This window comes from Calypte anna, chromosome 10 (assembly GCF_003957555.1).
Source record: "Calypte anna isolate BGI_N300 chromosome 10, bCalAnn1_v1.p, whole genome shotgun sequence".
NCBI classification, from domain to species: domain Eukaryota; kingdom Metazoa; phylum Chordata; class Aves; order Apodiformes; family Trochilidae; genus Calypte; species Calypte anna.
In genome coordinates this window covers 7,955,577-8,020,645 of record NC_044256.1, presented here as the reverse complement: position 1 = coordinate 8,020,645, position 65,069 = coordinate 7,955,577, and the positions used below count along the sequence as shown (strand labels likewise).

Here is a 65,069-nt window from a genome sequence, read left to right as displayed (position 1 = left end):
TCGATTCTCTCTTTAAAAAAGGATGTAGCTCAACACAATGCCTGTTGAAGGTTTTGGAAGACTTTTCACACAAAGCACTTTTCAGAAGGTCTATTCTTGCCACCTACTGGACGTGCAATGAATTGCACTTTTAAATGTGATGGGCTCCATGAAGCTAAATCCGAGAGCGTTAACATTATCTTTGTGGATATTTTTATTTACTTATGGAAAAAAACCCCAATACTCAACCTCTTACTAAAAAGAAAAAATAATTATCTGCAATATTTTTATTTCTCACAGGCTCTCTGAATCAATTTAAACTCATAAATGCTAACCAATATATTTTTCTGCGTTTTTCCTTTTGGCTGGGGTGGGAAACTGCAAAAAACTATCCACATAGGTACAACTTTATTCAGTTTGTCACTCCATATGAAACACGGGTGACAACTTAGCCACCATCCAATATGAAATCAGATGGGAATTACAGACACCATTTGTTACCTGAGAATACCTATGTCACGTATTAACCTGTGAAGAGGGGAAAACGGGCAGATTTTTTACACGAGAGCTGCGTTCCTACGAACTTTCCGTCCATCTGTTCTTGATCAGTCTGTGAGCGCCGGTGCCCGAGCAGACCAGCCGGGCAGGCTTCCCTCACGCCGGCTTTTCCTCCAAGTGCCATTTTGTCTCCGGGAAAGGCGTCGGCGCGTTCCTGCGAGCCGCACATCCCTCGCAGCACTACAGCTCAGCCACCCCGACTCTCTGCGCTCATTTCCTGAGCACTTCCAGCCAAACGGATCCGTTTAGGGGCAGGGAAGTGACACGATGGCATCGCTGCCAGCCGTCCCGCAGGGTTGGCCTCCCGCCCCGCACCACAGACCCGATTCGGCCGGGCTCCCGGATCAGCTCGGCCCCGCGTCCCGGCGGAAGCGGGCGGGAAGGGGCGGGCCGGGCTGGGGCCAGCGTGGCGGGCAGCAGACATGCCGGTGAGTGCTTCCAGCACCAGCAGGGCCTTTCCGCGGGACGGGGCAGCGGGCACGGCGGCCTTGGGAATGGGGTGTGGGGAGCGGAGGCCCCGGAGCCGCTGCGCTGGCTCGGGTTGGCAAACGCCGGTACCCAGCAGCAGCTGCGAGGTGACCCTGCTCTGGCAGGGGGGGTTGGATTCTATGATCTTTCCGGGTCCGTTCCAACCCCTAACGCTTTGTGATTCTGGGAAGCGGTACCCGCTGTCCCGCCGGTACCCTCAGGTCATGATCCGGGGGGGCTGGGTCCAGCACCGGGGCCGTGCTGGGGAGGGGCTGGCGGCGGCATCCAGCCCGCTCCCCTCCTGACCTGACCTGCCCTGCGCTTCTCCCCTTCTCCCACCCAGCTGGCCAAAGACCTGCTGCACCCCTCCTTAGAGGATGAGAAGAAGAAGCACAAAAAGAAACGTCTCGTGCAGAGCCCCAGCTCCTACTTCATGGATGTAAAATGTCCAGGTAAAAAGCTCAGGCGTTTAAATCTTACAGAATGAACAAAAATAATTTTGCCGGTGGTTCATCTTCATAACGAGTCTGATCTTTATTTTTTTTTTTACTCTATATGTGTTTTATCTATTCAGTAGAGAAAAAAATGTCTGTATATTGCTTTGGGGTTTTTCAACAATAAAAGTTTCCAGTGTTCAAAAGTTGATTGTTTTAATCAACTTTTTATTTTCTTTTCTGGAGGTCTGACATCAGATTTTTACAGATCCAGCAGTAGAGGAAAAAAAACCAAAACAAACCTAAACCCTAGATCTGCATGTGTAAGAAATGGATGCATCCATGGCCCAAAAGTTTCACATAGAAGGCTACACTGTTTTCCTCCTTGTCTAAGCTGGTTGATTCTGGAAAAGCAACCAGAAAAACTTTTCACAAAGACAAACGCTGGCATACCTGGATTTTACATAGAAATTTAAACATATACAACTGCCTTTTTCTCCTATTGCAGTTAAGAAGCTAGCTGACATCTAGCCCACATGTACAGGAGTATATTTAAGGTGTTGCTATTTCTGCTTTTCACAGATTTTCATTATTTTAGCTCAGAAACACCTGTATAACCGAGCTCCTAACTAAAACACAGTATTTTCTAGCAGCTACAGGAGTGTTCTTTACATCCATATCGAGACACAGAAATTGTCCAGTATGGTAATTTACCTCCAAGAAACTACTGCAGTATAAAAAGATTATAGTAGTAAGAAAATGCATAGACTTACTTCCAATAGTGATCATCCTGACTAGAAGCAGGGAACTGTTGCTGTATTCAGGTTTTCTTCTAATTCTTTCTTAGCAGATTAGATTTTTAAGAAGCTCTGAGGCATTGTTTTCCATCTAAAAGTGAGGTAAATTAATTATTTTTTTGGCAGTAAAGTGTAATTACTTTTAAAAAACACATGGTTGAAGGCTAAGCCACAGGTTACATGCCTGCATATGCTAAGATGCAGCTAATGTCAACATAGACCTGTAGGTCACTGTCTGTCTTCATTATTGTTGGATCAATTGGTTATTGAGTTTGAGGGTTATGTACAATGAAGCAGGAGAGCCTCAATAATGGGAATTCTAAGAAGGCACTAAAGATAACCAGTGCTCTTATGCATCCTTCCATGTTGTCTGAAGTTGCTAACTAGTTACTGAAATTAACTGGGTTCTATTTCCTGCAAAAATCACAAGTTTAAAAATTCTGAGAACCTTCCTCACAATATACATTGTCTTGCCCTTGTGACCCACACGTACTGAAAATGGATTTTTTCCTCACCTTTTTTTTCTATACCCACATCTAGATTAAATCCTTTACAAGTTTTCCTCCAGAAATTTCTCATCTAATTAAAAATACTTCCAGGAAAAAGAATGAAAGCTGTGCAAACCCCTTTGTCTAAGTGCCTATGAGCATCATTTTATTCTGTCTTAAATCATAGAATTTAGAAGTTGTAGACAAAGTGTTGCTGATGTCTCTTCTTACATCTGGAATTAATGAGGTTATTCTGTGCAAGTCTTTTCAATTAAATATGATGCTAGCTTTGTAGAATGCAAACAAGCACATGATTTAGGTGCACCAGTTATTAAACAGAAAGCAAATACAGATTTGAACAGCAGTGTTTATTTTCAGGGCTGCCAGACTTGGTCAACATCAGTGTTCTACTATTACAAGTTAAATATTTCTCTAGCTGGATGAGTTCTGTTCAGCAGAGCCACCTAGTCTAGAACTCCTCATATCTTTCCTCAGAGACATAGTACAGGAAAATTAAGCCTTGTCAGCCATCTGGCTGTGTTCATTTTCATGCGGGGAATTGTAACAGTTTCAGCTAACTAACTTGCTTTCAGATCCATGTTAGTAAAAGCAATTACTTCAGACCACAGTAACAACGTTTTGGTTTTTTTACTTTGCATGCCCTGTAATGAAATTTAGATCCATTTTTGCTAAGTGCATTGAGAGTTTCTAATTCAATTACACATACAATGAAAAAGTCATGCCAGAAATACTCAATAACTCAAAGTTTAATAATGCTGTTTTCCAGGATGCTACAAGATCACCACTGTGTTCAGCCATGCTCAGACTGTAGTTCTGTGTGTAGGATGCTCAACTGTCCTGTGTCAGCCTACGGGGGGGAAAGCCAGGCTCACAGAAGGTAAGGGGCAAGGGTTTAGCAGCCTCAATATTCCACTTACATAAATGCATTTGTGTTTATAGCCTGCAAATATGTAATTTTGATTTGGAAAACCAATACTGGAGAGGTTATTTTACAAATTGCTTATACTTGGCTAGCAGAACATTGTTAATGAGCCCTGAATTGCAATTTTTTTTTCAGATTCTTATTTTTAAAGGGCTATATGGGTAGGGTATGCAGTTAGGCAGCTGTGTTGTAAAACATACTTTATTTTAGTTGCTTTGACTTGTTATTTCTTTTAGCCTATCTGTGATAAATGCAGCCTGTTTAATTCTGAGCTAAGTTTAGAGTGCTTTAAAAAGCAGCTTGAAAGAAGTAGGGTACTTCTACCTGGCTGAAAGGATTCTGTGCCACTGGCAGCCAGTGGAGGAGGTCCTGTTTGTTTTTAAATGGTGGTACTGTAAGGCAGTTCCCTGGTTCATGATACTTAATCAAAATTTGGTATGTACAAATTAAAAGGGAACAAATAGCCACAGATAACTGTATACAGGTAACTGGTATAGCACCAGTAATTGGAAATGCAGCCCACTGTCTGGGGCATATGAAAAGCTGATGATGTATGACAGCCATCTTCTTCTGGTTGAGTTAGATAATAATCAAAGTGCTTAATTTTCACATCTTGTGGGACAGGAAAATGAAATTTATTGCATGAGTTTCCCTATGCATTTGGGCATAGGCAATGGAAACAATTTAAAGACTGTTAATATCTATACTCATATGATTTCTTCACAGGCTGTTCATTTAGAAGAAAGCAACACTGAACACTTCAGCATGTGGTTTTGGATCTGTGTTCCCGAGAGCCTTACCAGTTTAAAAATGCCTGTTAATGCAACAATGTAATTATTATTGATTTTGTAAAAATGACACACTACTGGTGACTAATAAGCTGGAATCTCTTTTTCAATAAATGATATAAGTGCAAGTTTTTCCTGCAAGTTTGCAGGCAAACAGTGTTGTTAAATTGGGTGGTGTCATTTAATACAAAAAACTTGGACTTGGTGCATCCTTCTCCTTGTTAATCATCAACTACAGCATGGTAATGCATATGGTGTCAGAGACTGCTGTAAGAATGAATTCTGTATACTTTATTACACAGCTACCCTGACTGGAGAGGCTGCAAAGGGCAGACTGATTTAAAATGGATGATTTGCCTTCAATATCACTTTAGTGCCTTTATGGTGCTGAGTAATGTGGTGATAAAAATTCAAAGTTACTCATGTTCAGCTGGTTTTCTGGAGTGCATGGTTTTTTCCCTCCCTCTAATCTGGTCTCAAAACTGCATTTGGTATCCTATACTGAGAGGTCTATACCAAAAAAGAAAAGGGGTCTTCTGCAAAACACTGAAAGAATTCCTTAAAGACAAGGCATGTGGTAGGGTAAGCAACAGTAAGGAATCAAACTATACTACCAGTGTAAAACATACCATGAATGGTATCTAGTTATTAAAAAAAAACTACAACAGGAAAACCATGCATATATTCAGCATTAAATAATTATCTTTTTGCAATAAAGAAACAAGTTTTCCATCAGTTTTTAAAAGCCATCCCTTTCCAAATGGCTGTTAAAGTGGAATTTTTAAAACCATGAGAAAACATTATGAAACATTCCACTTACCTTACTTTACTAAATAATACCTCAACTCATGTATTAACACCTCTTTCAAAGCATCACATATCATGGTGAGCTAACTATTGGTGGGAATTTCTATTTGGCCTGTCTTGTTTTTATGACTTAACACTTGTACTTTTCTAGTCTATTAAAAAAACAAAAACAAACTCTGCTAATAAAAATCTGTTGCATTTGCAAGGTAAATTTTATTTTAGTAACTAAAATACAGTTCAGACAGTGAACACTTGTGATTACTGGATGCAAAGGCAGGTGTTTGATACAGAAACAGTTGCACCAATTTAGTATACATGCCTTTTAAGAAAACTAAATTTTGTGTTAGTGCCATGTTGTGTTTTCACAATCAAGGTTAATTTAAGGGCAAGTTTATAATGAAAGCTGCTCTTAATTGATCAGTATCCCCCACTTAATGCCAGTACATCAAATAACTGGCTTCAGAACAAAGATACCAGCAGCCCTTTTGACTTGAATACACATGCTAACCCCAGACTGAATTCTTATCTGTATCTCTGCCTTCTTTTCCTCTACCCTGAAAGGTAACAACTCATTAAGTTAATACCTAATCAGAGAAAGTCTGTGACCTTTTTTGTTCCAGGTCCTGGAAGATAAAATTTAGACATCACAGTATCTCCAATACTGTATATGTGACAACAGAAGCTTTTTATAAGTGTTAAGTTAGGGGAGATCAGTATAAAGAACTTGGCATGCATATAAAAAATTGGTGACTAAACATACTTTATTAGGGGAGTGAGACACTGTCATTAATGCGTTGGTGCTATAAATGCCCTAGACTTTTCTTACTGTTACTTACTTCAGATATTTAGGTTTATTAATGTTTGGTCATTTGCAGACAAGCATAATGGTAAACCTACACCTTATACATTTTGAATCTCTGTCTAAACCCAAGCACAAATCAGTGAGTTAAACTTGTTTTCCTTCAAGTATGAAAAATGGTTTTCAAGAACAATAAATGCCATGTGCAAAACAGATTCATTATACAAGTATATAAAAATCCTAAAATAAGTGGTGCTTTTTTAGATTTTCTGTATTTAAAACATTGTATTTGGTCTATTTCTATTTGTGTATTCTCCAACATGAGAAGTCAGCTAACCTAACTCTCATTTCCTGTGTAAAACAGGCAGTGAGTTCTGCTGCTCCATGTTTACCCAGCTAGCAGGTGCTCAAGGCTGGAAAAAAAAAGAAGTTTCTATTGTAGAAGATGCTCACCTCCAGTACTTGTGTATTGGAACTGTCAAACAACAGCAGCTGCTTCAGTGGAAGAGCAAATAATTCATTGCCCAACCAAATGAAAGTTTGTTCAGAAAGGGTCTCTGTTGTCTCTACAGATCTGATAATCTTGAGATAAAGACAATCCATTATTAATTAAAAAAAAAAAGTTGTGGTGAGTGGGCCAAAACAACCCCAAGCAAATAGTTCAGGTGTAAGCTTTTTCTGTTTTAAGGCACAAGAATGATTATAATTATGAAGGGTACAACACCAGTCTTGCTATCTTCAATTAAAAATGTAGGTAAAAACACTGATCGCTCCAAATACTAAGTTTCTTGGTTTGTCAATCTCAGTTAATAAATGTTACCATGGGCATACTGAGAACAGAGCTGACATATTTTATCACAGGGCAAGTAACAGCTACAAAATTAATACTAATAACACTAACTTGGGAAAGAGGCAGGTAAAGCCTGGAAATACTGATGTAACTGCAGGGGAAATGAGGTGAGGGTAGATTTGGAGCTCAGGGATCTCTTCCATGCCATTATGGAACATATAAAATAAATATATTCATATGTTATTGTATTCCCATAGTAAAAGTAAAGATAGAAAATGCTTCTTTGAAACTCATTACAATTTCCTGTTCAACTTTGTGCACAAGTAACTCCTTGAGGCAGGGCTGCAAATGGAAAAAAGGGTGGTTTTCCATACAATCCTCTCAAAGTCTGTGAGACTTCTACTACTGACTTCAAGAATGGGCTTTAATTTGAGTTCTTAATTCCTGTATCTACAAAAATATCTACGTTACAGTATACAGTGACATTTCTGGCAACCAAAGTTGGCATGGGTATTGTTGAAAACCAGTGAGACAGTTTGACAGCTCACAGTGCTGTGCTATTTGGGCACATTCAACCATGAAAATAATACCCTTATTTCACACTAATTTCACACATTCTTTGTGTCCAATAAAAACTGAAAGGACATATGAATAACAAAACCATTTTTACTTGCTCTAGCTTCATTCTTTTATAACTCTTAACAACCCAGAGCTCTGAAAGAAGTGTACTACTGGTACCTCCTGCATTCAGGAGGTAGCTTCAAGCTTAGGGTTTTGTTGGTTTTTGTTGGGTTGGGGTTTGTTTGTTTTGTTTTTTCTTTTTAAGCAAGTAAGAAAAGAACTATGTGAAAATATAAAAAAATGACATTAAAATAATTTCTCTTTAAAGAGTAATACTAAACAGTTTTTGCCAACTGGAACTGTGATATTGATGTATTACATCTTCGTGTGTTCAAATCAAGAAATCAAATTATGCAACAGTTCAATATTTAAGGTAGGTAATTTCTAGCTGTACATCTCATTGCAATAAACCAATGCTACTTACATTAATCTTAGTCAAGTGCTTGGCAAGATGAGTAAAAAAACCTGCTACTATAATGATACTGTACAAAGGTACTACAGGAAGTAAAATTTTACTTACATTTTCCTTTTCTGTAAGTTAGGAACTTCCCTGAGAGATTAATTCCAGTTACACATAAGTTTAGCACCACTAGCAGAAGTTAATCAAATGGATTTTTTATGCTTCTTCTTTATGCATTCTTAGTGATCTCAAAGTCCAATGAATCCCTTTCTCCATCTGCTTTTCACATTTCAGTACAGTGAGTTCACTTACATGTCTCTTTCTTTAATCTATAAATTGTGCCCATTTTTGTTTATCAAATTCCCTTGCAATCTTTAAGGCAGTGCTGTTGAGTGAAACTGATTGCATATTACAGATTATAGTAACAATTACTCCTCTAGGTGGTACCACCAGCCCAGTCTCTATAGCTTCAGGGTTCAGCTCTTCAGGAAGAATTAGGAGGACACTGCTTGCCCCCACAGCACCACCTGTATGAGATGCATAGTGTCTCTGCTGTCTGCAACAGCCATATTCTTGTTTTTTCTCCACTACAGCCCAAGCCATCGCATATTTACCATCCCTGTCCCACGACACTTCTGTTTTTGGCACTGGGGTCCACATCATTGTGACTGTGTCTGGTTTGAGGTACCCAGGAAGAAGTTTGCCATTAGTGTTTTTAAACTGTCCAACTTGGTAACTGTATAACAAGGCATTTCCAAATTTAAGAAGGTCACCTACTGACGACAGAAAGCCACCACCAGCCCATTTGTAAGAGTTGTCCACGTAGGGTGCGTTGACCAACCGTCCCTTTTTGTTGTAAACATAATACCTAGAATTCAAGAAAAATTCAACCTGTCATTCCCTGACAAAATGCTCAAATATTTTTAAGCTGGCCTGCGTTAAAAGAGCAAACTGAGCACATATCAGCTTGTTCTCATGAAACTTCAGAATTTTTAAAACCACATTTTTTTGTAAATACACTTCCTGCAGAAAGACCAACAAGAATTCCACAGAATTCTTAAATCAGTATCAGTATATTAAGCAAATCAAGCTACTGTGTATTCTAACATAATATTCTAGTTACTCCTTTATTTTACTTTACTTACACCCACCTATCTGTACCCCAAATAAATGCAAACTTCTCGTTAAAGGTGTCATGCAAAGTGTCATCCCTGCCACTCACCCCCCTCATATATACTCTTGTAAGAGGAAATATTTCCTATTCTGTCATTTTACATCCTAACTACATATACCATACATAACTATACATAATACCATACTGCTGACATATAAGATCAGTTATGTGAATACTTTGTAATAACAAGCCACCTCATTTACAAAAAAAACCCAAATCTCCCACACATTCTTAATTTGGCTAATAAAGATAGAGAAACAATTCTTCTGAAAAACAAAAAAAAGCTTTGTCCTTGTTTACCTTGCTCTGTTATATATCATTGCTTCATTGTCATCTAGTACAGTTGACAACATATCCAAATCACGAAACATTTTTAGCATGTAATCTGTAAATTTTTGTCCTGAAACTCTCTCCACAACAGCACTTAAGAGAGTAAAGCCATACGTTGAATACAAGAACTGACTACCTGAAAGAAAAACAGTGAGAAAGGGGAAAACAGTTTTAGCTGCATGATCCTTAAATGAAACACAAAGGATAAAATTCAAGTAATCACATGTGCAAATGTATACAGCAATGAATAATCAATTAGAAGTCTTCCCCTCTACCTCCATTTTACTATGATGTGAATCACAAACTAATGTTACCAGATCCTAGGAACTTCTGCAGTGCAGCAGACATTTTCTAAGTGCTGGTAGCTGCAAGAACACAGCTAAGAAATTTTCAGGGAATCTACATGTAAAGCTGGGTTTCATGCCAGCACATGAAGACTGACATTTAACATCCTGACATTTCCACAGGATTCACCATTACCAGTTCTAACAAGGATGTCTGAATTCAGAAATGTGAAGCTAACCATAAAATTACTTCTTAAAAGATGTTCACCTGCTGTGACTTGTGTGTCTATACCCTAGAGAAAGACAAGAGTAGAACTCACCCAAGGTTTACAGTGTGTCTGGTTCTACTTTCCTAGTTCTAGAATAGTTCTAGAATACCCTGAAAGATTAAATCAGCACTAACATGCATTATGAATGACAATATAATTTATTTACAATTTAAAAAACTATGTTCATTTTTAAAAAAACTTCTTATGCTAACACCTTTTATGAAAGATCTATGTACCAAGCATTGCCAAACTGCCTACAGTCAAGACTGATCTGTTTACTTTAAATGGTTCCTAGAACTCTACAAGACGGTGATTAATTTCTCCTCCTCCATACCCCTCCTCTTTAAATGCATGTTATTTATTAACAGAAATGCATATAATTTGTCTGGCAGCTTAACTCATTTAGGACTTACACCTCAAATTCCATGAAATTCTCTCTAGAACTAAGTTAAATCATTCCAACAATAAATAACCTCAACAATTCTGTGATTCTGTAGTCTGTGGTTTTTTTTAGCACTGGTTTAGAGTCTCACTGAAAATTCTCTCTTCAGATTCATATCTAGAAGTCCCACACCATGAAATCAGCAAGTTTGTATCTGCTTAAAAAATACTTTGTAGATAATATTTTGTTACCAAAATCATAAGCTGATTTAGCATTTATAAATTCAGTATTTTCATAGCAGTTAATGCATTACACAGAGTTCATGGGAGAAAAGTCTTATTTCTACCCGAGGTCTCACTTCCTCTTCTCAGCTGCATTATCTGGAACTTCTTGAATTACCTTTTAAGTCTTGACTATATCACAATTTAAACCTGATGGATTATGGCACAGGTAAGACATTACAAAGTGTCTATATAAGCATAATTCCTAAAGTCAGTAAAGATATCTACACAAGACTGTTAAATAAAATTAAACTGATAAAAACCTGATCAGTTCAGTCTTCAAAAGCTGCATCAGTTTTATGACAATTACACAACCAGATGACTTGTGCTGAACAACCCAAGTACCTCTCTATAGAGCTTTTGATGGAGAGAGAGAAAAAAGAGGGGGAGGAAGCCAAACAAAACAACCCCACAGACACACTCTTTCCTGGACTCCACAGTCCTCACTGCATGTATAACAATTCAGTCTAAGTGAACAGAAACTCACCTGGTTTAAAAAATAAAGGATCATTTTTAAATATCTTCAGTGATTCAATCACACTTTCAAATTTTTCCTTCAAATAATACTCTTCTTGCTCAAATTCCTTGTCTCTCCTGCCAGGTTTTGAACTTCGGCTCTTTACCTCACCATCATGTTCTTTCCTTGGCTTGTCACACTCAGTCTTCCCAATCCCTTTGCCTTCTTTTTCTTTTTGTTCTTTATCCTGGTAGGGTTTTGTTAGTTTAACTGCTCTGTTTGCCTTTTCCTTTTCTTCCTTAACTTTTGCAATATCCTTTTCATAGTGTCGAATGCCACTCAAGTGTGAAACTAACAGTCTTGTAGTAATAGCAACCTAGGTAGAGAGGAAGATATTAAACAATGAGCTTTCTTTAATAAGGATATAATGCACGGTGAATCATCAGAAAAGAAAAATTCAACATAGTAAGGAACAAAGTTATGAGATGTTTTCCATATAATGTATTAAACTCCGTTATATATATACATATTTGCACACACTACACACTTGATACAAAACTGAAGATCCAAATTTCCAGCCTTGCTTTTTCAAGTAGCAAATATCAGTACTTGTTGAAGTGATTTTTGGTGTTTTACATGAACAGATCCAGACACAGGCACCTGTACACATACAGCTGTGCAATGACAGGACCAAAAATCCAAGGAAGTGTTATCAATAGTTACCTACCTTCTCACCCTCGTAGACTTTTTCTGGAAATTCAGGGACATATTTCTGCACTGGGGCATCTAAATCCAGTTTACCCTCTTCCCACAGCTTAGCAACAGCCATCATTGTAAGACATTTGCTAATGCTGGCAATTCGCATGATGGTCTCTGGTTTACACACTACACGATTCTCTACATCAGCATAACCCAAGCCTTTAAGAAAATAAAAACACTGCAGTGAGTATTTTGCACAGACACATACTGAATCAATTACTTACAATTAATTAGATTTAATTAACTAGATATTTATCTAAATAAATTAGATTTAATCTAATTTATTAGATTAGATTTTAGGATGCTTTTCCGATAGCTAAACAGGGGCATGAAGCACTGGACTATCCCTGCTTCAATTAAGCTACTAACATTTTAGTGCAAGAGGAATAGTTAGTTAATCAAAATCAAAGGCCAATTTTATTGGCCAGTGGCATTCCAAGTTAATGATTATCTAATAAACAAACTTAATGATAAGTGACATTGAAGATTAAGCCAAAACTTACACTCCTGAGGTCAAATATTCAATGTAGAAAACAAAAAAAGATCAAAATCTAGACTGTAAAATAACTGACCTAAGTCATAAACACTCTTTTCATTCCTCTAAATGAATGGTTTAAACAGTAAGGGGTTTTATTTTATCAATAGAGAAAATGAGAAAGGAAGTAACTCACAAACTCATAGCAATTACCTAAGCTGTAATGAAAGGTGATGCTGTAAACCAAGTTTCAACATCTCTCAGCAACAATTCAATTAGAAGACAGCTTCATAGTCTCCCTATGTAACCAACCCACCAGTCTGGCAGCAAGAACTGGAATTAATAAGGTATTATCAAGCTTCCAGAGCAGTCTCCAGTAATAGCTGGTTTTAAGATATTGTGCAAGTGATGCTGCAGCATAAGAAGCTATGAAATGCAGCAAGGACATATTTGCAGTTTTTACTGCAAACAGACATGCAAAGCAATGCATGCCTGTCATATAAAACTGTAGCCTAAATAATGAACTTCTCAGAAAAAAGAAAAAAAACAACAAACCCTTGCCAAAATACAAAAAACCCCAAAACAAACAGATGCCATCTCAGTTGCCCAAGACCCTTTTCTTTATGTAAAATTGCTACTCATGGTACTCATGGTGCTCATGAACATAGGTGCTGTACCCCCCAGTGAAAACACTTTCCAAATCTCACATCAGCCCCATCAGCTTAGCAAGAAAGAGGTTTAGTACCATGGTCACAGAACATGCATAATGTACAGCATGTGGTCAGATTTATACATATATAAAATCAGTGAAACAACACTGTTACACTGTTAGAAGTTAGTAACAATCTTACTTTAAAGGATTTTTTTTTAATTTCTGGAATACTTATTAAACATATTGTAATATACTATTACCATTTAAGTCATTAAAAAAAACAAACAAAAAAACCCCCCAAAGGTCTTATAAAAACGTTTCTGAAAACAGACACACAGTTTGGTGTTTTTTAAAACAAACATCAAATGACTACATGATAAGAGCAGTACTAACAGACTCCATTTAAAACTAAACTCTGCATCCAGAAAACTCACAATTTCTGGAAGGATAACCCCTGTTAACCTCAGGCCACAAATAGGAAACAGATCACCAAATGTGACAGGTTATTACTCTGACTACTTAAGTAAGTTCCAGTGTGGAGAACACTTTTTTATCACCTGTATACAATTCTACCAGACCACTGTACAGTTGCATGCCTTGAATATAAGTATATTCAGAGACAGATCTGACAAATCAATGATAGAAAGGTTCATAACCATAACTCTTGAGCTGTATTAGCACACTCAGGATGTTAATGACTTAGCAATTCATGGGAATTATTGATGTTTACCAAGGCAAGTGTCACCTCATACTCCCTATCACCTATTTCTGGCCACTGTCCAGAGATAGGACAAGTGGATGAAATCCCAGCCTGATAAGCATGTCCAAATCGTTCAGTTTTAAAATGTTCATAGTCTCCCAACAGCTTGCATGAGTACTATTGCTATGTACTAACCTTCTGACCAGACTTCCTTTCCATCTACCGAAACTCCAACCAGTATACCTGGGATTCCTGCTTCATCCTATCAAAAAAAAAAAAAAAAAAAAAAAACCAACCAACCAACCAAACAAATTAAGAAGGGTTTTTACAGTTAAAAACTATCCTCTCCTAAAATCTATCCTCTCCCTAGAAATGCAAGAGCAATCCTACAAATACACTTGAATATTTGAAGTTTTGTTATATATTAGTTGGGCTGAACTGGTATAAACTGCTTTTGAAAATCAGACATTTCAATCCAGCAACAGGGAAAAAAATATCGAACAACAGCAATTTAAATAAAATAATTCAATAAATAATTTCATTAAACCAACTACCAGGACATTACAGAAAGACTGAGCAGAAACAAAACATTACAGGGCTTACAGTCAAACTGCCTCATTTATTACGAGCATAATGTCAACGAAGCTTCGGTCAGATTTTCAAAGTAACCACAGAGTAACCACAGCGTGTTTTGTAAAGATTCCCCTCGCCTCCCCACAGCCTTCGAGGCCTCCCCTTGCTCTCCGATGCCCCGTCCTGCACCATAGCCACCAGCTCCCGCATCAAGCTCTGCCTGCTCTAAGCCTCCCAAGCACCGAGAGCCTTCCCGGACACTGCACTGAGCAGAAACACGAGATGCTCCCTCAGCCAGTCCCGGCGGATTCCACCGATCCATCCCTGACGGTTGCAGGAGCCCGAGGAGCACCCGCCGGGACGGCCCCTCCCCGGAGCCCCGGCTGCGGCTCAGCCCCGGCAGCTCTCCGGCCTTCGCCTCCTCCTTCAGGTAACCCCCCAGGCAGGGGGTGAAGCCTCCGTCTCGCTCAGCACCTTGATCCTCCGCAGCAGATCCCTGCTCCGCTCGATGGCCGCGCCGAAGCCCCGAGGGGGCGGCAGCGGATCAGCCTCCGCCTCCTGCCCGCCGTCAGCCTCGCAGCCCGCCGGCGTCGGCACCTTCACCCCCAGCGCCAGCCCCAGCGCCAGCCCCCAGCCCCAGGGCCGTACTCCGGTACCGCCGTCCTCTCGCCGGGGCGCCGGGAGCCGTCCGGGGATCGCCGCCCGTCGCACGGCCCGCACCAGGCCCAGCATGGCCGCGCCGCCGCCTTCCCGGGCGCCCGCCAGGCAGCTCCAGCCGCTCCCGAGCGCTCGCTCGGTCGAGCCCCGAGCGCGTCGAGTGAGAGCAGCCGCTCGCGTCAGGGCGCAGCGGGGCCACGGCCGGGGCCGGCGGGGGGTGCGGAGCCCCGACGGGGCCTGGCAGGCACCATGGACCCCGCTGCCCAGCTGGGCCTCTCCCGAGGGCGGCTGCGGGAGCTTTCCGGCACGCCGGGCCCGGGAATCACAGAATTGTCACGGTTGGAAAAGACCTCTGAGGTCGCCGCGCGTCAACCATCAACCCGGGGAAAAAAACCCAAAAAAACAAACCACAAAAACCAATCAAAACCCCAAACGCCACCCTATCAGTAGGGCAGGTCCTCATCCACGAGGTTTTTTAACACCTCCAGTGATGGTGACCCCACTACCTGCCTGGGCAGCGCATTCCAGTGCCTGACCACTCTCAGGTGTTACAGTTTATAGTAGAAATAAAATAATATTGGTTGTAAAATTTTAAAATGGACAAATTAAGAGTTAGAAGGGGCTCGGGTAGACTAAAACTCTGGAAATAAGTAACTAGTTAAGAATGAGCTAACCCTTACAAGAACAATGATCAAGGGAGAATAAGGAGTGTGTTGACCCCATCAGCAAAAACATTAATCAAAAGGAGAATAGTTAAGCAAACTGATGCCATATACCAAAGATCAAGATGAAATATTGTATCCAGGTGGGGGGCCAGGTGGTAATGACAGCTGAAATGGTAAACCGTGGATTTACAGTTTAAGAGATGACTATTGTTATTTGTAAGATCTATGTGACTGTTTGTCTATTGTTATCTGCATGATCTATGTGACTGTGACTAAAATTTATGTAACTCTGTACGTGGCCTGTAATGAAAAAAGTATAAAAGCTGAACCAAAAATGAGGGTCTTCGGAACCCTGACTTGGGACGCTAGTCCTCAGGCTTCCCGGGCCCTGAATAAAGCACTGCATAAACTGACTCTGTTGGTTTGTGTTTTGGATACAGGCAACAGTTTTCTGGCGACCCAGATGGGACTCCGGAGGCGGCTGGGGCGGTTCACGTGCTGATTCACTCCAAGCCGGCACCAGGTGATTCCTGGAGGAGCCATCAACCCGTGCCCGACGGACGACCATAAGGTAAGCCCGAACGTGCTTTATTCCTTATAGAAATAAGTTAGTATTAAGTTAGTATTAGAACTGGTCGGTTGGAAGCCTAGGCGCTGGTCGTAAGACACGGCAAGTAGAAAGCTGTGCAGATCCAGCACTTGCCACTCGCGGCGACGAGTATAGGCAAGTTTGGTATTTGGTATTGGTAATCGGCCGAATATTGGTTTTGTGTGTGCGTGTGTGTGTGTGTAAGAGCGCGCAAATATAAGTGTCAGCATGCTGCCTTTTAAGACCTTTAGAGCTCTGTCTTGTAATAGCAAGGATATCCCTGAGGATTCACCTCTAGGTTGTCTGTTGAAACATTGGAAAGAAGGCAATTTTGGACAGGAGTTACGGAAGAAAACCTTGATTGATTACTGTAATCATGTGTGGCCTGAATATGAAACGGGGGGTATGCAGTGGCCACGAAATGGAACATTAACCCCTGAAATACTAAGTTCTATGATGAGTTTTTTGCGAGAAACTGAGAAATGGGATGAAATTCAGTATTTGGATTTGTTTTAATATCTAAAAGAAAAACCTGACTGAAAAAAAAAAAAAAAAAAGAGAGAAAAAGAGAAAAAAAAAGAGAGAAAAAAGAAAAAAAAAAGAGAAAAAAAGAGGAAAAAAAAACAAGGAGAAAAAAAAAAAAAAAAAAAAAAAAAAAAAGAGAAAGAAAAAGCATGTGGATTGTTGGTATTAAAAACCATGGAAGTAGAATGTGATAAATGTCCTGGTTGTAAAGAGCGTAAGATACGATTTTCGGAGGAATAGGAGGATGTGTCTTTGTTGGTCTCCACGAGCGCGCCGCCGCTCCCACCTCCTGAGGCTCCCCCGGTAAATACGGCTAGGGTCCCTCTTCCTTCCTCATCCGAGGAGGGGATAGAGCAGGAAGGATTGGGTTAATCAGCCGAGAACGCCGCTTGTGGAGCGGACTCGGAGAGGGAGGCTGGAGAAAGGAGGCGGTTTTTCGCAGCCTCAGTTGATGGCTCCGCTGCGAGAGGCAGTGGGAGCAGATGGAGGGAAGGTGATGAGAAAGGTTCCTTTTTCACCGAATGATTTAATAATATGGAAACAATCGGCGGGGGCGTACAGGGAAAATCCTGAGAAAGTGGCTCGGGTTGTGAAAATGGTAATAAAAACTCAGAATCCTGATTGGAATGATTTGCAAATGTTGCTGGACACTATAGAAAAGGAGAAAGGGCGCCGGCGGCGTCGGGGGGGGGGGAGGCGCGGGCCTCTCCCCCGGCCACCCCGCACGGGCGGGCGGCTGTCTGCGTCGGGCGGAGCTCGTCCCGCTCGGGTCGCCAGGGTTGACGTCGGGGCCGGTGGGGCCCGGCGCGGCGACCGGGGAGGTCCCTGAAGGAGAGGTGACGCTGGATTGGGGAAAGGCTTCGGGGGTTTGGGAAACAGGGACCCCAGGTAAATCAAAAGCGGCAGTACCAGTAGTAGTGGAGTTAAAGGAAGGGGCCCAACCAGTAAGGGTACGGCAATACCCCATCAGTCTGGAAGCTAGGAAGAGAATAGCCCCCATGATAACTCAATTCTTAAGTTTAGGAATTTTGCAGGAGTGTGAATCTGAATTCAACACTCCTATCTTCCCGGTCAAAAAGCCTAATGGTAATTACAGGTTAGTACAGGACTTAAGGGCAATTAATTCTATCACAAAAGATATACAGCCCGTAGTGGCAAATCCGTACACATTGTTAACATCTGTTTCTGAGAAATTTCAATGGTTTACAGTAATTGATTTAAAAGATGCCTTCTTCTGCATACCCCTGGCACCTGAAAGCAGGAACATTTTTGCATTCGAATGGGAGAACCCCGACACGGGACGAAAGCACCAACTCACATGGACCAGGCTTCCCCAAGGATTTAAATCCTCGCCCACCATATTCGGTAACCAGCTGGCCAAGGAACTTGAGGAATGGAAAGATTACCCAGGTAAAAGATTTGCCTTTTTCATATGTGGTATTGCAATATGTGGATGATATTTTCCTGGGTACCACAGAACAGGGTCTCTGCCTCAAATTAACCATTGGACTATTGAATATGCTGGGACAGGCTGGATACCAGGTATCCAGAGAAAAGGCACAGCTGGTCAAACAAAAGGTCATCTATTTAGGATGTGAAATTTCGTAGGGGGTTCGTCGTTTGGGAGTAAATCGCATGCAAGCCATATGTGCAATTCCAGTACCCCGTAATAACCAGGAACTAAGATCTTTTCTAGGAATGATCAGCTGGTGTTGACTGTGGATCCCCGACTTTGGGCTGACAGCCAAACCACTGTATGAGGTTGTGAAGGAACCGAGATTTAAGTGGGGACCCACGGAAGATAAAGCATTTCGGGAGTTAAAACAGGCCCTCAAGGAAGCACCTGCCCTGGGTCTACCGGATCTAACCAAGGACTTTCAATTGTATGTACATGAAAGGCAAAAGTTAGCCTTGGGGGTGCTCACTCAGAAACTGGGGTCTTGGAAAAGACCGGTTGGGTACTTTTCTAAACAATTGGACTCAGTAAGTGGGGGATGGCCAGGATGTCTAAGAGCAGTGGCAGCCACAGTAATCCTGATCCAAGAAGCACGTAAGCTAACATTGGGCAAGCACATGACAGTTTATGTGCCTCATATGGTCATCACAGTATTGGAACAAAAGGGGGGCCACTGGCTCTCGTCGAGCAGGATGCTCCAATACCAGGCCCAATTGAGGGAACAGGATGATGTGGAGCTGAAAATAACAAATCACCTTAACCCAGCAGAATTCCTCAGGTCCACCCAGGAAGAAGGAGAGCTGGAACATGACTGTATGGAGGTAATCGAACAAGTGTACGCCAGCCGGAAGGACCTGAAGGATGAGCCACTGCCGGACCCTGATTGGGAACTGTTTACGGACGGGTCCAGCTTTGTGGAACGAGAAGCTGGCTCGGATGTTGCAGGCACGGAAGAACATCAAGGGTTGGTATGTGACCCCAACAGGACAGGTGATCCTGCCGGTGAGAATCATGAGGACAGTACTGGAAACAGAACACAATAAGTGTCACTGGGGTGCGGAGGCAATGGTAAAATTTTTGAAAAATGAAATATTCTCAAACCAGATGTTAACATTGGCAAAAAGAGTAAATGCAATGTGTCCGGTGTGTATCAAAAACAACCCAGTGGTAAGAAGGCAGGTACAAATGGGTAAGTTACAGGTAGGTCCCCAACCAGGAGATTATTGGCAAATAGACTTTTCTGAGTTACCAAAAGCCCAAGCATACAAACATCTGTTGGTGTATGTGTGCACATTTTCAGGATGGCCAGAAGCTTTCCCTTGCAGGACCAATCAGGCAAAGGAAGTGGTAAAAACACTCTTGAAAGAAATCATCCCTAGATTTGGGGTGCCATTAGGGCTATCATCAGATAGGGGTCCTCATTTCACTGCAGGGATCGTGCAGGAGATTTCTGTAATACTAGGGATAACTTGGAATCTGCACACGCCCTGGAGACCCCAATCAAGTGGTAAGGTAGAGCGGATGAATCAAACATTGAAAAATCAAATTAAGAAAATTTGTCAAGAAGCAAAAATCCAGTGGCCGCAGGCATTGCCTTTAGCTCTGTTAAGAGTTAGGATTAAACCAAGGGAAAAGATAGGGGTAAGTCCGTACGAAAGTTCGTACGGCAAACCATACCATGCTGTTACTTACCAAGGGGACCCTCATCTGGTAGGGGATCAGGTGATATTAAATTATGTGTTGTCTTTGAATAAGACCCTTACAGCACTTAGAGGAGCGTTGCAGTGGAACCGACTGTTACCCCTGGAAAATCCGGTCCACGACATCCTTCCAGGAGACCAAGTCTACATCAGGAACTGGTCAGTGGAACCACTGAAGGCTATAACCCGGAAGGAGGTAATATCTCCAGAAGAAGGGACGCCTCCACCTGCTTATCAAGAGGCTTAAAGGTTGAGCATCCTTGCGAAGGAATAATCGAAGGATGCTCAAAAGGGGGGAATTGTTACAGTTTATAGTAGAAATAAAATAATATTGGTTGTAAAATTTTAAAATGGACAAATTAAGAGTTAGAAGGGGCTCGGGTAGACTAAAACTCTGGAAATAAGTAACTAGTTAAGAATGAGCTAACCCTTACAAGAACAATGATCAAGGGAGAATAAGGAGTGTGTTGACCCCATCAGCAAAAACATTAATCAAAAGGAGAATAGTTAAGCAAACTGATGCCATATACCAAAGATCAAGATGAAATATTGTATCCAGGTGGTGGGCCAGGTGGTAATGACAGCTGAAATGGTAAACCGTGGATTTACAGTTTAAGAGATGACTATCTATTGTTATTTGTAAGATCTATGTGACTGTTTGTCTATTGTTATCTGCATGATCTATGTGACTGTTTGTGACTAAAATTTATGTAACTCTGTACGTGGCCTGTAATGAAAAAAGTATAAAAGCTGAACCAAAAATGAGGGTCTTCGGAACCCTGACTTGGGACGCTAGTCCTCAGGCTTCCTGGGCCCTGAATAAAGCACCGCATAAACTGACTCTGTTGGTTTGTGTTTTGGTTACGGGCAACACAGGGACAGAATTATTCCCAGTATCCAGCCTAAATCTCCCCTGGTGCAACTTCATCCCATTCCACCTCGCCTTGTCTTTATTTACTTGAGAGGCCAGCACCTACCTCACTAATGCACCTTTGGGGTGCAGAGAGCCCTTATGCCTCCCTCAGCCTCTTCCAATCTAAACAATCCCAGTTCCCTCAGACCTGTTCTCCAGAGCCGTCACCACCTTCCTTGCCCTTCTCTGATCTCGCTCCAGCAAAAAACAAATGTCCTCCTTGTAGTGGGGGACACAGAACTGAACACAGCACTGGACCTGCGCCGGGGGAGGAGGAAAGGGGGCCCGGGAGAGCCCATCCCGCTCTGCCCCAGGCCGGGTTCTCGTCAGTGCTCAGAGGGCTCGCCCTGAGGAGGGACCCATTGTGCCGGGGTTGCTGAGCACTGCCAGGTGAAGGCAATTTAAAGCTGGTTTGCTCAACTAACCACCAAAGGTCACCCGCACGTCCCAAGGCAGTTGCGGCAGGTATTCAGCAACGCAAGTCAAATCCTGTGAATCCTTCCCAAAGTACTAATCCTAAAAAAGAAAGAATCTTCAAAAAGAATGACTTTGAGCCACAATTCTGGTCAGGTTAAGTCGAACCCCCCAGCAGTCCCCCAGTGAGCTCAAGCACCCCTTCTGATGGCAGTCTGTGACCCCTGCCAGCACCCACACGGTGGCTCTGACAGAAAAAGATGGGTTTAACCACACTGCCACTGCACTGATGGGTACGAAAAGGAGAAAGAAGAGATGAAGGACAGTCCAAACCATGGCATAAATTATAATCTTAACTCTGCAGGAAACAATTGCAGAATCAAATGAAAAAAGTCTGATGCTTAATGTATGCTCAGCAGAAGTACTGCAGCGCAAGCTACCCTAACACCAAAGTAAAACCTTTTAACGGCAAGATGATCATATGTTATCTAGATTAGTGAGGAATTATTTATAAATGTTGAATTTTCCAGTGCTGGTTTTAGAGTCAAGTTTCAGCCTGGAGCAATGCTGATGGTACAGAAATTGCTCACAATTTTTTTATGTAGTTGCTCTCTTTAGACAGAGGCTATGGAGAGCTGACAATGTCCTCCAACTGATGGTTTTAACATACCTCAAAAACTTCCACATATATTGTTTCCAATAAATTTTTAATTGCTCTTTAATGATTTGAATGTTGATTGGGCAGCAAGTTAAAGAGACTGAAGAGTCACCAAACAGTGACAGTATTACTCAAAGCAGAAGGAAAGATTTTCAGCACATCAGTAGATTCAGACTGACAGGCAAGCTGGATGTCAGCTCAATCCAAATCCCATCCAAGATATGTCCGATAACCAAGACTCTTGTGAGCTTTGCCAAGCGGATGAGTCTGCAGATTTGGGACCCTTACATCAGCCTTGTATGACATTTTAAGAGATTGTATGTGCCTAATGCAAAGGCAAGTCCAGACTTGCCTGCTATCAGTGGAATTGTTAGTTCACATGTCTAACTTGGGCATTGAAATATCTTATTTAGTAGGAAGATACTCAGTAATCTCCTTCCTATACATAACTGCTGTGACGTTACTGATGGCAATGATGCTGGAACAGATAGTGTAAGGGACAAAGAAGGCTAAAAAATTGCTTCATTAACAGGTAACTTCAGTCTCCGTTTTAGCACTCTTATTGCTCTTTTGGATTTCAGACAACCTAGTCCAATAGTCCAAGTGCAATAGGAGAGGACAGGGAAGGATTAGCTTGTATGCCATGGTCCAAGATGAGTAGAAAATTCTGTAGGTGATACCAAAAGCAGCTGAGCTGCTCCATGGCATACTATGGAGAATACAATGGCATTCAAACAGTTGAGAAATGTTCACAGTGCTTTTTTGTTTTACCTGTTCAAAGTCAGGCCTCTCAAGGGAATGCCTTAGACTACACTGTTCCCTTGAACCCTGCAGATCACTGTGAGGTTGATCAGGATGTATCATTACTTAGCAATGCAGAAAGGTCCTTCTGCAGAAAGCCCAGAGTACTCAGTCTGATGAGCTGTGCAGGGGTTTGCCATGTCTTTTTTTGAGATTTTCTGGATATTTATACAATGACTTAAAACCTTATGTATACATGTTGAAGGACCCTTGAACAGCAGGTAACAACCTCTAATAATGGCCACTCTGTAAGTGTGAGAGAATACAACAGCTTAACAAATAAAAAAAACAAAGCCATGCTTCTAAGCAAAAGTGGGGAGTCTGTTCTTTTACAACTCCACATATGCTCTGGTGGAGAATATTTTGAGACGCTCACCTAGGGAGTTGTATGTCTCTCATGTCCAATGATATAAAAACCTGCAGGACTGGGCAGCAGGTTTCATGCATGAAGGCAAATGCCCACCAAATGCTACCACTTTTCACTGCAGGCATTTATTTCTCATTAGTATTTTTTCAGTAAAACTGCAGCTTACCACAGTATAACTTCATACCCAACTGGTGCAAGATGCTGTACTTACTTTCTCATAACTCATTTTCACTGTTTTGATCTGTCTCTGGAAGTATTTTGCATCAGGATTCTTTGCATTCTTACATTAACCTGCTCAGTGGGAACTCTGGCACCACACTTCTGCATGGGCCTAGGCCAGAAATGGATCTTGCCATTTCCCCCTGATTGCCTTAATGAAGAGCTTTGTGTTAAATCCAGAAGCACAACAGGGCCTCGTTATCTTTTGTATCTTCCCCTAAAGTGCTGGATTTATCAGGCTTGTAAGGTTTTGAGAATTTTCTGCTCCCATTGATAGCAGGAGAAAATGAAGACAGCAAGCACTAGCCTAATCCATTTCTAAATTTAACAAAGCCCCAGTTTTCTCTTCTGTCTTCATCCATCAGTCACTTATAAGTATAGGCACAGACTCACAGCTGTAATCCATCTTCCTTATGTAACACAGCCAGAAACCTCCATCTCGAGACCCTTCTGGCATGGTGGAAAAACTCCACATGGTTTAGCACTAAACCAGCTGACTTGTCCTCTGCTCTGCTGCCTTGCCAAGTTGTACTTACCAGATTTGAAAAGCCTCTGTGCAGAGAGATACCTCATTTGGATGATGAGAACAGTGGGACACAACGGGTGTCTCAGCTAAGCAGGGCTGTGCTCTCTCACCACAACATGGGACAGTTTAGAGTCTCACCATCAAGAATCCTTTAAGGCTTTATAGCTTTTAAGTAAGACAAACAAGAAAGGCTCAATAACATGAGCTCTTAAAGTGCTTATGTAGCTTCCCAGTCATCTCACTCTTGTAGCTGCATGCTAGTGCTTTCACTGGATTTTTCATAACACTCTTACTGTGTGAGCTGGGCAACAACAACTGCAGCCCACCGTCAAAAGGTATATGAAGCTCATTTTGCTGCTGGTGGTCAGCAGTATGTGGAAACATCAGGTATGCCTTAATCAGTGTTTCCTAAAACATGATTTAAAAAAAAAAAAGTATCTACAGGCATTTCAGAAACCACTTTGTCACTTCTGTCAGTACCCTTCCATTTCAGTGAGCACTTTTGTGGATCCTGATGTCTCAGAACATGTAACAGATGTCATTATAGCTTCTCCTGCTTTTAAGTCTGGACTTTGATCTCAGCATTTTTGCTATGATGATCTTATTTGCTTTTCTTGCTCACCAATGTGGCGAAATTGTAAGCTGACATGCCCCTAAATGTAACATTTTCACTGAAACTGAAAAGATGGGTAATGTTTTCAACAAACAAAACGTAGGGTTTGAATAACAGAAAACAAGTGATGGCTATTAGTAGTCCCCTCATAAAGGGCAGGTCAGTTCTGAAATCATGAGCCCAGCTCTGCTCTTCCATCCTATTAAATACCACAAAGGCAAATAGAGGGAACATTAGAAGGAACGAAAACAAACTCTGCTTTCTCCCTTTCCAGAGGTAATTTAATTTGTTTGAGAACCATGAGACAGATTTTTTATTCCCCTCTGGCTTAAAGCATACAGTAGATGGCAGTAAGAATCCTCATGAGTTCAACCAGTGTTAGCACAAGGGGCAGTTTAGCAGCAGTGGGATCTCTGTTGCTTTTAAGAGTCTTGCTGAACAGAGTCATTATTACAGATTCCTCATTCAGGTACATTTTTTGTTTGGTCTTGGTCAGTATAGCAGTTCTCAGAGTATTATTATTTGCTTGTCAAACAAGACTTGTGTGATTACAGTCTAGTTCAGTAACAATGCTAACCCTACCAACCTGCACCAGTAACTTCCTGTTAGGCCACCAGTCAAAACCCAGACACCCCTTTCCAAAAAGGTACATAAATAGGTGCATACTCACAACTTTATTTTATGATTAATGGATTTCCTGAGATTTTTTTTTTCCCTAAAGTCCTGAGTGGGTGAATTCTCCAACAACTTAGCTGAGAAACACTGGTCAAGAACAAATCTTTAAACATGGAGAATGCCTGCCCCAGGAGAAAAAGTAGCATTAAAGGTCTTTAGAAATTGAGCTCATCATGTTTATCATCAGCTCAACTTGAGCTGATTATTTGTTAATCTTAACTTCTTGAGGAGTTTATTAAACATGATGTACTTTTTCTACACTACACAGGAACACTGATCCTGTTGTGGTCACACCAGCAGCACAATCTTGCCATGTCCATATCCCCATCACAAATTAGCAGACAGGGCAGCAGGGCTGGCCCTGCCCTCCAAGCAGCTCATACATGGAGACTTGGTGGTGGCTTTTTTTTATTGTCCTGACACACAGAGACCATAAAGGGAACAAAACTCAGATATTACTCTCTTCAATTTACTTCATTTTCCTGTGTATTCAGGATGTGTCACCTGGGGATTATATACTTTCATTAAATTGAACATGAAATTGTTTTATAGTGCTACATTGTTACTGCCTTAGTTTTGCAAATTACATGCAGTCTGACAGAGGTCCTAGAAACAACAGGATGGGAGTTTGGGAAGTATTTGACATGTCAGGGAAAGGAATGCTGGAAAGACGACCATGCTGTGGTTAACAGACCAGCCAAAGGGTGGACAGTTCTTTTTTTTCTTTGGAAAAACATTGGTTTTGAAGCTAGTTTCTCAGTGGGGATTTCCTTATACTTGTATTTCAGGGCCTAGTTTTAAATCTCTTGGGACTCACAGGAAAAGTAATTGTCACCAGCTGAAAGTAAGTAATGAAAGAACATTTGTGAAATACATCAGTGAAAAAAAAAGAAAAAAGAAAACCAACCCCCCCCCCCCAAAATCAACAAAAAAACCCCCACCAAATCAAAAGACACCATACAAAATTATTTCCTGTTATTTTCCTGAAGTTATCCTCCAGGCAACAATCTCTTCTGGTAGAAAACTGAGCACAAAGAGGACTGGAGCAATTGGTAACTGACTTCACATTAATAATCAGAATCCAGTTGCTCTGCATGAGCTCTCCAGCTTTTCTTCCCCCTCAGAGGTTACAGGTACACTACTATAGCATGAAAAATGATGGCTTGTGTAGCCACTACTCACACAATGCAATAGGTACCAGACAGCATCGGTGTCTTTAACTTTTCCAAATACATCTTTTCAGCAACTGAAGTACTTGCTTCAAAACAAAGTAACAAATCACAAAACCACCTAAAAGATTGAAGTGATTAACCGTAAGATATCGTTCTGAAGCTCATATTCCCAAAGATACAATCATGAAGTGCAGGCACTTAGGAAAGCCTCCCAGCTTGCTCTAGGAAGAGCTCCTCATAATTGAGTGATAACTCTATCTCCTTCCACCCTTTCGAACAAGTCCCAGAGAACTAACTATGTGTTAACTCTAATTGCCTAACACTGACTGACTTACTTGGGAGAGAAGCAGACCAGACAACTGCATTCATCCTGAAGTGCCAGGGTCGAGTGCCACCTCCACAGCAACAGTCTGCAAGTCAGGAAAAAAAACAACAGGCAGGTTTGCTTTGACAGATACAGCAGCAGGAGGAAAAATGTGTTTCCAGATTTTGTGATGTGAATTTTCAAGCACATACGTTGTGAAGAACACAGACATGATTGACACTTTCTTTAGCTGTTCTTCTAGATATTCTTCTTCTCCTCAATATTATCCTCAATATCTGTTCTTCTAGCATTTTTTCCAAGCCATTCACGTTATTTGAAGCTCCAGCATATGCTTTTACTGAAAACTACTGTTATAAGCAAATGATTCCCTGCAGTTCACACCAAATACTCATCCAGCCATACGTGCATGCTGGTTGCCAGCCCATTTTCCAGACATTCCCTGCTGTGACTCTCTGTTCCAGTGTGGTTTCACCTACCTGTGCTGCAACTACACCTTCATCTCGCTCTGCAGATGTGTTCTGTGCCACTAAAAATGTTCTTCGTGAGAACTGAACACAGATAGCTTGAGAAACTGCACAGGCTAGTGAAAAAACAGGAAAAGGCTTCTTATCAAATTAGTAACATCTCAGATATTTGGGTGGAGGCATTTGGCACTGGGCTTCCGTATTCTTATGGGAGTTAATCCACGCATATTACAAACTCCATTCTTTTGCCTCATATTACTGCTCCCAAGTTGAGGCATGTTTCAGAACAGCCACTCTAAAGATGTGTAAGTGCACAATTAGTATATTTTACACAGAGCAGGAAGAAAGGATTTTACTCTATCCCTATTCCATAATTAATAGCACTTACACAGATTTGTGCTGCAGTAGGACCACTGCCCAAAGAAGCAGGGTGTTTCTTTTATCCCTTTGCATGCAGAGCTACAGGAAAACAACTAAGAAATCCAAAAAACTTCAACACTGAGGGAAGACTGTGATGGCTGACTTCTGCAGGAAGCACTAAGTCTGGGGCAGTTTGTCCCTCCTGCCATTTGGAATAACCAATAAACAGCCTGAGTTGGAAACACTTTCATTTATTTCTTTGACTCTGAACCCCATCTGAAACCACTTCTGTGATTTAGATGCTATATATGCTTTCTGTTGTATAGCAGCATATGTCAGGTACACATATGCACACAGCTTACAGGTATATTTCAGTGTGATTAACATCACTCAGTGGAACAGTTTCACTACCTGTATACTCATCTTTATGTCTGCCACAGCTTGGAGTCTTTTAATCCCTTCATCCCCAATAAAAACAATCTTGTAGTGGGGAAAGGTAAGCAAGATATTGACACATACATCAGAGGGGAATCCAGCTCAAGGTTTACTGATGCTGAAAGGGAAGCTCTGATCTACTTAATGGATGATGACATGTTTTCCAAACCATGTAATGAAAGCTAGCAAGTTCCTACTTGACTTGGTGCTTGTCAAATTTAAACAACAGGTGTGAGTAAAAAACATTTCTTACATGGACAGCTGGGGTTCTTGTAAATTTTCAAGCAGAAAAGTAAAACAGAAACTAAAAGAAGTCCACATGTCGTCAGAGCAATGTCTTTGTATCTGAAACAAAGCCACACTTGGTTTTGCTGCTCTCACACTGCAGCAGAGTAATTTCTTCATTAGTGCTTCAGAGGCCAAACAGACATGGGGAAAAGAGGAACTGGGAAAACAGATCTCAGACCTTTCTGTTTTTACTGTAGTTTAAATGGATTCTGCAGTCTCCTACCTTTAATATAGTATGGAGGTGTCCTACTCATCATGAAGAACTGCTCAGCATCTTTGAACATCAGGCTCTTGAGGAACCGAAATACAGCACTGCAGTCTTCACTAGGGACAGCCACTTGTGCTTTACACCTGCAGACCAAGTGTCAAAGCAGCTCAAGACTCAGCAGCTTTGGTGCCAGACAGACCTTCTTATTGTACAATAACTCCATACTCAGTTCTACAACACTGAGACTTTGCTCTACTAGGAACTGTTTGATTATGGCTGAGGCAAACAGGCAGGGCTTCGCTGTATATACTTGGTATATGTGTATGGCCAAAGTTGCATAGGCACTTGTGTGGTTTGGTAAAATGAACTTCTTTTTAAACAACTTAGCTAAAATGACAGAAATCCCTATATGGTCTGCACTCAATCTGAACTTGGATTTTATTGATTTTCCTTAATTAAATCCATACTAAGTGATTCACAAAAAAAAATGGATTGAGAGCAAACTCAGGTCTTTTGCTAGCTGTATTGTTCCACATGCTAGCAGCACATACACGGATGGGGAAACAGAGGGAGGAGACAATAACTTAATTGGTAAAAATGGCAGTAATCTCTGCTGCTCCTCCTCATATAGGCTCCTGTGATTTTTATTTTGATTTACACCAGGTCTAAGCATAGAATGCTTCCTATGAATTATCAACCATTTGGGTTCCTTGGGCTGCCCCTTGTACCACAATACTTCCCACCCAGTTGTTAAATCTCCAGGAAATGCCTTGCACTCAGATATGGCTGTATGTGAAATGTAATAAAAACACACACACAATTGCTACATGTTTGCTAACTGCTGAAAAGCAGTAAAAATGGGTGGTTTTGTCTTTAATGTCACGATTTCCTGGTTATTGCAATCGATAATAAAGTCCTAGCTCAGAGAAATTCAACCCAGATTCTGCTGGGTTGAATTCACTGAAAAAAAAAAAAAAGGATTTTTGTTGATTTTTTGGGGAAAGGCTCCTGCACCCTGTACTTTAAACCCAGCTGAGGGGTGCCAAAATATTTGCTGCTACCTGGACTTTGCCAGACACCTTCCTCAGTAGCAGAAGAATGTGGTGGTAGCAGGAACATAAGTGGAGGCTGCAGGAGCAGCCTCCACTTCTGCTTAACAGTAGCAGTTAAGAAGGGGAGGATTCATTCTTCTCTACATTACCTCCATGCTGTCTATATATATTCTCCTAACACAATTCTACCTTACTGCTTTCCTTTTGTCTGGGCTCTTGCCTGGTTTATCTTCCCAATCCATGCTGTGTTTTTTTCTAGATAATCTGCACAAATTACCTCATCCCATGAGCCTATTTTATAGTCTACATGTGCACAATAAACAAATCAGGAAATAGGGCAGCAATCCTGATTAATAGGAAAAGAGTCTGGTAGGCTCCTCCTTGCTGGCTAGAGAAAACCATAGTCCAGGAAAGATTTTTAAATGTTTTCCCATGTTATTTCTCCAACTAGTATTTTTGTGAAGAGAACCATGCAAACTATTGGTGGACCTCCAAAGAAATGCTCTATTTTTACACTGGAAACTCACACTGTCTGGAAACAGATCTCCATATTATAATCAATTCCAATGTGCCCTAAGAAAGTAAACACCCCCAGAATTATCTGTTTCACCTTCCTAAATACTGTTTCACAAATTCTACTGTAGAGACACCAGACCTGCAACATTTTCACCAGGAGCATAAACAACTGCCATGAGGTGTTTGGCTTTTGCAGGTTTTATCCAAAGAAACACTGTTTGCCAGGAGCTTTGGCTGAGACAGATCACATGGACACTTGACTTGACAGCTCTGTTTGAATCTCAGGGCAAAAAATGGAATCATTAACATTCATGGCCCCACATTTCATTCTTTCATACTCATGATGCAAAAATGCTTGTAGAAAAGTGAGGGAAATGTTATCCCACAGTCACACGTGCCAGTGTGTTATGAGAGGTGGCACTTGTGTTACTGTCAGCTGCAGCAAGGTAAATGGAAGTTGGGGGGTTTTATGTGGTTGTTTTGTTTTGTTTTCTTTTTTCTCCCCTTTGATTTTTATTCAGCCATTCCTCAAAGAGCAGAGAGATATGAAGAAACCAGTGATGGGGTGTCCCTAAAGCCCATAATATTCAAATCCAAAATACTACATAATATCCTTTCATTTCAGCACATTATGAGTCAAGGAACAACAAATGGGAAGGAACAGTTTATGCACCTGTGAAACACTTCTAATCTGCTTCTTTTTCCCATTTTTGTCTGCTCTCATGTAAGCTAACTAGCTGGGATATCTGGATTGCTCACTAAGCTGCTCCCATTGTGAGGGGTATCCTGCATTTATGCAATTCTCAGCAACAGCTTACAAATTGGCAAGGCTATGACTTGGAGAAAACTTGAGAGGCTGGCAACTGAAGCCAAGAAGATTATGCAAACGTGACACAGATTTTCCATGCCTTGGAAAGAATACATACACACTGAAGAAAGTAAGTTACACAGATTCCCTCTATTAAAGGGAATGTGTCCTGTGTCCATTAAAAAAAAATCCCATGAAAATTGTTCTTGCTTTTTCTTCTGCTTTGAACTTCTTGCTGCAATTACCACTTAAACATTCATTGATGATCCTGTTTCATTATTAAAAACTTGGGGTATTACAAAAGATACCAAAGCCCGTAGAAAACAAAAATACTGTATTTTCTCCATCTGCTGAGCCATGTAAAAAGTAGTTCTCCTCCACCCTTTAAAAAATATCTTAGTAATTTAATCACTCTCTTCTTCTGCTGCCACGACAGCAGTCACAGATAGCCCACTTACAGATATTCCTACAATATTAACAGTACAGTTAATAAAAGTGAAGTTAACCAACCTAACCCAGACTTTGAGTAGCATCAATGACAGCAGAAATGGGTTAATATGCATAATTCCTTACAGATTTTTTGCTCAGGTGCTAGAGCTCCAAGAGGCAGTGCTCTGAAGGTACAGACTACTGTTTTAGTCTTGTTTCTTAAAGAAAAGGGATTTATATGTCATTCCTGTTTCTGTCTCTGATCCCATTCAGCAGTTCTTGAACTGACTAGACTAGTTCTGATCACACAAGACTCTAAAGGGAAAATTACATTTCTGCAAGTTCTGTGAATGTAAGGAGCCATTAAGATAGAAAGGAGAGGCCTGAGAGATGCCTGATAGAAGGAAAGGTGGCACCTGCAGCACATTGTTTGACATCACAGAAATCCCATGAAGGTGCAAGTGACAACACAAATGTCTCAGTATCTGGAAAAAAATTCACTGCAAATTTCCAACCAACATGAATCTGCAAGAGGGCAGGTTTTGCCAGTTCTGGTCCTCTCAGAACAACTAATTTCATTTTGATGACAAGTCACAAACCAACCAAGAAATTACATACCACAGCTATACAGTAATGGTATATTTCCAACTGCTAAGTGTGTTTTTGCATTGAAGAAAAGGGTAAGCAGCTCTACAGACTGAGAATTTGCATTTTGAGAAATACTGAATGATTCAGCATTCTTGTAATTTAACAAATTTGTAACAAGTTGGGCAAAGTGGCTGCAAGAGGAAGAGTTTTCCATTTGTGGTGAAAGCTGCTAAAGCTGAGCCAAATTTATCTATCTTTATGAGCAAATACTTTCTAGCTTCACTGAACTTTGTCTGATTAGCCACTGTATGCAAAGAATCCATAATGGGTAGTGGCTTATGACAGAAACAGTAGAAACAGATTTTTCTGCTCCAGCAAATGGATCCATATGCTTATGGATATGCTACACCTCAGCAAAAAAAGACACTTGTTATGATTCACCATTATGTTCACTGCTCCCTTCAGCCCTCCTTGGAACTGGAAAACTTTTATTTACCTATTATGAAGGTTTATGGATTAATCTGTAACAGCACACTTCAGGGTAATCCATTCTACAGTTGGTTTTTTTTTTTCCCCAAGATTTAATTCTTAGATCCTTGCTTGCACATGCTTGCCCGATTAATGATGACATGACCTCATTAGGAGACATTAAAACCACAGCCTCCTCCTCCTTACCCTTCACACAGTATGAGGTGAATTCAGATTCTCCAAAACACAAAGCAGTTTGAGAGCTCCTGGAAAGCAATTGATTTTAAGCAGCAAAGGGTCTGACCTCACCCAGACACTAAGACCCAAGCACAGACCATGGGACCATAAAAGCAATCCAGTGGAGCACGCAGCACACTCAGCTTTGCAAGACTCATGGCCAAGTGCCAGGAATTCCTCTGTTCAGCTTCCAGCAGTCTCTGGGTAGTCTTGGGCCCTGCCCTATAAACTACTTCGCAGCACAGCCCTTCAGCCCTACTGACTGGCAGCACTGCTCTGAGCCACAAGCACAGAGATGCTTCGACTCTTAAAAGCCCAATTAACTGACATCTCATCCTACTAAATGAGGAGAAAGATAAGAATAACTTACCTCTGCCCAACTCTTACTTGGAGCTTTAGACTGTTGGCCTCCAGTTTAAGCTTAAGGCACTCTAGGAGCCTTGTAGCATGCATTTTCCTCGCCAAAAACACTTAAAGGGAAATGCAAAGCCTGGGATCTCATCCTTTCCATTCAGGATGACTTGGCAGAAGCCAAAGAATCATGCAAAAGCTTGTAATGTTACTCAGTTCTCCCCTTTTAACACAATCAAAAAAAGCCAGAAACTCACAGCAGTACATCTTCCCTCTCCAACTCCCATTTTACCTGAAATCATTATGTATTATTTTACCCTTTCACCACTATACCAGCTGCTGAGAAAGTCACTTGTTTTCACCTGCTTGCTAAGGGTCTGCTACTGGAGATTGTTTGATGATCTGGAAGCATATCTATATCTGTCTCCTACTGAGCTCCTTGCTGCTAGAAGGATGGACAGCATCAACTTTCAGCAATATACTATAGAAAAACAAGGAAGAAGAATTATTTTTTAAGTTCTTCAGTCATTCATTGACAGATCTCAAAATTCAAATAAAGATACCTACACATGTAGAAATTAACAACCAGTAATGAAAAATTGCGTTAAATTATTTCTGACAAACTTGACATATCATTTTTAAAGGTTTATCACTGCATCAAAGTAAATTAACACATATTGGCATGTAAGATATAGGAATACATGGCAGTGTTTCCAAAAGCATGGCCTTTAGGGCTCATTTCCTTCAGACATCTATGGAGTTCTGCAGTGATACACTTGAGAACAGTTTTGGTCAACAATGAATAATTTTGGAAAGCTCTATGATCTATGAGGGGACACAGTTGCATTCTGTACCCACCTGAGAAGACAATCAAGTGGTGGACAGGCTCCTGCAATGTGGCCCTCAAAGGGCCCCTCTTAGCAGCTGCACATCCACATTAGTCCAAACCACAGCTTTTCACAGCATATTTATACAGTGTGCTAACAGTGCACCCCAATGAGAGTCATTGCACATGTGGGGATTTACACAGCGATACACAGAAAGCTAATGGGATGGAAAACAAATCACAGGAGAGCAAAATTTAAAAAATGTCCTAAAATGTGCATTTTATTCCATATCATTATACAATGTTTACATACAGGTATACTTTTCTAACTGCTCAAAGAAAGTGTGAAAAAAAAAAAGTGAGGCAAATACCAATAAATTCCTCCCCCTCCCCCCAAATCCACATGAATAAAACATTTTAAAACAATCTCTTCCAAATTTATGTTTTCTCCTGAATTTATTGAATCTTTCATTTCAACATGAAAAATACAATTGAATGAATACTCAAGGTGAAATGCTGACCTACACTTCTGTATTGAGTTGCAAGAACACAATTTAAAATCTCTAGAAGCCTTCACTTTTCTCTGTTGCTTACATACCTTCATTTCAGTGAATCAGAAGGCATAGAAAGTCCAAATCCTCACAGATCAGCAAAATTCTGGTAAAAATAAATTACTGTACTGGACAAGTCCTGACTTGTCTGGTTTCAAACAAAAGACTTTAGCAGAACCTTGTGTTCAAAGTAGCACCGTTTTCCACCTGATCTCTCTTGAACACGAGTCATTCTTGTTAAAAATTGTAGTTGGCACTTGAGGTGGGACAGTTTCTGCCACAGCCAGGATTCTTCAAAAGACTAAGTATACTGAATTGCTGAACTCTCTACAAAGTGTAGGTAACATTTTTGTTGGGAAATGGCACATTTAAACCACAATGTAATAAGCTTAACCCGCATATGGCTTGCCCATTTTGGTGTTTCCCTGACCCCTGCCTGATAAATTAGCAGATGTTCTTGTGACTGTGGTGAAACTAAAAACATATTTATGGGGTTTCACGGCAAGCAGGTGTAAAAGTAATAAAATAAACAACGTGGTTGCTGATAAGAAGGTTTTCACATGTTGTTTAACTCCTGTAAAGTTTGATTCAGCATCTGATGCATACTAAGGTTTTCTTCTTTGGCATGCGCCACTTTCTCTGTTGTGGGATTAGAAAATTAAAACATGAATAGCAGTTCTTCGGAGGCACTGATTCGTAAAACATGAAGGCATGCAATCATCATTTCTGTTGGAGGGTTTAGAAAGTTAAGAAATGTGCATGCACATAAAAAACGATGTCCCCAGACAACACAACAAGAGGGAATTCCAAATTCATAAAGCAAATGACACGTAACACAAGTTTAGGACTGTTTACAGCCACATTTGTTAAGAAAATGCACTGTCAACAGAGCTGCAATTTTCCCATGTTCTGGAAGCTTTTGGTTATGAGGTTATAGGGTAGCGAATAACTTTTTTTTTTAATGTTTATTTTTTTTAATAGGGCAATAAAGAAAACAACTAAGTTCTTTGCACATTGGTACTTGTAAGTTTCATTTAATTCAGAACTTGCAAAGAACATAAAAATTAAAACTAATCTATTCTTCAGTGAAGTGACCATTAAGAAATTTTTTTTCTAGAACATAAAATCAAAGTTAGTAGTTTTATGTTGCATGCACACTTTATAGAAGAGTCATTTAACACACTTATTTGATACAATAAATGAGCACAATGTTCTATAGCTGCAACCTACCAGAATCCAGTGATGGTAACTTCATACTAATGCAACCATACCTTTAAACTGACCATGTGTTTTCAGATGGAGCTCCCATTCCTAGCTTGTTTGTCTAGTTTTGGTTGTGTTGTTTATTTTTTAAGACAAATACAAGCCCAATTCATAATAATGCAAAATTATTGCCTTAGTCTCCAGATAACAAAACAGCTATAACTATCTTTTATGTCTGTTCTGAAACATGGACATAAGAATCCTGGCAAATATTTTTCTTCTGTCCATGTTCTAGTAAAAATTTCAGGGCCAATTCATGGTCTCAGGTAAACTGAGTGTCCCTCTACAAAGCAGGCTGCTACTTTTTGGATACTGCTAGTTTATGCTGTAGCTATTAACTGATGTGGAAAGCATCTCTTGCACGGCCAAACAGTTTACTGTTCTCATCCAAAGTAGATGTGTATAAAGACAATGAAAAGCTTCATCCAGAAGAAGCATTTTCATGCTTTTCCAACAGAAGCTGAGAATGTAATCCATTAATTTTCCACAGAATCAACAGCTTGATAAAAAATAAATAAATTTCTAGGTTTCTTGTTCATTTCTATATTTACTGATTCATTCTTAAGGAAATTTGGAAGTTGCCATTTTTAAACCAGTTAATAAAGTCACACTAAAGTTTAATCCTCATTCAATGCCAGCTTTAGTTCATTAGTTAGGCGACTGTTTTGCTCAAGTTGTTGGTAGAGTTGGTCTGTACAGGCAGCAAGCAGGTTAGAAGGGAAAAAAGAGGCAGAATGAAGACAGATTAGACAGAGAAAACAGTTAAATAGGAGTTATTAAAGAAACTGGTCACACCACAGACAGTTCAGTAACAAACAGAAATATTTTACCTTAGTTTCTAGAACTCTAGTAATTAAATAGCTACTCCAAGGAACAGTCATTATAACCTTTATAAAAACTGGCTAAGACTCCTGCTGTGGGGAACAGCTGTGAGACGGGTTGGGAACAGAAATGGAACAACTGTAGATGTATTCCTGGAAAAAACAACTCCTGCTTGTATCTTTATGTACAAAATGTGGAAGATTTGTTTTATGAGAAACATTTTTCTTTCTAAGCTATTTAAGCTGTGGTGAAACTTCATCTTTCAGTGCAACTATGTCACAACCAGGATATGTGAAGGCAGGAGAGATGCTAGTAGCCAGCTACCACTAGGTCTGACTCAGCCCCTACTCCTTTCCTGGGAAATCTAATAAACTGAAATTGTTTTTTTGGTAGGGAAACATATTTCTGTTACTGGTATCAACACATTTCAATACCTTTAAATTGTCCAATTTTATTTCATAAAAAACCTAAGCCAAACACTGAGTGAAAATGAAATGGAAGCATGGAGAGGATGGTTCACATTTGTGGTCAAAGAGAACAGCCACAGCTATGATGTGATGTGCATTCAGTGAGAGCTGATCTGCAGAGTGAAAGAAGCTACCACTAGGTCTGACTCAGCCCCTACTCCTTTCCTGGGAAATCTAATAAACTGAAATTGTTTTTTTGGTAGGGAAACATATTTCTGTTACTGGTATCAACACATTTCAATACCTTTAAATTGTCCAATTTTATTTCATAAAAAACCTAAGCCAAACACTGAGTGAAAATGAAATGGAAGCATGGAGAGGATGGTTCACATTTGTGGTCAAAGAGAACAGCCACAGCTATGATGTGATGTGCATTCAGTGAGAGCTGATCTGCAGAGTGAAAGAAGGTTCCATCTTGGGTTTTGACTGTCTTGTTTTCTCAAACTGTCCATATTCTTCTCAATAGTCTAGATTCAAACTGTGCTCCTGACCTCTTGATCACAGATAATTCCCCTACAGGAAACGAGTGTTTCTGATTCTTTTCCACAAGATTCCTAACAGCTTCCATAGAAAACCTCTTCCCTTGCAGGCTCTGGACACAGCAATGGCAAAGCTGTCCTGCCAGATGGTCTGTAGGACATACTTGTGCAGTGAGCAGCTACTCCTTGTGGCCTCCTTCCCAGCCCAAACTCCAACAACCAGCTCAGTAAAACCGGGGCACATTTCAGAGGTCTCATCCTGGACTGCCAACAACTGGGTTTTGTCTCTCTTTTCAGGATAATCACAGCATGGTTTGGGGCTGGAACACCACATATCACACCACCAAAACCTCAGAGCACCTGAGATTTCATTTTGTTTGGCAAAGCATATTTAGCTGTTATTAAAAAAATGACAACATAATTTGAACCAAAAACTTGGTGCTTACCTTCATTACAGAAAACTCCTCTCTCTTTAATTGAGCCAGAGATTTACAGTATTTCTCAACATCAAAAACAGGACTAAAATCTCCAGGTAAAGAATGCAAAGGATTTACTGAGTCTACCTACAGTCAGCCCTTGGTTACCTACAGGCAGTCTGTCTAGGTAGCCATTTACCAGGGGGGTAGAGCCAAAACCTTAGGCCAAGCAGGGAGCCCAAGCTCTGGTGAGGCTCAGTCTCAGCAGAGCCAGAATGGGACATCAGAGCCAGGCTCCTGCCAACAAGCTGCTCAGACATGACTAGCCATGGCCAGGCCTCCTGGGATGTACAAATAATGCACAAGTCAGAGAATATGCTGCACTGAGAAACCATACCACCTCTGTGGAGCCAGGATCAGCACAGCAGAGCCAGGAAGAAATTCTGCCTGCAGCCACCTAGGTATCTGCATTGCACTGCCCATTTCCAGTATTCTGTTCAACAGTTCATGACCCTCCCACGCAGAGCTGATCATGTGTGTTAGCAGAAAAAAGGGAAGATTTTGATACTGACATTCAAAATCACTGTGCTTAAAAGTTCCTACGTAAGATTTTGCTTTTTTCACTTCCCTTAAGGAACAAGAACATTGCAAGGAACTGAGGGGGAAAAAACAACCAAAACACGCCAAGAAAAAAAGGGTTGGAGTTGCAGTAGCATAAATTACTCTGGCTCAGCTGACAAGTGACAGCTGACCACATTCCCCAGAACTCCTACATTTGTGAAGTTAACCATGTTAGCTTCAGTCATTTTACAAATGCTCATCCTCTACATTTGGTTAACCTCCACAGTAAACATTTTACTTTTCAGCTGCAATAACTACTTTCTGTATTTCAAATGATGAGAAGGAAGTTATTGACCTTCAATTACCTGAAGAACCTGTGACTGCTGATACATATGCTACACTTGGGCTCCTCCCCATAGCCCAGAACATTAGGACATGTCCCAGGATAAAAAGCTGTGTTGAGACAAAATTTTCTGAGGATAATAAGGGGGTGGACAATACAGGCACCTTCAAGTCTTATTTGGTAAACAGGTTTTGGGAAGAGTAAGAAATCTAGCCTTAAATGCACTGCTGAATAATCTTGAAGTTTTAACAACACAGTAATATTTATATTATTCTACAAGCTAGAAGCTAAAACTCAGTTATGCTACGCTGAGTTTATTTAGCTGTGGTGATTTAGGAACTTCAGCAATAAATAAATACAGTGAAAGGCATAATCAGAAATCAATCCTGTCTACCCTGATTCACTTGAATGTGAACTGATATCTATATGTTCCACTTTACAGCAGATTCACTTCATTATTACTATAATGATGAGAATTTTCCTACTCCAGTTCTGAAGTCTCTCATGATTATGCAATTCAAACTCACAAGTGAGCTAAGCATGACTGGAAAGCTAAGGAAATCTCCCTGCTAAACTTCCAATCCTATCATACCACTGAAGAGAAGTATATTGTAAAAAAAGAAACAAAAAGTTAGCAAGCAACCAAGGTATGAAAGAGGAGAAAAATTTTTTGCAAGAAATTTAAAGGACAACTTTTGGGTGGAAAAAAGAAATTAAAGGTTTTTTCTAGTGCCTTTTCAAATCTGTCTCAATAATTTATGTCAAAGAAAAATCATATTTATAAAGACAGAAAGTCTTCAGCATCAAGCTAGGAGAAAATTTCAGACTTTAATGAAAAATCTGGAGTCAAGGACTTAACTGCTCTCTCAGCATCACTCTCACCACCAAGGAGCCCAAGGAAGTAGTGTCCTTTCAGATTCCTGCCCAACAATAACTGGAAAAATTTGCATTATGTATATTTGTCATTCTATCTGCATCAGATTTTGAGAAAGACTAAGACCATAACTGGTCAGTTCTGATCTCCAAATACCAAAAGTAGTATTCTTAACCTAGAGACTATCACTGGCTTTGCATTGTCAGAAGAAAATGGAAATACAGAAAAAATGGTAAATCCCTAACAGCAAAAAAACCAATTTTTATTAATAACTTATATAGCTATTTAAATAAATAAAAGGCAAGGGAATAGCAAAAGGGATACAGCTGGGATGTTTATTTTACATTGAGAGATGTAGAATTTCTGTACAGCAGAGCACAAGCAGAGAATGTTCTGAGACAGGTGCTAAAGGAACAGAGTCAGCTAAGCTAGAAAACAGGACAATGAGCCCATGAAACATCCAGAGCTTGGAAAGATGTTTTATCCAACCCGATGAAGATATCTTTGGAGAAGTGAAGCAAAGAAAATTATCTGCATAAAAAGAAAAAGTGAGATGAGGTAGAAAATAAAAAAGGTGCAGTAAAGACTCCTCCCCCCCCCCCCCAAAAAAAAAAAAAAAAAAAAAAGCAAAAGCACAGCAAAGCCCAGCATGCCGCCAAGACAACTACTATAGAAACCATGCTGGGACCAGAATGCTACAGTTAAGTCCTCATGTACCAGTAGAATACATTTTAAAGTCTGTTTTCCACTTAGAAATAGCCAAATGCAAGAAATATTGTAATCTCTGTGCACAGAGGAAGAAAAAATAAATCTATCTGCTTGATAAGCCATTGAAGAAAAGCATATGTTAGGGGGTGGGTGGAGAACTGAAAAATAAGTATAAAAACACAAAGCACACATAGTAGACAACATCAGACCCCTATTCAAAAGCTGGGAAGTAATGAACAGATACAGGGTTGGGAAAAAATCAAACCAACAACATATAAAATATGGTGCATCAAAATATATTTCAAGCCCTAAGCAAAGCTTATGCCTTGCTGAAAGCATGCTAACTCCCAAAAAGAAATACTGGGACTAAACATCACAAGCACTGGAGCACCACAACTCCTCCTCTTTCCCATTCAACTGTGCAGGGTTCATGCAAGTGAGAGATGTGAGCATGGGAAATTGGATTCAGCACAGCTGACCTCTGTTCAGTTTCAGGTTGATGGAACACTGAATGGACATCTCACACCTTATAACTGATCACTCTTCTACTTTCCTGCTGCCTAGTATAATCTCTTATTCCTTATGACTCAAGTGAATATTATCACTTGAGTTCTGGTATATGCAAATTAAATTTCCACTACCCTTCACAAAATATGCAGAAGCAACTTACAATTCACATGTCATTTTTATGGGTTTAAATGACAATGTATTTTAAATTGACTTCCACAACTGTAATTTAGTGATACCAGCTGAAATTTTCTGAGCAGTTGAGGAAATTAAGATAAAAACTTTCTACTGCCATTAATAGAGAATACAGCTGAATATAAGTTTTTTAAAAACTTTCGTAGAAACTGCCAGAGAAAAACTGTGACAGCAGAAGAATATGCTCTGGATGCAAATGTACAGAGGTAGATTTCTTTGGTAAACTGAACATGATTGGCTGGGTAGACAATGCTTAAACAGAGGTAAATCAAAAGGATAACTGCAGAGCTACAAGCAGAGGGCAACCACAAGATACAAGGATCACAGATACAGAATGAAAGAGTAAACACGAGCTTATCAGGCAGCTTACAAAATCACCATGAGTATTTACCAGGCTAGGCAAAACACTCACCCACACTCTGCCACGGTAAAGAAATTGTTCATGGTATTTTGTACACCTAGTCTGGCTAAAGAAACTCTACAGGGGGAGTGTAATTTCACATAGGCTGAAACTGCACAATCAGTGAGGGCAGGGAAGCAGGCACAAGCTGGGAAGACATTTACATGGAAGTCATATCGTTGAGAGCGTGGTCCAGCTCCTCACTGATGGCTTTGTACTTCAGTTTCTGAGCATATAGCTCATCTAACATTCCCCCGGGGAAAGGCAGAGGTGTGCAAGGAAAAGGAGGGTGATCGCAGGATGGAAGGTGAAGGTGGTGGCAGGGGACACCATCCAGAAGCCGTGGGAAAAGGGAAGAGCGCACAGAAAGCAGGTGTTGCAACAGATAAAATAAAAATTACAAAATTAGAGAACTAAAAATAATAATCATCGATGAATAGTTTGATATGACAAGCTCATTAACTGCACCACCAGTTGGGCTGGGGGTGAGACAGAGAAAATGAAGGAGAGAAAGCATACAAGGGAAACAAAATCCATGTTCGGATGCTCTCAGGTTCTGACTTAGTACATGTTAGGAGGGCACAAAGGAGCCAAGGAGAAAAAATTAAAAATGGGGCTCAAGGAGGATGCTACCATTTGTTTTCTACCACTTTTTTTTTTTTTTTTTTTTTTAAAAAAAAAACACCCTGATTTGTATGATGTTATAAGCTCAGTTTCTTACAGTGACTTTTGTTCATTCTAAACACTTATCTTTTTTCTCTGCTTCCTTCCTGACTCTGTGATAATAGGTTTTCAGAAACTAACTAGATACTTTATACCCTTCAGGCAGAAGTCAGCCTACCATACTAAAAAATAAAGCTTCTTAAAATCTTAAACTTAGTGTAATGCATCTGGATAGTGAATTCCATGTAACTGAACTACAAAGCACTACCAAATTATTTTCTCTAGAGGGAGAAAGCACATCCTACTATTCCACTGCAGTTCTCAAAGTTTTATCAAGACCTTGAAACCAACTCCCTGAAGTTAAATATACTGGCTGACTGATTATGTGTACAACCCAGTTGCTTTAGTCAAAATCAGCAGCTGGTCTATGCCACAAAGTGCCTGCCCTGACATGGACTTCCTCACAGTAATACATTAGGTTAGCTTGCTACATTCCTAATTACTTAAAAAGAACATAGCTTTTCATCAGCTTTTAGTAAGATAACAATTATAGTACTTATTATCTAATCACTTACCCTATACATTTATATACCTCCAAGTAGAAGAATACAAAGTAAAAAAAACAAAAGGAGTCTTGAGAGCATGACAGGAAAAGGAACAAGCAAGAGCAAAACTCTGTTCATCTGAAACACTTAAATAACCAACTCATTTCAATTGGAAAATATTTTCCTTATTTTACTTTTTATGCAGACCCATTTATATAAGTGGGACAAGTCGGGTGAGTAGAAGTAGGTACTGAAAAAAAACAACCAAAAAACCAACCAGAGAATAAAAAAATCTGTATTTCCATAGTAAGCGAGAAAAACAAAATTCCATACCTTCTAGGTCATCAATGCTCTTCTCCAGCTTGGTTACTGACCTCTCAGCAAATTCAGCACGGGTTTCAGCCTGAAGCCAAGACAAATGCATGCTACTTCAGGAAACGCACACAAAGTTTTTATGAATAGAGGAGGAGCAACAGTTTAAATGAAGAGAAAAATAAAATGAGAGGAGGCAAATAATAAATTGATCATAATTTTCAGGAGAGAAATGTAACACTGTCTCTAAAATTACATGTTCCTCTATGAAGCATCAAAGTAGTGTTTATAATGAAGGACTCAAAGTTGCACTGGAAGATCTGTTGTAAAGATTTCATTGCTCTGATTTTACCTCCTTCAGTTTGTCAGTGTCCTGGTTTGGGCCAGGATAAAGGTGGTTTTCTGTTTCTGTACTTTTGCTTTTAGCTAAGTCCCTTGTAAGTAGTCTCTCTGAAATTAACAGCAAGTTTCTCATGCAGTGTGTGTGCTTTTAGGATTGATAACACTTGATGTTTATAGTTACTGCTAGAGACTGGTATGCAGGCCAAGGACACTGCTCAGCTCTGCATGAAAACATTTTACCGTCCAGGAGGATACAGAGGTCCCACCAGAGCCCTCCTTTAGGGAGGATCAGACAAGATAGATGCCAGAATTGACCAGAGTATTCCATCCCATATACGTCACACTCAGTATAAATTTGAGGCATCACGTGGGCCGAGCCAGATCTTTTCCTGATTTCCTGCTTCCCTTCCTTCACCCGGCATCCTGGAAGGATCCTGTCTGTTCATCTGCCTGTGGTCCTGATCCGTGCCAGCCCATATCTGTGTGTTCCTGCCTCCAGTTCCCGACTGCTGCCGACTCCAGGAGTCCAGCCTGGACTTTCCCAGGGCTGCCCTGCAGCCTCGGTGGTGACGTGAGAGTTATTGGGGGAAAGAGGGGAGGAATGTGGTTTCCATTTTCCTGTATATTTGTATATATTTAGTAATTTTTCCCTATTTACCATTACTGTTTCATTAAAGTTGTGTAGTTTAGTTTCCAACTCACAAGTCTCTCTCCCTTATTCTCTCTCCTTTCTTCATCGAGGAGAGAGAGAGATTAATAGAGAGCGTCTGTTATTCGGTTTAATTGCCGGGCCAGTGTTAAACCGTGACAGATTTATTGGCGCCCAACGTGGGGCCCGAGCTAATTGGCTCGAGTCCAGTTTAAATTTTGACTAAATTGCCTGAACAGTTTGAATTCCAACTCCAGTGAAAGAATGGCTTTCCTGAGCTGGAATCAGACCTTGTTCTTTGAAAATTTCACAGGGTTGGAGATTAAACCAATCGTGCCATATCTTTGGTATTTAGGGTATGTGATGTGTATTTTCGCAGCTGGAGTTGCTGCTAATATGTGGTTTTTCTTCCGTAAGAAATGCTTAAGAACCATCGTTGCAATATGGTCCTCCATACTGATGTATATCATCGTGCATGGTGTAGTGGTGTTTCATAGAAGGATTAAGAACTTTGTTGGTAATTACATTTTCAGCCTGCTTTTGAGGAAATACACCACTCTTGGGCTGAGTTCAATGGATTCTAGTCAAAATGGCATTATGATTGTTATAGTTTTGTGCCTCCTGATTCTTGTAGGCATTGTTGTTCAGGTGTCTGTGAATATTTTCATGTGCTACCATATATTGGTGAGGAGTAAGACAATTACAACTAGGGGAACGAGCACACCTCGTAAAGAGAGCACCCCCACTCCTGCCTCTGCAGCCGCTTCTCGCCCCCCCTCACGCAAGGGCACAACTCAGATAAAGCCGGCCAGCATTGCCAGCTTATCGGCTACAGCTCCAGTTGCTGTCTCTACTCCCACAGACAGTGCTGCTGCTCAGAAAGCAAGCCCTGCTGCTGCTACTGCTGCAGACGCCTCAGCCTCTCCCCCTCAGCCCACACAGTTACTTGTTGACCCTGTAACTAGGAAAAAAGGAAAACAATGGAAATCAGAAGCGAGCCTTAACCCTTCCAAGTCTGAACAAGATGACCAGGTGATAGAGGAAATAGAGGATAATGGCTCTCCTCCCAGACCAGGTAGAGCAGCTAGTGCAGAGTCAGATGAGGACTCAGACTCAGAATCTGCTCAGCCCTATTCCATGAGAGACTTGCGTACTCTGAGAAAAGACTACAGCCGTTTTACAGGTGAACCACTCCTCTCTTGGTTATTCCGATGCTGGAATGATGGGGCTGCTACCATAACATTAACTCAGAAGGAAGCTAGGCAGTTGGGCCCTGTAGCCAAAGATGCAGCTATTGATCGGGCATTTGGGGAAAAGGCTGGAACTACTAGCCTGTGGAAACGACTCTTGTCAGCTGTCAGGGAGAGATATCCCTATAAAGAGGCAATAGATTGCCCACAAGTCAAAGCAGCCACACTTGGAAAAGCTATCAGGTATCTGGAAGAATTGGCTGTACGAGAAGTGATCTATAATGATGGTGGCATTGAAGACCCTTATCACGTACCATGTCCTAAACCTATGTTGCAAAGGTTTGTGCATGCTGCACCATCACCTTTTAACCATACTCTATCAGTACTGCTATGGGTTCCTGCAGAAGTGGATACAACTGTGGGTGATGTGATTAAAACTGCACGAGAGTGTGAAGAGGCTGTCACAGCCCCTCATCGGGCCTGGGTCTCAGCTATCAAGAGAGCATCTGAGAAACTGCATTCACCCCTTTTTCCTCAGACAGACGGAGGACGCCCCATTGCCACCATTAAGAGGAGACGCCCTCCTATGAGACAGAATCGAGGGAAACAGAATTTCGCAAGAGGAATTCTATGGGCACTCCTGTGTGAGTGTGGAGAGGACATGACAAAGTGGGACAAGAAACCTACTGCTGACCTACAGGACCGAGTGATTAAGTTGATGAGTAAGCCGAAGGCAAAAGGAGGTCCTTCTAAAAAGATGGCTGCTCAAGTGTCCAGTGTGGAATTACCCAACCCAAAAGTGCTGGTGACTCAAGATCCATGCACATCAGGTGTGAGTACTGGGGATGCAAGCTCCAGTAATGCACATACTGACAATGCTGTATGTGCTCAAGCTTAGAGGTGCCCTGCCTCCAGCCAGGTGGAGGAGAGGGACAACCGAATCTATTGGATTGTGTGGATTCGATGGCCTGGCACATTAGAGCCACAAAAGTATAAAGCCTTGGTGGACACTGGTGCACAGTGCACCCTAATGCCATCGAATCAGAAAGGCACAGACTCCGTCACTATTTCTGGAGTGACGGGGGGATCTAAAGAACTGACTATTGTGAAGGCTGATGTGAGCCTCACTGGAATAAAGTGGCATAAACACCCAATAGTGACTGGTCCAGATGCTCCGTGCATCCTTGGCATAGACTACCTCAAGGGAGGTGATTTTGAGGACCCGAAAGGGTACCGCTGGTCCTTTGGTACTGCAGCTATTAAGACTGAGAATGCAGAATGGCTGCATACTTTGTTTGGCCTTTCAGATAAATCCTTTGTAGTGGGATTGCTGAGGACTACAAACCAGCGTCTGCCAACTGCTACTTCAGTAGTGCATCGTAGACAATATCGTGTCAACAGAGATGCTGTGGTCCCCATTCATAAGCTGATCCGGCAATTAGAGAGCCAAGGAGTGATCAGCAAGACTCATTCACCCTTCAACAGTCCTGTATGGCCAGTGAAAAAGCCAAATGGAGAGTGGAGGCTGACAGTGGACTATCGTGCCTTGAATGAGGTTACACCACCACTAAGTGCTGCTGTGCCGGACATACTAGAACTTCAGTATGAGCTGGAGTCAAAGGCAGCCAGGTGGTATGCTACTATTGACATTGCTAATGCATTTTTTGCTATTCCTATAGCACCAGAATGCAGAGCACAGTTTGCCTTCACCTGGAGAGGTGTCCAGTACACTTGGAATCGACTGCCCCAGGGGTGGAAACACAGTCCTACCATCTGCCATGGACTGATCCATGATACCTTGGAAAAGGGTGGAGCTCCAGAACATCTACAGTACATCGATGACATCATTGTGTGGGGTGACTCAGCAAAGGAAGTCTACGAGAAAGGTAAGAAGATAATTTAAATCCTCCTAGAGGCTGGTTTTGCTATTAAAAGGAGCAAGGTTAAGGGACCTGCACAAGAGATACAGTTTCTGGGAGTTAAGTGGCAAGATGGACGTCGCCACATCCCAATGGACGTGATTAACAAAATAACTGCTATGGCCCCACCAACTACCAAAAAGGAAACTCAGTCCTTTTTAGGAACTGTTGGTTTCTGGAGAATGCATATTCCTCTTTATAATCAGATTGTGAAACCTCTCTATGAGGTTACCCGGAAGAAGAAAGACTTTAAATGGGGCTCAGAACAACAAGCTGCTTTTGAGAATATTAAACAGGAGATTGTACAGGCAATGGCCCTTGGACCAATTCGAACAGGGCCAGACATCAAAAATGTGCTTTACACCGGAGATGGAGGTGATGGTCCTACATGGAGCCTCTGGCAGAAAGCTCCAGGAGAGACTCGAGGCCGACCTCTAGGATTTTGGGGTCGAAACTACAAAGGCTCCGAAGCCAACTACACAGCTGCTGAAAAAGAGATATTGGCCGCATACGAAGGAGTTAGAGCTGCTTCAGAAGTGATTGGTACTGAAGCACAGCTCCTCCTAGTACCACGATTACCTGTACTGGGTTTTATGTACACAGGTAGAGAATCTTCCCATCATGCTACCGATGCTACCTGGAGTAAATGGATTGCTTTAATCTCACAGAGAGCTAGGATAGGAAGACTCAATCGTCCAGGAATTGTAGAAGCAATAACACATTGGCCAGAAGGCAAACACTTTGGAATGCCACCAAGAAAAGTGGTAAAACGGGCTGAAGAAGCCCCACCATATGACCAACTACCAGAGAGTGAGAAACAATATGCTCTTTTCACTGATGGATCCTGTCGTCTGGTAGGAGGCCATCGAAGGTGGAAAGCTGCCGTATGGAATCCTACACGACTAGTTGCAAAAACAGATGAAGGAGATGGTGAATCAAGTCAATTTGCAGAGGTAAAAGCTATCCAATTGGCTTTGGATATTGCTGAACAAGGAAAGTGGCCGAGACTTTATCTCTATACTGACTCATGGATGGTAGCAAATGCCTTATGGGGTTGGTTAAAGCAGTGGAAGCAAAACAACTGGCAACGTAGAGATAAACCTATCTGGGCTGCTGAACTTTGGAAAGACATTGCTACTAGGTTAGAGAAACTTGATGTAAAAGTGCGTCACGTAGATGCCCATGTACCTTCATATCGAGCTACCGAGGAACATCGAAACAACCAACGAGCAGATGAGGCTGCTCAAGTGTTCCAAATAGATCTGGACTGGGACCATAAAGGTGAACTGTTTTTGGCCAAATGGGCCCACAATGCTTCAGGTCATCAAGGCAGGGATGGAACATATCGATGGGCTCGTGACCGAGGGGTGGATTTATCTTTGGACTCTATTATGCAGGTTATCCACGATTGTGACATATGTGCTGCAATTAAGCAAGCTAAAAGGTTGAAACCTCTTTGGTTACATGTTCCTCTATGAAGCATCAAAGTAGTGTTTATAATGAAGGACTCAAAGTTGCACTGGAAGATCTGTTGTAAAGATTTCATTGCTCTGATTTTACCTCCTTCAGTTTGTCAGTCAGGACTTTAATCTCCTCTTCATATTTGTCTTCTTTCTGTGAGTACTGTATTAGAAAGAGAATGGCTTGTATTAGACCAAGTATTATAAATACACCAAAAAAATCCCCCCACATTCAAGACTGTCTTCTATTAGATCTACGATATACAAGAAACCAACAAGGGTATAAATATATTAGGTTCACTTAACAGACTATGGTGATTCAGTTTATTACAAGGGTCTGATTTCCCTTGAGTTACATTCCAGTGCTACCCAGTGTGAAATGTTGAGTAGAACTGAGTACTACCATTCTAAAGAGGAGGGTCATTTGGAGAAATTTGAATTTAGCACACAAGTGGCATTTCAAGGGACATTCTATAAATAATATTTAATCCTGTCAAAACTACTTAACAGAACATGTGGCCAAATAATACTGACCTATTTGGAACTAGAAGGAAAGGTAGGTTCTGGTAAGAGCCAAATACAAATTGAGTAGTAGGCCCAAATGTTTCTGCTGACAGTGGCTTTGCTGAAACACTGCAAAGTAATCAGCATATGAGGAGAACCCTATGGGCCAATCCAGATGACAACGAAGGGGACACATTCTCACATAAGTCTCTAGCCTACCTTCTCAGCCTGAGCCTCCAGCGACTTCAGGTTGTTGGTCACAGTTTTCAACTCCTCTTCAAGCTCAGCACATTTGCTGTTATTTCGGAAGGAAGGCAGGAAAGGGGCGGATGGAAGATTCAGTCAAGCAAAAGAAACAGGAGAAATCAGGGGGAAAAGATAGAGAAAAATGAAAATAATTACAGAGCAAAAGAATGCCTCAAAAGCAGCTGAATCTGTCACAGATTCAAAGTGACTCTTTTCGATGTCAAATTCAATTGCAAGCCTACATTAAGATGATGACTAGATAGAAATTCTCTACAGCCCTAGGCTTACACAGAAATATTGCCAAAGCCTTTACACATGAGACAGTTCAGCTTCTTTTTGGCTGCACAAGAGATCAGTTTTAAAGATAAAAATGAATAAACAAACAAAAAAGAGACCAAAGAAAACACCAAAGCAAGATGCAAAGAGAGTGGAGAGCATAGTGAGCACTATTTGGTACTACTGAATGAGCTAATCAGCTATGGAAGTCTTGGGTTGCAGTTAAACCTAAAAACTCTTTATTAGTATCAGTACCTTAACCTCTGCAGCCATTAATGCTTTCAAGGCCTGATCCATTATTCTTAACTGTTCTTCCAGCTGTCGGACTTGGCTGTTAGTGAACACATGAAATGCACAAAAGCCATTCACAAAATCAGCAGGCAGGTACAGCATGCAGTGACAAAACACGCGCACACACATATGAACACATTTACTTGGCTTTGACCATTTATTTCAACCATTAAACAAGCAAAACATAGCTCTGAGCTGAACACACAGTGTGCTGCCAATGTTTCATGCTGCTACAGTTGTCTTGTAGCACCTCACAAAATTCAGCACTTACCTTTCTGATAGCTCAGCACGCTCCTCAGCCCGCTCCAGGTCACTCTCAATGATCACAAGCTTACGAGCCACCTACAAGAAAAAGCAAATGACAATCAGGGATATAATGTTGCTGCAGTACATGTCACCTGTTTCTAGAACCTACAAATTTCAAGAGCATGTGTGACTCTTCCCATTTTTTGGTCAACACGTGTTTTGATTGACACATCTTCATTATTGTGATCTTTTGAGTTTAAAAGGACAAAAAAAAAAAAAGGAGTAACAGGCATAGCCTAAGGGGCTTTATAAACAGATGACCTGCTCTCAGGAACTGACCTCTTCATACTTGCGGTCAGCCTCTTCAGCAATGTGCTTAGCTTCTTTTAGCTGGATCTCTTGGATTTCCATTTTCTCCTCATCCTTCTGGGCTCTGTTTTCAATGACCTTCATTCCTCTGAAAGACGTGAAAAACAGGAAATGCAAAGATCAGGGCTTGCCAGTTTATCTCCAGCTCTACTACTACTGGAGTGCAACTTTCAGGCAGGTGTACTGAGGTGAAAGAAGCACATCAGATACTTGATTCATCACACCACAGATCTAGCCCTGTGCATTCATGCTCCAGAAGTTCAAAGGAAAGAAGTATGTCTTAGGAAGAAAGAAGTTCAATTTGTTTAGGTCTCGCCACAGTTCAGTTGTACTATTCTTTTTCATTTTAAATTGAAGGAAAACTGATGTGATAGAAAGATAAATAAAGGGTCTTGCTTTTAAAGACCTAATAAGATGACTAAAGACATCTGTGCTTTTACACTCAACGTGAAACAGCATGTTACAGCCCCTGCAGGACTGACACACATTATGTTTATGGGCTAAATAGAGTTTTGCCATGTCAGAGCCCTAGAGCACTGAAGCTTTCTGTGCTCTGCATAAACAAAATTTAACTCCCTCAGAACAGGAAACATTGCATATTGCCCCTTCCATGCATGTTTGATCCAAATTCTCTTGACTATTTCACAATGCACTGTGAATCTCAAGCGCTTTTCAGTTCAACCAGCTGCATTACTAGTGAGGCAGAAATCCCTATGCACATCATGTAGGATTCTTTCTCAATAAAAGGTACTGCCGTAGATGTAAAATACAATTTGTAGAAGAGAGATCTTTCAAAGCCACAAATCTTGAGTTCCTAACTTATGTTATGTACTTCTGGAAATCCCTGTCTAAATCTGAATGAATTATCATGCTCTCTCTCCCCTTTGCTCACTTCCATGTACTTCAATCTTACTATCAGGAGAACCAAAGCCTTTTCCAGCCAATAACTTTGCTATTGTCCAGGGGAGATTTTCTACCCACAATGAAATCAAGAATCACCCAAGAGCATGAGAGCACACATCATCCTCAAAAAGCTGTCATCCAAACACAAAAGCCTGGGCTGGGCCAAGCAGTTTTCCCAGGATGTGGTATGATACATTGAAAGCCTTACTCCACTTAAATCATACCTTCACAACCAAAACAAAAAGAATCCAAGCCTACACATTTTGGACAAGCTGTAACTGAAGTCCTCCCAGACAAGATGTAACTGAAGTCCAGGCAGGCAAAGGAAAAGTGGATTACATACGCTCAGTGACATAGGAGTGGTTTCATGTTTCCCTAGCCCACACCCTGGCAATTACCATCTTTGTCAGAAGAGTATTAATCCATTCAAGAGTTGCCCCACCCACCTCTCACTCTCATCAGCAGCCTTCTCAGCCTCCTCCAGCTTCTGCAGGGCAGTAGCCAAGCGCTCCTGAGCCCGATCCAACTCTTCCTCAACCAGCTGGATGCGTCTGTTGAGAGAAGCCACGTCGCTCTCAGCCTAGCACAGGAAGAACAGAAATGAAGTCACAATAAGGCACACATCACCTCTTGTAGGTTAGCCCAAGGACCTGCTAAGCGCCATTTCACAGCACTTCATTAATTTCTGACTTCATCCATCACAGCACCCATACACAAGATGTACATGGCTCACTGAATTGTGAAGTTATTTCATAACAGAGGAAAAAGTGATTAATGCTTCCTTTAAACAAAGCACATTAAGGACTGTACAGTTTGTACTAGAGAAAACTGCACTGGAAGAATTATACATCGTACCCCAAATATTTTCTGTTATTGTATTTGCTGACATAAACCCATTATAATATTGCCCCTACCCCTTATTTAAGATCAAGCTAACCACCCCTTTATTTATGATCTCTTGCTATAAGAACTGTTGCTTTATTTCCTTGAGTTCCACAAGAAGATTTCAGTGTAAACATGCAAAAATACTTCTAGACTGGCATTTGTAATAAGACAGCTGACATGGAGAGAGCATGAGAATATTCAAGAGATGCCCAAATACCCACAAGTTTTGCTTACAGGCAAGAGTTGACGAGGAAGACACCAGCAGAAACTTCATCTCAGAAGGGCCAATTGCCTAAAACATCAAATTTCCACCCCCTCAAACTTGCCCCAGATTTGCCTCTCTTGCATTACCTGTTACACTGATCTTCTGTATAACACTTGCACCTCATCTGCCTCTTATTTTTACAGGCTTTTACTGCTGATGTTGTCAAACCTTACACTTGCTTAAGCTGTAAATTCTGCAACAGCCTTGTCATAGTAACCTCATTATTAAAGCTTATTTCTTCCACAAGAATATTAACTGCAAAATACAGATCTAAAAGGTCATTATTCTAAGAAGTTAATTACTTCCAAGAATAACAGTTTCTCTTCACTAGGACTTAAAACGATCTTGCTACATATGAGGAATTTCACAGATGACTTTCTGATGATGTCTAGTTGAGGCAGGGGAGAACCAACTATCAAAAACAGAGACCATAAGAATCGGTTTGGTACTTCAATTAAAAAGTCAGAGAACTTAGTTTTTGCCTTTACTAATCAGTGGCAGCTGGATAGAGCCAGCCACAGCTCAAATTTTGTACATACCATAAATAAGAGTAACTTGCACACCAGACAATTAAACGACCTTTCACATAGAATGTACCACTAGAATGATTGGAAGTAACACATACACAGGAAAGCAAATCTATAGATAGATAGATATGAACATTAATGAGTACTGGGAGTGAGCATGTATAACCAAAAGCAGATGAGACTGCACCCTTAGAGATCCACAATATAAGCCAAATATAAAATCTTCAGCTATGTAATCAAGCAGTAGTACTCCAAACCTTATTTTCAGACTTCTGGCTATAAGCAGTAAGAATTTGAACATTCTCAAAAGAAAGCAACCTTTCATAAATGCTACCCTTGGGAAATGTGTAATGTTACAAGTTAATTATTATCATGTCAAGACTCCTCATTGTGATAAGAGCATACAGTATGCTTAGAAAACAGAGGGTGGCTAAAGTTCAATTTTTTACTTCCTGCTCCAGCAAGGGTTGACCAACCAGCCTTATATGGCCCAAGTTATTCTTCTGCAAAGCAGGACTTCTCTCCTTATATGGTAAGGAAGGAAAAACCCCAGTGACATTAAGGCGCACTCCCACAGCTAACAGACAAACATAAACTCCTGTGCTTTTGCCACAGCACATATTTTTACAATGAGCAATGACATGAACAGAGGGTTACCAGAGTTATCAGAGTTACCAAAGTTACCAGAGGGTGTTAATTATTAGTACTGTAAGAGAAATTCTGCTTACCAGGAGAAGTAAGAAAAATGCATTCCAAAAATGTGATCACCAACAGCCCCCCAAGATGCACAGACTCAAATCAGAAGAGATTGTTTTTAAGGCCATGGCTGCTAGTCACAGCCCTGGAACTTTTAACAATCTGGTTTAACAATCAAAAGCTGTAAACTGTGATAAGTTTTGGCCACAGCCTTGGCTTTTTCATTGTCTGCATATCTGTACCTTGCACAGGAATCAAAACAAAAAAAAAACCCCAAAACAATCCTGTGGCCACGTGCCACAGTGTAATGTCAGGCATTACACTAAGGGAAGGGTCAGGTTCACACCTCAGCTTGCTTGCTGCAGTGTTCTCAAGGCCTCCTTCCTCAAGCATTCAGAAACACAGCTGTGACAAAAAAACCCCAACATATGCAGTTAGAATTACAGAGGAGGCACAGGTCTTGCATGTGCTTGCAAGTTCAGTTTTCTGCTTTTACTCACCCCCCAGCATTAACTCCTCCAAACAAAAAATTCAAAAACCATGTAAATGTACTGCAGAACTTCACAGCATACACCAACTCCAGGGAAGAGACAAACATTAACCTTTTGGATCCTAATCTTACAGCAATATGGCTGAGCTCTAAGGAGAGGACTTCACCAGCAAGCTGTAATCACTTCTCCAGCATTACTCCTACCACAAAAGTTGACAGCAAAGCTTCCCATTTTAATGGGAAGCCCTTAATATTGTTTAGAAAAACACATGCAACTGAAAGCAGGAAAACTGGTGTACTGTACTCGACAAAACTTAGGAAACAAGTACCAGGTGGGTTTTTTTGAAGACAGAAACCCCTTATGAAACACATTAATGACTGTGACATTATTCCTCACTGAAAAAAATGGGTACATGAAGTAATCTGCAAGAATGCAGCAGTTACACAAGCACAAGGAGCCATGTTTTACCCCTTGTGAAGATCACCTGCAAGTAATCAGAAAGCTCTTCCTTTGAGTTTGTTGCCCAGAATGTGTAAAAAGCTCCATTTTATAAGGAAATGAAACAATCACCACTTTTTCTACTGTAATAAACTACATCAATAAGCATTTTTTTTCTTTCGCATCACTTTTATGCAACCACTGAAGACGCTAAAATCACCACAAAGGACAATGTACGTTTTACAGCAGGAAACAGTAATTAGAGCCACTAGATTTCCCCAAGGTCAGTGGCAAGGCAAACAACAACCCTATCATTATTTTGCTGTAACTGCCAACCATAGCAACTTCTCTCTGTTACACGAGTCTGTGCCACTCGCACCTACATTGTCTCTGCCTAAACCCGTGCCTACTGTTCCTCTGCCCTCTTAGCCAGGAGTTTTGACAAACCAAGCACACTGCAGATGAACAGCAACAGGAGCCACAGGACTGCGCTGCCGGGGGGTTTCAGGTACTGTGGGTAAGTACTCTGACGTGGCCACGACAGATCAGTCCCAAGCACATCGTCTCTCGACAGTCCGCACGCTGCCCTCTCACCGCTGAACTCATTAGGATGGCACAATCAGACAACAGACACTTAAATAAAACCCATAAAAGCCTGCTCAGAACCCAACGCAAAGCACCCTTGCGTAAGTTCAACCTCATCCCATCTCAGCGCTTTACTGTTGGCCAGCAGACCTTAGCGCGGTCTACTCGGCACCGCGGCTTCCCCTGCCCACCGCACCGCACGGTGGACCGGACCGGCGTGCGGCACCAGGCCGCGGCCCGCAGCGCCCCACCCGCACCTGCGGCCCGGCCTGCCCGCTGGGCACAGCGGCCGCGGCCCGGCGCCGGGCAGGTAACCATCCCGCGGCGCCGGTGCTGAAGGCAGCAGCCGCCCGACCCGCCGGCCGGCCGGGAAGCGGCCAGGATCAGCCGCGCCCCGTCCCCACCCACTCCCACCGGGCCGCAGCCCCCGAACCTGGCCGGACCGGGCCGAGCTGGGTGGTGGCCCTGCCTTACCTCCTCCCGTAGGGCCCGCTCCTGGTCTACCTCCCGCTGCAGCCGGCCCGCCCGCTCCTCGGCGGCGTCCGCCTGCTCCTGCAGGCTCCGGATCTTCCTCCGCACGGCCTCCAGCGAGCTCATCACCGCCATCCCCGCGTCTGACCCGGCCTGCGCCGCCTCCCTCCACCCGCCCCAGCCCCGGAAGTCCCCCCGCGCCGCAACGCACCGCGCACCGGGGCGGGGCTGCCGGCACCGAGCAGGGAGCGGTGCGGCGTCCCGCCAGGGCGGGCAGGGAAGCAGGGCACGGGGCGAGGCCGGTCCCAGCCGGGAGAGGGCTCTGCGGCGGTGCCGGGCCGGGCGGTGCCGGGCCGGGCGGTGCCGGGCCGGGCGGTGCCGGGCCGGGCGGTGCCGGGCGGGCAGCGGGGCCCTGCGGGCGGTGCCGTCGCCAGGTGGGCGCGCTGGACCGGCAGCGCCCCCTGGCGACGCAGTGAGAGCGGACCGGACCGGGCCGGGGCTTTTTTTCCCGAAACCGCCCCGGTGTGAGCGTAAAAAAGTAAACGAAAAACCCTGTCCCGCCAGCTGCTGCTGCAGCTGGCCTCGCTCCTGAGGCACGGGGGGGGGGAGGAGAGGGAGAGGGAGCTGCAGCTGCCCCCTCCCAGGTGAGGTGACTCTGGGACTCGGGATGTGCCTGGCTTTTGCCAAGTGAGTAACCCCGGAGAGATGAGGTTTCCTCATCCCCCGGTCCAAGGCCAGTCCAGCCCAGGAAGCCGGCACTCCCTCCCCTGCCCGACTCTTTCCTAAGGCTTGGAACTATCTAAACTACTAGGCCAACTACTGGGTCAATTGCAATGCCCCAAAGATACTCTGCATCACCCAAAAAGAGAGCCGTCCTTAAAACGTCAGGCATATTCCATGCCTGCCATTAAGTACAGCATTTACCTTAATGAAAACAAGCCAGACACTTGCCTGCCCTCTGCCTGAGGGATGACTGCAAAGCAAATTACCTTCAACTAGCTTTCAAACAGTTTTCCAGCAAAGGAAAATGGCATTGGGGTTGGTTAGGAAGACCTTTCATTTCAGAAGGGGAATCTAGTAGCATTTCTCTTGCCTTCATCCTAGGCGAGCTATTTCCAAATAGTCTGCATACTTTTCCTTATAAGGAATATCTCCCCTGGATCTATATGAGGCTCCTTTGAACAAGTTAAATAAACGTCCTGCTAGAAAGCTGCCTCTCATCTCTGCAGCCATACCCAGAAGACAGACATCTGATCCACATTATACACAGAACCCCTCTCTCCTGTTCCTACCCACTTACAATTTATTACCTTCTTGAGTTCTGTTTCAAAGCCATACAACTTAAATGCCACACTGAAGTTAAATCTTTTCTTATCCTTTGCTCATTTTCAAAGTAAAGTAAGATAAAAGCATGTTGTCTTTCATACAAAGTTGTTTTTTTGTAACATTTTCCTTTTAAAACTATCCTTTGTCACCCTGAAATACTTTGGTTGCTTCATCTGTGGCAAACCCTCTTTTTGTTATAGATTTGAGGTTAGATTTTTTTAAGCTGAGTTATAGGAAAAGGTCAGTCATTGTTTTGGAATTATTGTGGTTTCACCTAAAACTGTAAATCAGATGCAAGATTTACTCAGGGGGAATTGCTCTGTACAGCATCAGCCACAGAGATCTGGACCCTTACTGCAAAGACAATAAACTTGCAAGTTTCCATGCTTGCAGTACTTTAACTGCATGTCAGGGGCAGACAGGTGGGTGGGATGAGGGCCTGGGAGAGGCAAAAGCTCTTGCATTATTACCATATAAAGTGCTGAGCTATATATATCTCACAGCTTGCTCCCAGGACCTCTGTCCACTGAACTGCAAACCTAGCAAGTATCATCTTCCAGACAATTTTCTTTCACACAGGACTGAACTTTGACAAGTGAAACAGTTTCAGTGATTTCCAAAGAAAAAAATACAAGTACCAACCAACAGCCTACAAGAGGCTCTCAGTGAATGAGCCAAACTAGTATCTAGCATCAGTTCAAACGCACACATGCCTAGAAACAGCTCTCTTGAAGACAGAACTAGCAGCCCTTGCTCTTCTGGATCCCCGTCTCTTAGATCTACTTTCTATTAACTTTCTGATTCTTCTTCACAATCAAGTGTTTCAGCCTGAGCCATTTCCCCCATCACCTCAACAGACAATCCACCCTTTCTTCACTTTCACATCTGTATCAACAAGTACACATGAAAAGCACATGCTGAGTGAGCAGAAACCCAATCAAATGCCTCTGATAGTGTGCAAACCTCATGCAAGGAGGCAGTGCTGCATTTCCCACTTCCCTGCCCAGGAGATGCCAGGACCCCTGCCTTCAGCAAAGCTCTGGAGCACTGCTCAGCAGGAGTCCTGGCTGTCCTGTGCTGAGGGAGCCTGTGATTTCTTTACCGGGGTGGTGGTGAAAGGGATGGGGTAACTTACATCTGTGGCCTTTTTGTCAGCCAGTTCCAACTTTTCCTGTGCATCTTTAAGGGACTCGGAGTATTTGTCCAGCTCATCCTCAGTGGCCTTCAGCTTCTTTTGTAGAGCCACCAGCTCGTCCTCCAGCTGTGATACGGGCGGAAAGTGGTGGAGAGGGGAGGGCGGGCAGGAAAAGGTGCAGCAGGCAACGTGATCGTGCAAAAGGAGAAGTGCCAGTGCAGAAGAGACAGAAAAGGACAGACAGAGAAAGAGAAAGAAGGAGAGACAATTAGATTCTCTTTGCTTGTATCAGGGGCACGATACCTTGGCAGCATTCTCCTCTGCAGAGAGGAGGCTATCCTCAGACTTGTGTAGCTCTTCCAGCACTTCGTCCCTTTTATCCTCCGTCACACGCAATTGCTTTTCCAATTGCACAATGTCATCCTCTAACTAGGTGCACAAGAGGAAATACAATGCACAAATATGTTTCTCCCTGGGCTTAGAAAAGTGGGAAATTAATTTTTAAATCCTTCTCCTTTGCTCCCTCCTCCTTTGGGACCCCCCAGAAATGTGCAACCAATGTGCCACCCTCCCCCAAATGAATAAAGCCCTGGGTGTAAAGGCTTGGGGTCAATCAAAAGGGGTCAGAGAAGTCCATGAAAATGGGACACACATCCGGAAGGGGGAAGAGGGCAGCTGGAATCAGCCTGCTGGAGGGGGTGCACAGCTTCAGGTGTCTTTTGCCAAATCAGAACAGGTCTGTCAATTGCTAACAAGGTGCTCGAGGCAGCCTGCCCCAGCCGTGCCCTTATGACAAAGGTAGAGAGGTTCTCCCAGGCCCCTGCTCCCCAGATTGGGTGCTTGAGGGCGGGGAGGGGAACGACCTTCTGGTGGTCCCCAGGGAACCTCCAGCCAGGGGCTGCCAGGGTGAAGTTTTGCCTTAGGAAAAATCAACCAGTTCTGCAAGGTTGGGGGATGGGGCGAAGAATTCAAAAAGGTATATCGGGGAAAGAAAAGAAAAAAAAAAAAAAAAAAAAAAAAAAAGAGAGTTAGGAGCTGTCTGGGAAAACTTGTGCCCCGGCGCTAGCCGCGCCCGGGCCCTCGGTGCAGACCTGTTTGCTTCTTTCCTCCGCGGCTTTCTTATCCGCTTCGGCTTGTTCGGCTCTGTCCAAGGCATTCTCCTTGTCCAGCTTCAGCATCTGCATCTTCTTCTTGATGGCATCCATGGCGGCGGTGGGTTAGGGCACGAACCCGCGCGAACTGCACACGAAAGGAAAACCTGAAAAGCTGCGTGCGGGACGGCTCCGAGTCCGAGACCCAAGTCGCGGCCCCTCTGGGAGCGGCGCGGGAGCAGGGCTGATCCGTGCGGGACCGGGCGCCGGCGGAGTGCAAGCGGCGGGCAAGGACCGCCTCAAAGATATGTACTTTCCCAGGGGGCTGACTGCATTCCTCAAGATATCCAATACTTTTTTGGGAAGGGCGGTGTGGTTTTTTTTTTCCCTCCCTCCTTCCTCCGTCCGTTCCTATGCCTTTCCCTCTCTCACTCCCCCCTGGCTTTTTTCGGAGGCTCAGCGCTCCCATTCGCTGCAGCTTGCCATTTGACCGTAGATATGACTATATATGGGATGAGATGGGCGAGGTAAGGCGGGGGAGTAATTTGTTCCCATTTCCAAATAGGCAGGACGGGACTTTTCGCTGCTACTCCTGGGAAGAGGAAAAAAAAAACCCAAAAACCAATAGGCGGCAGCAATTCGGTGCCCGTGGAGCGGAGGAGACGAAGGAGGTGGCCGCGCTGCTGCTCGGGGCGGGCAGGGCGCCCGGGAGACACCAGCCCCGTGCTGGAGCTATCCCCACCCGTGGAAATCAGAGCAGGGCTGCGGGGCAGCTGGCGGGGCAGTAAGGGGTTAAGTGCATGCACGTACGGAATGAAAGCGTTTAAAAACCTTCCCCCCGGCAGCCAGAGGCAGGGGAGGGGGCTCGTACAGCGCTGAGCACGAATATCGTACTTGGCGACGAGGCGCAGGGCGGGAGGGCAGGGCTTCCCCGGGACCCACACCGAGGGGAAGGGGCGACGCAGCCCCCCCGGGCAGGTGACCCTCGGGGGCGCAGGAGGAATCCGCTCCTCCCCAGGGGGTGCCGGGCAGGGCAGAGCAGAGCTGCCAGCGGCTGTCCCTCGCCTGCCTGCCTCTGCAGCACCGGGCTGGGACGTGTACCTCTGCCCTGCTGCTACACGGAGAAGGGGCTCAAACACTGAACTAACTTGGAAAGGCAGAGCAGAGTCCCAAAGCCCTCAGCTGGAGCTGGGGAGACACACACATACATCCATCTCCTGGAGGTAGCCAGAGCTGAGAGGGATGGAGCTCAGGAGAAGCTGGGACGGAAACTGACTGAAGAAGTGGTTTGCACCCTCTGCCTGCAACGCCAGCAAGAGACGGGCAGCAGAGTGAGAGACAATCAACAAAATAACTTATAATGAAGCGGAGACCTATTTTTGCTTCTGGCGGGTCTCTCACAGTCCCATCTCAGTCCCCACGACACACGCTCCCTGTACAGTGCAGAAAGCAGGGGGACGTACACGAGCCCCGCAGGAGCTGGGTTGCACAAAGACAAAATAAATAAGCTTCTTTGTTTGAGCTCCGTCCTCGAAGCAGAAAATTCCCCCCTGGTGCTGTCACTGGAGCGGCTGAACTGATGTTACTTCGGAGCAGGAGGGAATGTCCCGCTGCTCCTGCCCCGAGGTCCTTGCCAGGGCAATACGGGCTGCGTTTGCAAAGCCTCGGATGTCAGCTCAACAAGCTGCACCACGAAGCTTCAGCTCTACAAGACTGCAAAGCTCCCTGATCAGGGTTGGGACAAACAGCTGTCTTCCCTTACTCCTGAGAAAGGCCATATTCTGAACTCAGCTAGCAACTATACAAAGTTCAGAGGGGCTTGCAGCTAGGGCCAGGGATTCTTAGATTCTCCTGTGCATAGCATAGATTCTCCTGAGCATAGCAGACCACTGGCAAAACACAATCTTTCCTTATGCTTACACCTACTAAAAGATTTCTCACTGTATTTGGTTTAATAACCAAACTCCTATGGCATTAATACTAAAATAAGGGTAAAATCGTGAATTAAAAGGTTTCTAGAGGGTGAAGTTCTCTTTTGTACACAGACAATATTGTTCATCCCTATCAGTTCCAAAAAAATACTATTTAAACCCATCAAAATATAAAAAGCATTGCACTGTCACAGAAGCTTTAAAAACACCAGATGAGAGAGTATTGAAAAAGTCTGCAGATTTAGTCACAGAAAACGCTGTAGTTTTTCTCTTTGCGCTTATCTTGCTCTTACAATGTAGCCAATTAGAACAGATTAGGGCCTGAGGTAAATATATTGAATATTTAAAAGATACCTACTTACATATTGTTCAACAATCTGACTGCATTATGAAATGTATCAGTATGTTTTGTTCCTAGTTGCTTCTCTGCCACAAAAGATTCCTTAAAAAGTGAAGAGTACAATGGCTGGGAATTCACTGAGACAGCTCTTTTGGCTTTGGGGAAAGCAAATGTCTTGCGAAATTATACAAACAGTATCCTGTCTGGCTAATTTGGGAGTGGTGCTGATAAGCTCTTAAAGAATTCCTGTGCAGCTCCATTTTTCTAAAAGAATGTTAGCCATGACATGGGAGCCCCTGGGATACGTGAGAAAGCATGAGATACAGGGGGAAGGAAAGGAACTCAGAAGTTTTTTCAAAAAATACCTGGAAGATGCTATCACCTCGACAGAAAAACAAAATCTTGAGGTTCCACTTAGATGAAAATGTCTATTCAGTAAGCTTTGTTTATATCAAGATGACCCTGTACCCATGGGGCTAAGCTGGCTGGTAGTTATTTATTTATTTACCTCCTATAGAGAACATGAAAAGTTCAGACATGTGTAAACATGCTTGCTGTACCTTTCATTAGTGATTACAATTGCCTGGAAATTTCTGTTCCAGTTGGCTAAGAAACACAGGCTTGGAAATCAAATAGCTTGTATAGTCTCTTCCTCTTTAATTGATATGTGACGAAAGATTGTATACAAATTATTTTCGTAGACTGATGAAAGAAGGCAGCACAAACTTTGCTTTTCTGACACGATGCCTAATCTGTACCGTGATGTCACTGGTTACTTTTTTTTTTTTCCATTTGTCACCAAAGTGGCTATCTCATCAATGCTTTTCTTTTTCTTCCTTCCTTCCTTCCTTCCTTCCTTCCTTCCTTCCTTCCTTCCTTCCTTCCGGGGAGTACCTACCGCACTAGTTTTGAATTCTGTCATTTTAATTATGCTTTTTAGAAAATCAAGCAGGACAACAAAAAGGACCAGAGAATGATGCTCTGCTTTTGAAATTCACTACTCCTCCTATGAGTAGGTGATGTTGCACTTCAGGCTTACTGACAATATGGTATTGTTTCCCAGAGCAAGGCTGGAAATCATTTATATCATGGTGTTTCTATCGTGTTATATATCCCTTGACGCAGGCAGATATTTGCCTTGAGAAGGATCTGCTGTTTTGCTCATGGAGTGGGCTGGTCAAAGAGATTTTTTTTTTAGGAATATGCAGGAAATGACACCTAACTTAATACTACAACTGGTTATGCCAGTTCTATGAAAACATGCCTCTTAAAAAGATGATTAACGATTCAAATTAGGTCAGAGTGAGCTCATAGGCTTCTATGTGTCACTTGAAAAGTGGAGTGTTCCCTCATAGGGAGGCAAGTATAAATCAAATACAGACTAAGCTCTCAAAGGTTTCTGAGACCTCTGCAACCTTTGGAAAACTGACCAATTGTTTTAGACAAAGGGAACGGCAACATGACTGTGGCATGTATTCAAAAAATAGGAAATATGAAAACCTGTATTCACCTGGAAAACCAACGCAATAGCAATGAAAACAAGCAGACTGCACCACTACATAGAGTATATTTTATCATGTAAGAATATATGAAAGTTTTGCATTATGGAAGCTGAGGCACAATATTTTTAAGTGAAGAATATAAATGGTAAAACTTCCCATGGGGGAACAGGTCAGATAAACTCCAGCCATAAGGCAAGAGAAGGCCCTAAAATAGAAGGCAGGAATTCTGATGGTCAGTTCTCTGCACAGCTCAGGAGGCAGCAAATGAGTACAGAAATACCCCTGAACGTGCCAGTCATGCTTAGTAAATACATGCTGTGACTCTGGAAAATGTTTTCCATAACATTTCTAAGGAATGCATGAAGAGCATTTTAGCTTTTATAATTAAGAACTACGAGGTGATAGGTCAGAAAATAAAGCTTTAAATTCTTCTAAAATTTTAATAGTGTTCCTCTTCCTAATGAATATGCTTCTGTCTGGTTTGTCATTCAAGAAATCTGTGAACTCCTTAAGGGTAAAAGTATTTATAGCACAGTCTTCTGCACCTGCCCTGATCTATAATCCAAGGGTCTACTCAGATACCACACCAAATTCTGAGAAGCTCATGACCTAACTCATGACCTAAGATCTTAAAATAGCTCTGAGGAGACCTTGGGAATTTTTTTTTTATTTCCCCCCCCCTAGTAATCCTGATTACACTACTGTTACTCACTATTTTTCAGCTAAGCAAACATCTCCCAGGTTTTTGTGTTGTGTTTCCTTTTTAAATCAGATTTGATTTATCTGATAATTATGTATTACTAATGCAATTCTCTGGAAAAAAAACAAAACAAAACAAAAAACAGGTAATGGAAAGACAAACAAAAATACCACTTTTAGCAAGACATTTCCCCACATCCTTCTCTTTATAGCCTCGGGGTTTTAGGGCAAAAAAGATAAACATAATTTAAAACTGTTTCCTTCTATTTATACACTGGTGGATTCATGTTCCACTCAGTGAAGTCTCTACTGAAGTCATGTTCTTGAGTTCAACTACAGTACTCAGGTGTTTGAAAAATAGTCTTGCAAAAAGCCATCAGTCCAATGTGATTTAAAGCATGATGTTGTGAAAAAGAAAAGAAGAACGTCGAAGAGGACAAGAAACAGAAAAGGGCAAGTAATATATAATGTGGGGGAAAGAAAAAACCAAAAGGCTAAACTGAAGTGTACCCAAGCACCAATCTGAAAAGAACTGTGAATCAACAAATCTAAAAAAAAGTGACTCTGTCCTGGTGGAAGAGCCCAGTCATAACTTTACACTGGTGCAGAAACTGCATGGAATTTTTTGGATCTGCTCTGACTAACACTGTGCCAAATGATATCAGACCCAGTTCTACTGAACACAAGGCAAGAAAAATGTCATAGAAAGACCCACTGTTCTGGGCAACAAGAAGTCCTGTACCATCAAAAGACATGGTCCCATTCTTGTTCAGCACTCCATTTACCAATGGCTTGAGCTATATATAGATAAGTAGACCATCATTGTGACATCTACATGATTACAAGCTGCACTGAAGTAGAGCTTTCCAGTTTTGTAAAGTTGTTTTTATTTTTTTTCCTCTTCTTGCAGAACAAAGAACAGTCACCATTACATATCCTTACCAGGTTTATGTTACTGATATGATTAGTACAGCAACATATGATGCCAGTAAATACTGGAACAGAGCAGTAGTGGAAAAAAGGAGACAAAAATCCTAATGGATGTCTAACCCTTCACACAACAGGACAGAGGGAGATGCTGTAGATACTTATCAGGGCAGAGAGCTATTTTCCTTCCCTTGGCTGCAGTTGAAAAAACTTTTTAAGTGTTTTAGGAACATCCTGAAATCATATAGCAGAGTTTATAGCACAGACTGTAGAGCAGCAGCAATTGCTGCACCACAGGTGGCTAGAAAGGAAAAAGCTGCTCCTGTAAGTGAATCAGCAGAACTTTCTGGGCTGGATGCATTAACTCTCCTCTCCTGACAAGAATTAGTTTTGTTTTGCAGAGGTTTTCAGTCGTCACACAACAAGGCATCAATCTGAATCTGGACAAGATTTAGGAAAATGTGTCCACATTCATGCAGCCTAAACTCAACCTTCCTGCCTATGACTTATGACCCAGGAAACGAGACAGAAGTCTTCAGAGATTCCGAGCCAAGGAGAAAAAAACAGCATGAGAAATTTCTGCTGTGAGAATCTGGCTCTGGAAAAAGCAAATTCCCTGATAGCAAAACTGATCTAGCATTACACTTGATCTTCAGCAATAACTCAGTTTCTGAAGTAATCTTGCCCTGGCAGGGGGATTGGACTCCATGATCTCTCAAGGTCTCTTCCAACCCCTAACATTCTGT

The 65,069-nt window shown here is 42.1% G+C and overlaps 3 protein-coding genes across 6 annotated transcripts; 1 reads left to right on the top strand and 2 right to left on the bottom strand.

Moving 5' to 3' along the window:
- The first annotated feature begins 865 nt into the window (after positions 1–865).
- On the top strand, positions 866–4,622 carry RPS27L (ribosomal protein S27 like). Its single transcript, XM_030456722.1, has 4 exons — positions 866–965; positions 1,349–1,457; positions 3,512–3,622; positions 4,394–4,622. Exons 1-4 carry the CDS (start codon positions 960–962, stop codon positions 4,420–4,422), a joined length of 255 nt encoding a protein of 84 aa, XP_030312582.1. The 5' UTR covers positions 866–959; the 3' UTR covers positions 4,423–4,622.
- A 1,472-nt stretch (positions 4,623–6,094) lies between these two features.
- LACTB (lactamase beta) lies at positions 6,095–14,940 on the bottom strand. Its single transcript, XM_030456721.1, has 6 exons — positions 14,683–14,940; positions 13,831–13,897; positions 11,777–11,967; positions 11,080–11,425; positions 9,347–9,512; positions 6,095–8,740 (listed from the first exon to the last, which is right to left on the bottom strand). Exons 1-6 carry the CDS (start codon positions 14,938–14,940, stop codon positions 8,197–8,199), a joined length of 1,572 nt encoding a protein of 523 aa, XP_030312581.1. The 3' UTR covers positions 6,095–8,196.
- Positions 14,941–33,778: 18,838 nt separating this feature from the next.
- Positions 33,779–59,253, bottom strand: TPM1 (tropomyosin 1). 4 transcript variants are annotated; one of them, XM_008504650.2, is made up of 10 exons: positions 58,925–59,253; positions 57,834–57,959; positions 51,461–51,594; positions 50,082–50,199; positions 49,768–49,838; positions 48,903–48,978; positions 48,280–48,342; positions 42,641–42,710; positions 41,264–41,342; positions 39,603–39,820 (listed from the first exon to the last, which is right to left on the bottom strand). In XM_008504650.2, exons 1-10 carry the CDS (start codon positions 59,036–59,038, stop codon positions 39,817–39,819), a joined length of 855 nt encoding a protein of 284 aa, XP_008502872.1. In that variant the 5' UTR covers positions 59,039–59,253; the 3' UTR covers positions 39,603–39,816. The 4 variants fall into 4 exon arrangements, 3 of the variants coding, with proteins under 3 accessions (XP_008502873.1, XP_008502877.1, XP_008502872.1); XR_003987941.1 differs by having other exon boundaries at positions 39,728–39,820; positions 41,112–41,342; XM_008504651.2 differs by lacking the exons at positions 39,603–39,820; positions 41,264–41,342 and adding an exon at positions 33,779–34,703.
- Between the last annotated feature and the right edge of the window lie 5,816 nt (positions 59,254–65,069).

Bases quoted from the DNA above. Each gene is read 5' to 3' on its own strand.
- TPM1 (XM_008504651.2), bottom strand. From the start codon at position 59,038: ATGGATGCCATCAAGAAGAAGATGCAGATGCTGAAGCTGGACAAGGAG. The intron at 57,960-58,924 runs GTCTGCACCGAG...CCCGTATCACAG, and splicing joins CGGAGGAAAGAAGCAAACAG to CTGGAGGACGAGCTGGTGGC. The intron at 48,979-49,767 runs GTAAGTGCTGAA...CCGAAATAACAG, and splicing joins CGTGCTGAGCTATCAGAAAG to CAAATGTGCTGAGCTTGAAG.
- LACTB (XM_030456721.1), bottom strand. From the start codon at position 14,940: ATGCTGGGCCTGGTGCGGGCCGTGCGACGGGCGGCGATCCCCGGACGG. The intron at 11,968-13,830 runs GTTAGTACATAG...ATTTTCTTAAAG, and splicing joins AAAGGAAGTCTGGTCAGAAG to GCTTGGGTTATGCTGATGTA. The intron at 9,513-11,079 runs GTGAGTTTCTGT...TTTTTCTTTCAG, and splicing joins TCCTTTATTTTTTAAACCAG to GTAGTCAGTTCTTGTATTCA.
- RPS27L (XM_030456722.1), top strand. The intron at 1,458-3,511 runs GTAAAAAGCTCA...GCTGTTTTCCAG, and splicing joins CATGGATGTAAAATGTCCAG to GATGCTACAAGATCACCACT. The intron at 3,623-4,393 runs GTAAGGGGCAAG...ATTTCTTCACAG, and splicing joins GAAAGCCAGGCTCACAGAAG to GCTGTTCATTTAGAAGAAAG.